Raw genomic sequence first — 72,089 nt, 5'->3', positions numbered from 1 at the left:
AAAATGACATTAATCTGCCTAGATGAATGATAAATTAGATGCATCAAGCATAATTGCTTATAAAAATTTCATATGTTTTTGCAGCGATAAAAAATGCTGCAAGTAGTACTGATGTACTAATTATTAAAGCTATTTTCTAATCATAGTTATTAATATTACTGGTATCTATGGCATCTTGCTCTGAGAAATTTTTGAATTGTTAATTATAATCTGAGAGACAATTTATTTCTATGCACTGTAAAAACTGTCGCGTTCTCCGAATATGATGAACAACAACCTGTGTGAAGAAACACTTTATTCCGAGTTAGCACCAAATTGATCTATCACGTACAATTTAAATCTAAGCACCAAACTGTCATGCACTTCTCGAGAATTATTTTCATCTTTCGAAAACACTAATGTTGTCAAGTAATGAATAGCAATGCGATATCGCGAGTTGAATTTCGCGAGTAGTTTGTTTACAATTTTGGAGAGAGCTGGCGAGAGTTTGTTGTCAATGCTCATGGACAAAAGTAAACTCCCGAAAAAAAGCTTTTTTTAATTTTTTTTATTTTGCTTCTAAAATATTTCTCTAAAATAAGCAGATATTTCATTTAAGTACCTCTTCTTCATGCAATTAAGTGAGGACTGGAAACAACAAATATCGATTTAAACGAGTAAATTTAACATTAGTTTCATATAAAATGATTTGGTTCCAGTAAATTTTATTCGTATATGTGAGTTATTTGACTATCCGATGTGCAATTAAGTGTAATTCTTCATTTGATCATCACTGGGATTCTAACCAAGTTGACCTCATTGTGAGGCTCCATCCTCTGAGCCACCCTCGGATGAGGACGTAAATCTTTTGTACTTTTGCCTCTAGAAATAATTTGGATCTATATTATTCTAGTTCGGAGAAAAGATTCCGCCTCAATTCAAAATTGAGCCCATATATACCTTCCATTTTATGTAGGAAACATCAACAAAAATCATCGTTTTTGACGGGTTTCAACATCACATGTGCCCTGCCATTTTTTAAAAGAGACTTTAATGTGTCTATCAACATATAATGAACATTGCGAAAATATGGTTTCCATTAGGCAGCAACCCTATCACAGGATGACTTTTAGCCTATTATTCAAGGCCCATTCCAAGGATTGCTTATTTTCCGGTCAGGTGGGGTGTAAGAAGCGGTCACTTAAAAGGAGAGGGGATTATTTGACATGTCACGTTGTCATGAGTTGGAATACATGAAAGCAAATGAAAGGACTCAGCTGAGAATTCTGACCTCCCCCAAAGTATTCACTCAACTGAATAACTCTCGGAAAGGCAAAGACGTTTTGTTCAGGATTAAAGCGTAACTTTTTATTTGATTCATTTTTTGCAGAATTCAATTTCAGAGAGGAATGGACATATATACATACAAACATAAAATATATATACAGCTCCTTTTTTTGAGTTAAGAAATAAATTGAGAATTCGTGGGAATCGTGAAAAAAAAATCTTCGGTAAGAATAGAACGAAAAAAAAGTATAAAAAAAGCACGAATTTATTTATCTATATGAGTTTAAAAATTTATATGAAAAGGGACTTAAAATATTTCACACCAAAACTTCTGGAGGAAAGAGAGAAGTGTTCATAAGAAATACTTAGAAAAATCATTTATCATGCAACTGAACTGTTTAGATCCGCTTTCCTCACTTGTAATTCAATGGAAGATTTAATTTTTTCCTCATTTACATATTATTTTAAAATCTTTTATAAGTGTACTTTCCTTTTTGACAAAAATTCTGAAGAAATTTTTTTTAAAAGCTGTCATAACGGAATCTTGTATACCTTATTAATAGTTTAATTTGCATGTAAAATTTTTGAAAAAAAGCAATGCAAATGTTAACAGAAAAAAATCCAATTAAAAGTTATAATATATATATATATATATATATATATATATATATATATATATATATATATATATATATATATATATATATATATATATATATATATATATATATATATATATATATATATATATATATATATATATATATATATATATCAGGGTTGGGTTTTTGACAGGACAGTGGTAAAAACCGTGTTTTTACCGGTAATAACTGTCAAATACCTACTGTTTTCTTAAATTTATGGCATATAGCGGACAATATATTATTTTCACATAATTGCCCTTAAATGAATGTTGTAAATGATTGCTATTGATTTTGCAACTATATACATGTATTCTTATAGAAGGATATACATTCATACAGTAATATTGTAATATGCTTATTGAAAATAGTGATACTTACTTTAATAATTATAGCTTGTTTTGCAAATGATTCAAAATTTTGCACTTCTTAATTGTTAACAATAAGCAAACAAACAAAAAAGCTTGGAACTGTTAATAAATTCAAAAACTAAAAAGAATAGTTTAAAATTTGGCATTTCTTAAATATTAGAAATAAGCTCAAATAAACTTTCAAAACTTGTGAGTACTAACAAACTCTAAGTCAAGAATTACTGCTATTTCGTCAAGTTAAAAGCTTTTATTCAGTTGAAAAAGCATATTAAGCAAAACTTAATTAAAAACAAAATTACATGTTCAGTAGTCGGGGTCACGGTACCGAAGCATACGATAGCAAGTGACTAATTTTGCGCATTTTTCATTGCCCAGTCGCTTTCTGAGTTTAGTATGGATGAGTCCAAAATTCGAGAAGATTCTGTCAGTGGAAGCCTGTCATTGAGGATAATGATAACAAAAGGTTATTGCAATGTTGCAAGGAAACTCTAAGAGGATTTCCCAGGCTTTTTCATGTCTCATTTCTGTGTAAAATATTGAAAACAAAAATGATAAGAAAAGTTTATTTTATGAGGCTTTCTTTTTATGTGTACAGTCCGCAAAAAAAAAAACGAATCACCCTGAATAACTTTCGTTCTAATGATCGGATTTTCTCGAACTAAGTGTCAATCTTAATGGTTTCTGGGGGTGACCTCAAATATGCTAATTAATTAGTGCTAACTATTAATTAAGTTACGAAATCAGACACAAAAACGTACTTTCTCTGAATAAACATATAATTTTTTTTACATATTTGGAATCTAGACCCTTGAATTAGTGGGGGTAGACAAAATTTTAAAAAAATTGGGTGGTAAATTGGGCCGCAATAAATGTTTATATATTTGGCGATTGTCCAGAAAACCGCCAAAAAAAGTCGCCTGCGCAAATAAATATTTTAAGATAACCCATTGACTAATTCAAAAGAGGAGTGCTTAATTTTACTAGGTTGCTACGCAACCAGACTCTGATAGTAAAAAAATTGAAATAATGTTCAGTGATCGCTCGGAGGGGCTTAATTTGTTGTTAATAGAAAATATCTCGAAGTTTTCAGGCCATGAACAATTTTTTTAGGGGATTTCTGTCCAAAAAGCAAAAAAAAAATTATTTTAATCTCCTTTGAAAAGTAAATTTGAATCGATTTATAAATTATTTATGATAGTTTTTAGAAATTAAATACATGAACTTTTTATCTGATATTGTTTAGATTACACTGTTTTTATTATATTTATTCGAGGATTTTATACTAAAATAAAATGAGCATAACTTATTATAGCTATATACAAAATTTTAGGGATAATCATTTTTACAGTTTTAATCGAGTCTTCTAGGCAAGAAAATTTGAAGAAAAAAAAAGTGCTTGAAAAATAAAATGTAGCTTGTATAATAATTCTAATGCACATTCACAAGGCTTTCTATAATTTACGATATTTCTTTTTTCTATAACTCAAGGAATTGCTGAATGTTTAGTGGCATTTTAAAAACATTGAAATATGTTATGTTTAAGAATAAGATATTGAAATAATATGTTGCAAATTGTAGGATTCATTGCTTAAGAAATCGCTTCATTCTATTAGATATTTAGGTTACATCGTTTCCTTTGGATAAAGATGATTAGCAAATAGCATCCTCATGTTTCGATACATTCTGAAACTTATACGTTCCCAAATTCACCATAAAATGTCGCACAGCATATTCTTCAATTACGATAAGCTACATTTACCACCAAATACTGCTACTATGGTAATTTTTGCTTTCTTATATATATCTGATGATCTCTTTTTAAACAGAGCTCGTAAGATCCTTAAGATACTGAAATGGGGGCACAAAAACTTAAGAGATAAAATATTTAATTTCATTAACTCAAAATATCTGGTGTCAAAATGTTAATTTTTAAGTTAAATATAACTTTTACGATATTGATGTTCTTACATTTTTAAAGACCATATGAATCCTGATAAAATATTAAAATGCATATGTTTACTTTAACTAGTGTAAGATCCTTATCAAAATAATGATCAAGACAAGACCCAAATGTAAAACAGTATAATTGACGATGAAAACTCAACTGGCTTCAAAACATATGAAGAGGGAAGTAAAAGTCGACATGTTTCGAGTTTTCAAATATAATCGCCCATTCTCAAGACTTGTCAGTCATGGATAACTTGTGACTTATTATTGGACGCTCAAAACATGTCTATTTTTATTATCATCTATTATTTTTTAAAATCAATGAAGTTTTTATATTTTCGATTCAGTTTCTTGGGATTATCCATTTAGTTACACAACATATTAAATTATTTCACTCGATATTAAAATAAGTTTTACATATGTTATAGGCACAGGTTCTTAGATTGAAAAAATAATAATTCACTACTTTGTAAAAAAATTAATGCAGTAAAAAAAAAATTTTTTTTTGCTGCAAGCCTTAACATTTTAGTTTAAGGTCATAAAAAAATTCCGTTTACAATTGAAATTTCAAAAGTCGAATGTGAAAATGGAATGTCCCCTAGTACCAGGAATCGAAATTAAATAGTAACAAGGACAACTTTTTTAAACAAGTTAGCGTTTCCGTCCTACTCGAGGATGTTTGAAAAGGTATTTTTTATATATCGATTCCAAAGTTTATTCTACATATATTTCAGGGTATACTTTCGGAGTATTTCGATCGAGTTTATTTTTACACCCTTATTTGCTTAAAATTATTAAATAATTTACTTAAAATAAATTATTCAAGCTACATGATTTAATGCATTTATAGTATAATAATAAACGGAGCTTCCGACGCATATCCTTAACCTTAATACCGCTATCATTAAATAAATGGAATAAGCTTAGATAAATAATAAAAGTTAATTTTTCCCTCGTGTAATTTTCAAGGAATAATATGTTTCGATCAAACAGATTTCATTCTGGAAATAGCGAAATTATTGAGAGGGTCCCTTGGAGCAATATCATTCTTATCCTCTTTTGACGAAATATAGGAAAAATTGGTTTTCACAGTTTCTGTAAAAAGTATGTTAGCCTACTTGCCACGTTTTTTTTTTTAAATTTTTTTTTATTAAAATAAGGTCGGAAATTGTGTATTGTGTGCACAGCTTCGGAATCCTTACAAATTTCAATTTTTAGTATTTCCTGATTAACAAAATGAGGCATTTTCCTGATAACAAATTATACTACAATAATATCTTGGAAATCATGCTAAAGTAAAAAATTAAACAAAATACTTTAGTATATTATCAGAAAAAAAAATCTACTTGGTATCATAAAGAGTAAAAGATATAATGAAATAATTAGCGAATCACACGTGGTCAGATAATTAAAAATTTAATTTCACAACTAAGATAGTAGGACGACATTTAAGACACTGAGATATTTTAAGACACTAAAAAAATTGGTTACGTATTCCACAACTTTTTTTGTTCGGTATCTTTATCCACTTTCTAGTGACTTATAAAACATCAACACTATTTTAGATAATCTAAGTTGAAGTCACAAGAAACAAAAAAAAGAAGACAATCAATAATTTATATTTTTTTTTCAAAAAAATAGTATGCTAAGTAAATAATCAGCTGTTTTGCATTAATAAATTTTAAACAGCTGAATGTTTTTAATTTCTTAACAAGGTTTTATTCTTAGCTAGCAGACAATAATTCTTTAAAAAAAACTTGACTATAATTTGAAAAGGAAACCTAAATTAAAGAAAGTCTAAATTAAAGTTCTAAAAAAATTAATTGTATATTAATGAAGAAATAATAAACGTAAAATGGAAAAGAATAAGAATTTTAAAATGTTAAAATTTTATTAAATAGTTGGTAAAATAGTTCTGCGATACACTTCCGGAAATTTCTTTTAAGATTAGGATGATATAGGGTAAACCAACAAATGAAGGAGCATTTCATAGATATTTCTTAGAAATAAGATTTTAAACGTTTTAATTTAGATTGATTGGTAAGAGTAGCTTGCTACCTAACAATAGGAAGTCCTTTAACAATGCATTTAGTTATCTGGTCTTTGAGTTTTCTCTGGAAAAAGTTTTGAATTTGTTAGTATCTGTTCAACGCCTTGTTTCTTTGACAAAATTATAAGGTCAGTGTTTGTTGTTATCCGTTTAAACTACAATTAATTGCATATAATAATGCTTTTTCTTTTCATTGTGAAAAAAAGAATTCAAAAACCTTTTGTCATATTATAAATCAAAATTATGTTAAAAATAAAAAAAACAACTTCTAACCAGTGAAGGAACAGGCATGTTCCTTCACTGAGAATAGATTTCCCAGTGAATGAACAGTATGTGTGAAATATGATTTTACTTGGATAATTAGTAGTTCAGCGACATAGAGGACTCCTAAAATTCAGTTAAATGTTGGTTGAATAGTTCCTATAACTATTTCATTTAAATATGCAAATTTAATTGCTAAATTTATTTAAAGAATTATAATAATAATTAATTTATTATTTATCTTTATAAATGCAGTGATTAGTTATTACATCATACCTTAGACTCCTTAATAAACTATGTTTATTAACTAAATATAACAACTAAATATAATAATAAAAGCTTGAATGGAATCTTTGCAGGATTTTGTGCCAATAATTAGCTAAATCATTATCCTATTGTCGTCTTTAATGTCCTAACGGGAACTGGTAGGAAAAATCCATTTAAAGACAATTATCTAGGTGAAAAATGGGTGAAGTTTTTTTAAGGTGACATCCACCGATAACTCAGTGCAATGCAAAGATAATTTCAAAAGGCAAAACTTCCCTTTGAGAATAATATTCAAAATACTGGTTTCAAGAACTTCAGAGAATATTTAGGAGGGAAGTAGCCCTGGCATCCTTTTATAAAGTGATTGCATTTACAATGCGAATGAAACAAGAGTTGAATACTGCCCTTAAACGGGAAAAATCTGCGGCCTTAAAAATTATAAGGATTTATATTCTAAAGTACCTAGGAAAGAAAAAGTACCTCCATTGGTAGTTTTTCCTTACAGAAGAATTCGTAGAGATATTACAGAATCAGTCCCTGCTACATATTTCATTGGAAAGAGCTATTCATGAAATGAAACGATGACCACAGCAACATTTTACAAATATATTGCAAATGTTTCTACCCATGGCTAATTAAAAATGCAATCAAATTCCTAATTTTGCTTCTTCTGCATAGGTATAAATCTCATATCAATTTGAAACTGAGCAAGTTTTGTTCCTCAAAACAAATTTTCTGGTTTAGTTTTCTACGTAATTCTTGGAAATCTCGTTAGTTCTTGAAAACAAAAGAATTGTAAAACAATATGTCTAGAAAATTTTACATCCATTTTTAAATAGGATTTGAGGCATCAACTGATGAAGTTAAAATGCTTTTATGAAATGCGATATTTTTTCATTCGATGTAGAAAACGTTGACTGTAACAAATGCATGCAAAACAGACACCAAGAGTTAATGAGCAAGACAACTTATCAACAAAACACATGCTTCGAGAATAACGATGCGCTATTTTTCAGAAGCTTGAGAAGGAAATCTCACAAGTTATGTTGCAAATTTTTGAAGGAACATTGACAGAAAAGTTTAATCTCCCAAATATCCAATAGCCTGCGCTTTTCTCAATATTGAAGAATTTATTTCAAAAAGAACAATTGTATAATCAAATTTTGGCTCTGAAGCTGAGACAACTAACATTAATAATGAAAGTATCTTGAAAACCGATTTTGAGATAAGTCCTCCTGAGGCATTGTTAGTTGCAAAAACGATTGGTTTCATAAGTAACTACTAGATATAAGTCAATGAGAGATGGGTTTTACTCAAACTTCGAAACTCCTTTTTCTCATTTATTATCCAGTGAGGAATTCTGGAAATGGAGCTGGAAAATCAAAAGAAATTTCGAAGATACATTTACATTGGCCAAAAATTTGGAAAAAAGAGGAAGGTTAAATCAAAAGAAAAAGATATAAATTACTCATGACGAAGAGGAAAAAAATACTTAAAAAGATTTAAAAAAAAGCTTAAAAAATATGAGGAAAAGATTAAACAAAAAAATGATCGAATTATAATAATAATAAAAACATCATCAGATTACACAATGATAAACATTCATAATTTAGAACGAACTATTAAACTGTGCGAAAAAAAAGAAAAACATTTTTTTAAAATTATGTAATCAAACATATTTTACTTTCCATTCCATGACTGAAAAAAAAGTAAAATTTTCCACATTAACTATGGTTATATGTCGTAATTCCAAGAAAAATCTTGTTTTTAGACATTTGTGTGGCCTATGGATTCCTAACGAGCATCAAACATTATCAAAATTAAGTGTTCATTCTCTGGAAAATTTAGTGTTTATTCACTGGTAAGAACTGTTCCTTCACTTGGTCATCTTACTACTTATTATTTAAACCACCAAAAGCTTAAAACAATATTATGTAAGTTATCTAACTTTTTTTACATAATTTGCATTTAATAACAAACATGTCGAAACCATCATTTAGCTAAAATTACAAATTTTGAAATTTTTATGAATTTTTTTTAAAGGCAAGCTAAGCTTAAGTGTTCCTTCATTGTTTAGTTTACCCTATAAGATGTAGAGAAATTTGCGATGTTGTGAGAGATGTTTAAAAATGTTGACTACGTATTTTTATTAATATTTATAAAATATATATTCAAGAAATTGATAAATATATTATTACAAATCTATGCATACGTATGTATATTATTGAAATTGTATCAGTTATTGAAAAACAAAATAAAAAAAATAAAAAATAATCACATTAAATAAGCACAATCTGGTGTATTCTATCAGAAGCACGCTTTTTTAAAACTAGACATTTGTTGAATAAAGTGTTTTTTATTCAAAATTCTTTACTAAATTGCAAATAAATTATTAAATGACTAAAAAAGAAACATCGTATTTTATAGTGTGAAAGAAATAAAAATAAAAAGATTAGCAAACGATTATTAGCGAAAAAAATATGAATGAAATTTTACGCTACGCGCGCGAAGTCAAGTTCCTCGTAAGTTTATCACATTTTAATATTAATCGCCCCAATTGGTTATTTCTTTATTGTCGCCAAATTATTTTTTTAAAAATAATTAATTTTATTTTTTCTCAGTTTCTAATAAATAAAAACAGTTGAAACTTTAGATTTTTCAATTGAAAAATATATAGATTAATATGGCATAAAAATATTCATACCTTATAATTCAATATTTTTTCATCAACACTTTAATTAAATAATAAAAAATAATAAATAATTATTAAAAATTATTTTTTGCATGAAATTATCTTTGGGTAAATGAGTTTTATGAGTGGGTGCAATTTTTTTTGAATTGCTTCATTAGTTTTGAAAATATGACTGAAAACGCAAAAAGCGAAATTAACATTAAGGGGTACGAACTTTGAATCGCTCTCCTGACCAAACTATGGGGACCACATTTCCCAGATTGCGGCTACCCCCTATATTTTGAAGATAAGAAATCCAAATATGTAAAAAAAAATGCATATTTATTCAGAGAAAGTACGTTTTTGTGTCTGATTTCGTAACTTAATTAATAGTTAGCACTAATTAATTAGCATATTTGAGGTCACCCCCAGGAACCATTAAGATTGACACTTAGTTCGTGAAAATCCTATCATTAGAACGAAAGTTATTCAGGGTGATTCGTTTTTTTTTTTTGCGGACTGTACATGTGTTTCTCAAAGCAAGATTTTATGAATGAAAGTAATCAATCTTGACATTCTTCAGTAATGTAATATGCCAAACAAAGTGATGCTTGGAAATGTTGAAAATTTTGTTTCGTATCCTAATATTTTTTTTCTTCAAATAGTATGTTTTGATATAAACATGTTGAGACAATGCAAGAATCTGTTCTTAAATATCTTTTAGTAACTTTTTTTCTAATTTTATTGCCCAAAAATTTATTAATTTTAAATTATAAGCAGTTAAACTCAAATAAAAATACAGTTTTACCAAAACTATGGGTTTTTGACATGACGGTAAAAACCGTCATGTGTCAAAAACTTGCCAACCCTGATATATATATATATATATATATATATATATATATATATATATATATATATATATATATATATATATATATATATATATATATATATATATATATATATATATATATATATATATATATATATATATATATATATATATATATATATATATATATAGATATATATATATATATATATATATATATATATATATATATATATATATATATATATAGATATATATATATATATATATATATATATATATATATATATATAGATATATATATATATAGATATATATATATATATATATATATATATAGATATATATATATATATATAGATATATAGATATATATATATATATATATATATATATATAGCTGCACGATGGACTGTTGGCGACGGTCTGGGAAGCACCCCCACCAATAGCAAATAGTCGTTATCAAGACACATCTATTGCTATAAATGCGATATTTCTGAATAAAGAATAATTATCCTAAGATAAAAATTATTCTTTATATGTGTCGTTATCGCAAAAAACCTTATGTTGCAAAAAATCATGAAATAAAAGAAAAATGTAAAAAGAAATCAAACTTACCGGCGTGAATTAAAACGCGGTTTAGGTTTAAAAGTAGTATAATAAAACAGTTAACAAAAATCGCGAAGATGTAAAATATTGGAAGTTGTGCTTATAGCTTGAATCGAATAAAATAAAATTAAAAATTAAATATATATTTGATCGAAGAAGAAGAAAAAAATTTTTTTAAGTAAAATATTAGTGCTGCCATCTATGAGAAAAAATTAGTAAAAATGTAATAAAATTGAAATAATAATAAAAATGTTTAACGGATTGATTAAATTAGCGGACTAAAAAAAAATTGTAATAATCATTCATAGGGAAATTAATTTAAAAGTCAGTCTGTCAGGATAGAAAGCTGTTTATAGACTTTATCCTTCATTCATAAATCCTTACATAATTTTACAGAATATACATATCCATCTTTCATAGGGTGGCTTATTTAAAAATCAGAGCCTGCATACAGGAATAGAAAACCGTTTATAGGTTTCATCCTTCATTCATACAACCTTACATAATTTTAAAGTATACACGTATCACCTGCACTCATTTGGGGTGGTTCTTTACGAACCAGAGCCCATTCCACTTATACAAAAATAGTAAATAAATAAATAAACTGTTTATTATACTGGACAATTAAAACTAAATTAATTTTAAGAGGCTACAAATATTAAAAAGTAACTAAAAAATATTTAACTAATCCAGTATAAAAGGTCATACATCCAAACTATTCCGTCCAGTGGCTTTAGGAATAGCTTATCACAGTTAGTTCCTACCTTGAAAAAATCAGAGCTCATTCTTAAAATAGAAAAATTAAATAAAAATTAAAAATTAATGTACCAAGTTTTTTAAGATATTTTTAAAATAGAATTTAAGAAATGAACTAGGAAAATGGCTATTAATTAAATCGTTTTTATATATATCAGTATCTAATAAAAACTCGTTATAGTTAGAATTATTCCTGTAAAATCTATAAATTTGATTGGCAATAATATTAGAAAAAACCTTATTGTAACTTAAAACCTATATATATATATATATATATATACAGAGAGAGAGAGAGAGAGAGAGAGAGAGATACAGTAGAGCTCCGATTATCAGAACTGCTCGGGACCAAACGTGGTTCGGATAATGAAGAGTTCGGATAATTGGAAAGTTGCTTAAAATCTAGTTTAAATGATTATTACTTATGCACTAACTTCCCTTCCCACTTTTTCTAGGCTTAGGACAGGCAGTGTTATCTAAAATAGCTCTGGCGTGTTTAAAACTTTTTTTTTTAATTTTTAAATATTTTTAATTAATTTTTTTCAAAACTTTTTTTTAAATTTTGAATTATCATATTTCAACTTGTCATAATTTTTTTTTGTCAATTACTGATTTTACCACGTTTTTCTTTATTTTCCATTGCAAAAGAAATCCAGCAAAGACTTTTGTTTCAAAGAAAATGCTCTTTTTTGAGCAGCCGTATCCCTTATTCTTTTTAAATAAATCAACTGCACTGGATCAATATCATTTTGACGTTCTAGCCAATTCATTGCAATATCTAATGAATTGCATGCTTCTATATGAGAAGGTCCACTATCATGAACTTGATTACCTATTTATTCCTCTTCATCTGTGGAGTTCTGATCTTCATTCAAAATTTCAGCAGCAATTTCATAATCTCTTAAAATTTGAACTCCTGGTTCATTTTCAGTGTCTCGACACCTGTCTTCTATTTCTTCTGCTTTCCGGAAGATTTTTTTTTTACGGCGGTCACTTGGGGTTTGCCCCATTGGCCACAGAAATGCCATGACCGCGACTCTCTTCTCGTTACCCAGCAGGCACCTGTGGCGAAGTCACGGCGGTGGAGCAGCGTCGCCCACGTCACACAGGCCGACTTATCATCTATTTTCGGAGCAAAGAGCTAACATAAGCACAATACTAACATACCGCTAACTTGAGAACTTGTTTGCTCCAATATTGCTTGATAGGTCAGCTGTGATAGTATAGGAGCCTTAGGGCGGGTCACATTTACACAAAGAGGAAAGGACATAGAACACAGCGAGAGAAAGAAACATCCATGCCCTGAGCAGGATTCGTACCCGCGGCCAATGGCTCCGCAGTCAGACACGCTAACCACTCGGCCACCTGGTCGGCCATCCGGAAGATCTACTGGTTCAGAAACTTCAGTTTCGTTTTGTTTTACTGTTAAGAATTTTATTCCAAGATATAAAATTCCAAGCATTGTAATCACTAGTCATTAACCATAAGTGACAACTACCCCTCCCCCAATTGTAAAACTTCAGCACTTATCTATTCATAAACCCCTTTCGCATTCCAACCATAGTATAGGCTGTCAAAATGAAACTCGTATTCTTGGAAGTCAATTTTCAGTTGAAGAGAGCTAAAGGGGCATGTAGGTGTAACTGTTTAACATGTTTAACAATGCATGCATGTATAGCTACTAAAAGAGAACTGCCGAAAAAGGTTGTAAATTAAATATGGTCTTCAGATGTAGTAGATATTATTTGTTCTTTTAAATTTAGAAAAATTGTCGATAAGTTAAAAAGTATTATAAACTTAAAAAAACAAAAACAAATTTAGAATTCGGACATAGTTCGGATAATTGGACGCTCGGATAGTCGGCGCTCTACTATATATACACTGGTGTGCAAAACTTAAGCAACAAGTGATTTTTCGGCCACAGCTCCCCAACAAAGTATAAGATAGCCATGAAATTGCAGTATAATATACACGTAATTCAGTAGAAAGATTATTTGTATGCAAATTTTAGAAATAAAACGTCGTAGGTGATGTAAGTGTACGTAAACCTTGTGGGTCGGTGCGCGCAGGTCAAAGCTGTGATAAAAGGATGAAGAGCACCGTAGTTAAAGACATTCGCTGCAAGTGCAATTCAATTGTTTTGTGAAACATGTCTTCAAGAAATCATTTAGACGACTTTACTCGAGGAATAATGATTGGGAAGCTTGAGGAGGGGCGTAGTGTGACCAGTGTCGCCGAAGAGTTCGACATCAACAAAAGTGTTGTTTCTCGTGCTTGGAATACCTTTAAAACTACTGGTACAGCTGTTCGGAAGGTTGGTGGTGGCCGTCCAAGGAAAACAACACCAAGAGATGACCGTTACATTGTCATCCAGGCGAAAAGAAACCGTTTTCAGTCAGCGAGCGCCATATCTCAGCAACTGTGCACAGCCACAGGACGACAAGTATCAAGATTTACAGTGGCCAGACGCCTCTTCAAAGGTGGCTTATTTGCTAGACGTCGTGAACTCTGCATACCTTTTAAAGTTAGCCATCGGCGGCACCGTTCAGAGTGGTGCAGAGAACACGAAACCTGGACACCTCATCAATGGAGTCGCGTTCTCTTCACAGATGAGAGTCGTTTTAGTGCTACAAGTGATTCTCAACGTCAGTTGATCTGGAGAGAGGTTGGAGCTCGATTTCATCCCAATAACATCGCGGAAAGAGATCGTTACGGTGGTCCTGGAGTTGTCGTCTGGGGTGGCATTAAGTTTCAAGTTCTGGGGTGGCAATTGCAATAACTGTTGTGAATGATTCTTGATGTAGGGAGTGAATGACGGGTGAAATTAGCAAGAAAAAAAAAGAGAGTATACAATGAGTCTGTGAGATAATGAAACCACTTGGTCTATAGGTAATATCAATGACAAGGTCTTTTCGTTAACAGGCCCTTTCGGCTGCAAAAATTCTCTGTCTATAAAAATAAAATTATACTTATATATTGTTCGCCCACAATGAGTAATACGCATTAATACAGTCCTAGTATTATAAAAATCTTAAAAATTGCACGTGGGGAAAAATAAAATGAAAATCCAACTTGGAAAACATATTGGAAAATATTGTTGATAAAAAATTTTGTTCTAACCCTCTTCCTCATGTCTTAGTCAGCTATGCTGCTGAAGAAGGAAGTTTCTGACAATTCTGGTGAAATTTAAATGAATTATTATTTGAAACAAAAATCTTGTTCTCGCTTTTCCAGTTTATTTTATTTCTAATTTAATTAATTATTCATAACGTTTTAATGTTTAATAGTTTAATATGAATTTTATCCTATGTGTTCCCCAAACATTTATAAGTTCCTTTACCTTATAAAATAAACTTCGTTAATGTAAAAATAAAAGAAAAAACTCGAAATGACTCCACATCCTCGGTAGGCGATGCAATAGAAATGATAGTGTAAAAAATGGTTCCAAATCATAGGAGGGGAGGAAACCTGTTTAATTGTTTTTTATGATTTAAAACATTTGGAAAAAAAGCAACTTATTACGATATAACAAATAAATTGACTTTTGAGTTTATAATTGAGGAGAGTCATCCATATGTATCTGATTTTATTCTTATTAATGTTTAATTAAAATAAGTTTAGCAAACTTATTTTTTTAATCACATATTAAAATGTTTTTCTTTTCGATTTGCCAGAGAATAAAAATTTATTTAAATTAATAAAATTTGCAATGAGAGTATATATTTTAAAGGCGAGCACTAAGGAAAGTTCTTTAAAAAGTGTAATCGGAAATGGAAATGTTTTTAAACATCTTGCTTGATAAGTGTACTGAAAAAAAAATGTTAATTTTTGTAACCAAAACGAAAAAAGTGGAATTTTGAATGTTGATAGAAATTTATTGTGAAATTTTATCCTTGTGGTTTTTGCTATGCGTGAAAATTTTTATAATATCTTTTCTCATTTTCAGTCTACTGAACAAACTTGATATTTTAAATATATAAAAAAAATTTATTTTCATTTTTTTCTTCATTTTAGTTTTGAGTCTCCTGTCTTGATCAGGCCGAAGATAATCAAAATTTTGATTGACGATAAGTTCTGCTAATAGTGGTCAGAAAGCGTTTGAAAATTGTGTTTTCATCCTGTACAGAAAATCATTTAAAAATTTGAGCAATTAAACTAGTCAAAAATTGGTCAAATTTTAATTGCATAATTTTTCTTTTCTTTTTTGTAGAGTAAGAGTTATTTATTCGTACGTTTAAGTTCCAAGCTTTACTTTTTGTTCATTTTCTTTTGAACAAAATGTGTCTAATTTAAATCCTGCAAATAAAAAGGAATTAATTCACTATTTATCTACTATTTATTTATTTAGTGGTATTTCTATTTACTATTTATTTACCACTATTATTATTCTTATTAAATTGGACTATTATTATTTAATTATAATAATAATAGTATGATTTAATAATACAGTGAAAATTGCCAAGTTGACAGCCTTTGTAAGTTGGACACCTGCATAAGTTGACCTCAATTATCAAGAACGGAATTTTTCCTATGCAATATAAAGAAGCAGAACCTTTGTAACTTGACCATTTGTCTATCTTGTATGTTGACCACTGAAATAAGTAAATTTTGTCTAGGAGTATTATGAAATTCTATTCTAAAACCCTTATCAGTTGACCAGAAAAAAAAATCAGAAAATTTTCTGTCATTTTGCAATGTGTGTTATAATTTCACTTGTTTTGTGAAACAGTGTAAAAAGCTAATCTAAACCCTTTTGTGAGTTGACCATCTAGGGAAACTGTAGGGGGTCAGCTTTTGACCATTTCTTTCATTCAAAACATTGGGCTGATGTAAAGTCTAAACAACAACTTCAAATAACAATGAGAGAATATTTTCGTAACAAATCGGTCTATAAGTGTAGTAATAACAGAATAAATTTTAAAGTGTTCAAATAATTTTCTTTTGTTAAAGTTTTCAAATTACATGTTTTCGTATTCTGATAGTTTAAGAAATTATTTATATTAAACACTTCACATGCATAACTAACAGAATAATTTTTTTCAAAAAGTTAGTTAAATATTAGAATTATACGCAACAAATTGAAGTTCATTCAGGTTTAAACACACATCTTAAGATATTCATTTGGCTATTGGCTAAATAAAATTTTTAAGTCAAGTAAAAATTTTTTTTAAATATATAGCAACATGATATAGGAAACGAAAAAGTAAACAATGACCCTCTATAAGTTACCCACTTGTCTAAGTTGACCACTAAAACAATGCACCACAAGTGGTCAACTTACACAAGTTTTACTGTAGTATAATTTAATAATATTAGATTATAATTTAATAAATAATACTATTATTAAATTCACTATCCATAGAGAAAATATATTTTGTGAAGAGCAAACACTAACACGCTTGCAACGTTACGCCTGTGTTTCTAAACATTTTTGGTCCGGTCAGTAACACTTTAAATATTGTAGGAGTCTACAACCGCCTCGATAAATACGTAAACATGTTTGCGTTCCTATAGTTCTTCGAAAACTCTAATAGCTGTAACGAAACTAAGACTAAGTTCGATTTCGATTATTTAATTCGAATATTCAAATAAGTATACTCATTAATCCTGTCCTAATGTTAAAGATACTGAATAAAAAGTTTAAAATTGCAATTAAAGTGAACATTAAGAAATTTCCTTTCCTCCATGAAGAAAATCTAGAAATATTTTTTTCATACTTATGCAGATATAATTATTAGGTCTATGATTATTTTCATTTTTGTGAGAATTTGACTGAAGTCTATGTTTTTGTTAAAATGTATGTAAAAATGTTGAAAATTTTTACAGCAATAAATTTAGCTTTTTACTTCTTGAAATAATGTCTAAATTTTCATTATAATATATTTTTATTACTTTTAATTCTAAGAATATCTAATTATATTAATTTGATATTAAAAATAATTTGATTGCCAACGTCACACTATATTAACTGTTGACCACGGTCCGGATATCATGCTTGGTATTGTTCTGAAGACAATCCTTACCTATCCTGAAAATAAGTGTCAAGCTATTACGATTTAGATATAGAAAAGTAGATTCTGATACATCATCCGTTCTCGATTAAACGCTTCTCAACTACCGATCAATTTATTTAAAAAGCTAACTTCTTTAAGTGCAAGTGGAACAATACACAGCAATAGAGAATTTTACTTTAGTATAAAAATTAAATAATTGCATTTTTCTAGTTAATAATAAAAATATTTAGAGTAAATCTCTAAAATAGTTTCAGAATTAGGCATGACACTATTAACGAAATGACCCTGTCGACGAAATGATTTGTCGACGAAATGACCCAGTCGATGAAATGACCCTGTCCATGAAATGGTCTGTCGACGAAACGACCCGGTCGACGAAATGACCCCGTCGGCGAAATGACTTGTCGATGAAATGACACTGTCGACGAAATTGCCTGTCGACGAAATGACCCTGTCGACGTAGTTACCTTGGTAAACATATGACCCTGTCGACGAAATGATCATGTCGACGAAATGACTTGTCGACGAAATGACCCTGTCGGTGAAATGACCCTGTCGACGAAATGACTTGTCGACGAAGTGACCCTGTCGATGAAACGACCCTGTCGACGAAATGACCCTGTCGACGAAATGATCCTGTCGACGAAATGACTTGTCGATTAAATGACCCTGTCGACGAAATGACCCTGTCGACGAAATGACCCTGTCGACGAAATGACCCTGTCTACAAAATGGCCTGTCGACGAAATGATCCTGTCGACGAAATGACTTGTCGATTAAATGACCCTGTCGACGAAATGACCCTGTCGACGAAATGACCCTGTCGACGAAATGACCCTGTCTACAAAATGGCCTGTCGACGAAACGACCCTGTCGAGGAAACGGCCTGTCGACGAAATGACCTGGTCGATGAAATGGCCTGTCGATAAAGTGGTGTCGGTGAAATGGCCTGTCGATGAAGTAATTGTCGATGAAATGAATATTATAATTTTGCATTCTTGTGAGTTGTATGATATTCATTTTATAGTTATAGTAAAATATTGTGGTATAGTAAAGAATGTGCGAAAATACAAACTTTTTTAGATAACTTTCTTAAAAATTTCGAGCGGTAGGATTTTCTACGACGTAGTTATTATTTTTATATTAATATTGTATTAAACCTATTTTGGATTATCGTAATCGCGTATGTTTTATACAGTGATGAAATTTACGATAAGTAAATGTAAATGAATGAATGACTGAAAAGCGATAAAATTATAGTACAATTTTTTTGAAACATGCAAAAAAATATGATAAAAGTTACATCTGCTGTAACGTGTCAACAAATATTGTTTTTGATCGAGAAAATTATTTAAAACATCATTCAAAAAAAAATTTTTTTTTTTATTCATGACAAATTGCATTGAAAGACAAAAATAAACTTCGTTACCTTGTTAAAATAATAATCTCAAACGTAAATTGGGATACTTGACCTGAGCGAGATTTTGCCGACGAATTTTATTTTGTTAATATGAATCAACTAATTATATTTAATGGAATATTTGGGTTCAAATTTGAAAATTCTGTAGAAATGAGTATCTTATATTAGCGATAAAAGTTAGCTTTTTTGCACCGGGAATCAATCCTTTCTGGAAAGTTCGTTAAACTTAATTCCTAAGACGAAACTTCTTGAAATAATTTTTTTTTCATGGAGGCTAATAGTTTAAATTTTCTTCATCTGAATGGTGTCGTTTTCTCAGTTAGGAAAGGTCATTAAATTCTTCTTCGTAAAATTAAAAACTAAAATTTTTTTAAGACGGCAAAAAATTGCCAATTCATTAACCTTAATTTCTTGGTAAAGCTAAATTCATATATTTTTATTTATAATTTTTTTTCCTTTTCTTTTTAAATAATCAGTTTGCAAACAAACGAGTAAATGCATTGAAAATTCGATAAAAATATTTGGAAGTTAAATACGTTTTTTATAACCAATGGTCATTTTAAAAATTGCCACAGTTTTTGCTTAATTATAAATTTATGAAAAAATTGCTTAGAATAGGGTTTTAAAAATCTGCCATTGTAATTTCGAGTAATTTGTAATGTATATTTAACGATTTCAGATTTTCGTAAAATGTCTTGATTCTTGTCTGTAATTACGCTACAATAATGGAAGAGACCCTTTCAGTTTCTTACATTTATTAAATTTCTCAAAAAATACTTAAAGGATTATTTTGTAACTTAATAGATATTTAGTTCATGCGATTTTTCATATCTAGCGATAAATTTTAGAGCTTTCAGAAGTTTGAGAGACCTGCAATAAATTACGAAAGAAAACAACTATTTTTGAACATCCATTAAACCAAGCAAAAAACTTCTAACTTGTATAGATTACTTTAGTTGTAATTTTTAATAACTGCTTAAAGTTCCGTAAACCTAGAGTGAATAGAGATGTGGACATTTTTATAAAAAAGCGATAAAAAAAATTTTCGCTTTGCGTTTTTTTGCGATAACTGCATAAATATTCAATGGAATTAAACGAAATTTTTTAAGAAATTGAAAATTAATTAAAAAATTGTTAACTTAAAATGTTAAAAAATTCTTGGAAAATTGCGCAATATATGTGTATTTATGGTAGTTGTTTTATACTGAGCAAACGCAGAAAATAATTTTAAAAAAATTAATTTTCTTAACTTTGTAGGGAATCGTATTTGGCAACTTATGATAAAAGTTTCATCTGAATATCTTAAAAATTTAAAAAGTTTCAAGAAATTTTCTAAGCGGTTTTTATACTTTTCAAAAGAATGCCCAAAACGATCAAGGGTTTTTCACAAATTTTATTTTGTATCTTATAAGACGAAATTTAATAACAAATGATAATACATTACCGGAAACGAAACTTTTATGGTACAGAGAAAGAAAACATTCAAAAGAAACATACTTTTATGGGGACTTCACAATGCCATTATCTTGTTTAATAGTACAAAATGTCAAGCGTCTCTTCCGTCATTTGTAGGGTATATGAAATACTTATTGCAAAGTTAACTACAAGAAATTAAGTAAAAATATAAATCAATAAGGAATATTAAATAACTAGAATACGAAAAATACAAATAAATAATCTATAAAAATAAAGAGAAGATGCGCCGATCTTTCTCACAACTCCGGAAACGTTCCTTTTTATTCAACAGTGTCTACAGAGGTCTTTTATTAATATTCATTTTTAACATCATTATTTAATATGCATAATTCTACTTTTAGTAAAGCAATATTTGTTTTATTTGCTATAAATTACTTTAGAACACTTCAGGTGTTACGCTATATTTAAAAGAATTAGATGTTCTTACCTTTTCTAAAAAAAATACATTAATATTCTATGCAAGATTCTTAATTTAGAATATCTTAGTTGCAGAAAGAGGTAGTATTTCAAAAATGAATGTAGGTTTTTGATATTTTTTTTAAAGCGCGGCGTTTTTCAATTTGAGTCTTTTTGACTTTGAAAATATTAAAAAGCACTAAACCGGACCCTGTGCGTCCTATTTGGACCCTGGTGTTAGGTAGCTAGTATAAGAAAACCTCGTAATTTTATTTTTTGTTTTTTTCACTGGCATTGCTGCAATATAAAATTCAGACAATCCCCCCCTCCTTTATCTCGAAAACGCAATGTTTTACTTTCCATGTCAGAAAATCGAACGTGAATTGCCAAAGTTCTCTGACTGACACCAGCCAAAAAATAATACAAGTTATAAAGAACTATAAAATAACTTTGTATCCCAAATTTCAAAAGCCTTTAAAATGTCTTTCTGCTGTAATTATGTATTGGATTCTATTGCGAATGAGAAGCTTAAAGTGGTGTTTATTTTAACATCATGTGATTTTTGCCTCACTACGCAACATTGGATGGTAAAAATATTTATATCGGTACTTAAACTTATGAGATTTTTAAAGTAAATTGCATTATTACATTTTTGGTAACAGTTTACAATCGGGGACCCATATTTTATGTGTGGATTTAAAAATAAACCAATATCTATAAAAATAAACCTAAAGTCAAACACTACACCTTATTTATTTATTTAGTTTTGTAAATAAGAGTTAAAAAATGTCATTAGATAACATAACTATCAGCTTCATGCGCAAAATGGTGCATCAAATATGTCTCGTAAGTGAAATCCCCTGAATGCGTTGCAATAAAACCTTCATTTTTATAAACTGATGATTTATGTTCAAAAATTGATACGAACGAACTCATAAGAAAAATGTTTGGAAATAGGGAGCGCAAGCAGAGTGTAGAAAAAATATTTGCATGTGATAATGAGGACATTTTAGATATAAAAAAATAATGAGAAAATGTGATTCTGGTTAATAAAAACAAAAGGCATTTTTAAACCATTCTTATGATAATTTTTCCGTTCCAATGGTAACGGCTAACTGGAAATTCTGATTTTCAAAATTATAGTTCGTATTACTTCACATTTAGAGAAAAGTGCAAAACAGAAGAGTAAATGTAACCTACCAAATGGTTTTTATGCCATGCTCCAAGTTATCATGATAAAATTACCACCAAATTTTATCAGATATTCTAAATTTATTAGTAAATATGGACATAATCTGGCATTTTTAATCATACCTTATCCCTTAGTGCAAAAAGAATAATTTTAAACAATTTTATGAGCTAAGAAACAAAATATTTTTAAAAAGATTTAAACAATTCAATTATTTAAAAAATAAAACTTATTACTTTTCTTAATTTTCTTCTTCTTTCTCTCTCTCTTTTCTTTTCTTGTGCAATTAAAGTAGTTTCAGAATGTCCTTTTACAAAAGTTGCTCCCAGCTTTTTTGTTTTCTCTTCAGCTTAATTAAGTAGTTTACATTTAAGCACATTTTAAATTTTTAGAAAAAATTTGCTTGTTTGGCAAGAGTTTCCTACTTCGATGAATATTATTAAAATCAATAAACTAATTCTAAATTTATGAGTTCTAGCGATGCCTCAGTGGAATAACTTTTCAAATATTAAAAACACTACACCACAGATGCTTTTTGCAAAATGTTGCTCTAAATAACGCTATTTTACTAAACTATGCCGGCTAAAGATGATCGGTCATGAATTACCCATAACAGCTTGAAAAAAAAGCGTTATTTTGAATATTTTACACACCAGCCAGTTATGGCCAAGCTCATTATAGAGGGTTCTATCTTTTAATAGCCTCAGTTGGAATGTCACAAAATTTTGACCTCGGTCAAACGACGTAGACAGCGCCTTAACTGGTACCCTTCTGAGAGGACTTTCAGCCTCTATGGAATTAACCTGCTTGCTGATTGTTTAGTCGGCTGGACTCACCAACTTCCAACAGTGCGACTACAGTAGTACCGCTTCATACAAAAACTTGAAATGTGCGTTAAGAAAGAATCCGAGAAAAACTTAAGAGCAATGTAAAGCATTTATGTTGTGGAGAGACGCGTTAACAACTACTTTAGTGTTTACAGACTATACGAAGATGTTTTTATACCACGCTAATATCCTATTCGCTATGGAGCTGCTATCAATATCAGATATCGAACTAACTCAGTTTAATAAATATTGCATACTTCTTTCATGGGGTTTATCATTAATTGCCACCTATATATTTTTGAAGTCCTTTTGAAAAAGGAAACGAAAAACATACACATAAGCCACAAAAAATTAAATAATAAACACAAAAGTTGAAACAAGAGCATTACTAAAATCCAACGAATCATTACTGAAGTAGGCAATACCGTAATCATCAAAACCAGTTTGATTGCCTGAGGCAACAATTAGTTATTTTTAGTTAAATATTAATAATTCTGTTTAAAAAAAGCAAATATTTAAACAAATTTTAGTATTCCGTGACAAGCAAAAGTTTAAATATCGGAATTTATGAAAACAATATATAATTAGTCTGAACAAATTATACCACTATCTGCTCTGTATGTGACACTTTCTATAGGTCTAAACTCATCTCCATACCATAAGAATTCTATTACAAAAAATATCTTAGTATTTCGTAGCCAATAAACATTAGACTAAGAAAGGACTCTGCAATATTTTTGAAAGAAGAATTGAGTAATGACATGAAAGCATCGCCAAGTATCGACCACCGCCTGCCAATTAAAGTTCCGCAAGTCATTGAACGACATCGTCTGTGATGCAATGAGCTGATTGATTTTCAGCTGAAGTCAGTTATTAGAAAATTGCTTTCCGATTAATGAAAACTCTTTGTGTTTCATGTTTGTCAACAATGATGGATGGAGTGAAATCGCCATGTGTGTTCTCGCCAAGGCGTGAGTGATGGTTGGGTAAACATACTGACTCCTCTTTCATTCAGTGAAAACAATGTCAAGTAGATACCTTTTATTCTCTCGCCAATTGGAATTAAAATGCCCATTTGTTGTGATATACTAGTGAATTGTTTTTCTTATAAATTCAGGATTCACGTTAATTTGAATTAGGAACGTTTGCCAAAAGATGGTGATTATTGGGCAGGAGTTTGAGATGTGGGTGGTTTAGTTTTGATACTTAAAACAACTTGATTTAAGGAATCTAAAAGTATATGTCTGAATAATGATTCCATTAATTACGATTATGAAAAAGGAAGCAGCTTATTGTAAAATGGGGAAACATCCACTCAAGCTATTAAAATTATTGGTATTATTCATATATTTTCGAAGACATTTATTTTGTGGAATGAATAATTCAAAATTGATTGGCTAAAATTATTGAACTTCATATAAACTCTTTGGCACAAAATAATAAACAGGTTTTATAGAATGAATAAAAAATGAGTAATACTTAGCGGATATCGTCATACATGGAATTCTAATGCAATGAAAACTGGTACCATACTATAAAACTGTTTTGAATTTTAGTGAAAGAAACTGCGAATGACTGTTAATAAAATTCACGAAATTTGTTATAACGATAAAAAGTAATTGGTTTTAATATTTATAAAAGTGATAACAGAAAAAGTGAGAGTGAGAAGAATAGCAAAGTGAATCTCCAGGGAATAAAAGGTAATATCTTTAAATACCTTTAGGGAATGAAATAAACAAAGAAGAGAATTTCTTTTTAAGAAAATATTTATAGATTTGGTAAAAACAAATGCCTTACATAGAAAAATGGAAAAAGAAAACTATTTGGGGAAGTAGGAGAAAAGCTCTGATTTATTTTGATATAAAGAGAAAATACTTTAGGTAAAAGATTTTTGTTTCCTCCTTTCTTCGTTCTGTAGCTATTAAAACAAGTATAGTATTTTTAACTGTAGTTTAATGTTTAGTATAAACCTGTTGCATTTTTAAATATTTGAAAGGATTACCTTATCGAGAGAATTATTATTGTTATTTCTGAAAGAAATTTAAAAAAAAAGAAAAGAAAAAAAAAGCGCTAACGAAAATATTTGCTTTTTTTCAACAGGCTGAAAGGCAGGAACTAGAATATAATTTTTATCAGGTTCCAAAAACACTTTCACTGATAAAAATCTATTGAACTCGTTTATTTTATTTACATTCCCGAATGACACATTTAATTTGCTTCAGGGGTAAACGTACATAAAATGCAACTGTCAAGATGCCTTGCAGTTTTTATCTCCTTGAAAAAACTGCTAACCAGTTTTGAGAAAATAAACAACAATGCTTGATTCTTTACATCCATCAGCTTTTCTTTTAAAGGCTGTGATTTATGGCTCTGTAACTAGTAAAAAAGGAACAACGAAAAATAAAAGCTATTTTCTTATCTTTCCAAACTTCAAGTAAGGGAATGAAAAAATTTGTGCCTACGCCTCGCGTAGCCAGTGCAATTGGAAGGGAAGCGTGCGAAAAAAGACGTAAATTAACTTCAATGACATTTAAAAGTAAAAATAAAAAATCCTTAAGATAAGAGCATTCCGAACAATAGTATTAAATGGAGTAAAAAAATCTTGCTACCCTATCATTTGACTTAGTAATTAATATATGTTTCTTTTAAACATGAGATTTTCGTAAATCAGGTAAAAGTTAATTTTTTAAAAAATGAAGAAGGAAATAAAATTTTGAAAATTGCATATTTCACTCTCGGAAAAAAAGAATTATTTTTGTCGAAAATGAAAAATCGTAAGGTGCATCAATTTTGAAAGATGTGGGGAAACATTAGGTTATGAACGAATTTGATTTCGAAAGTGGTGGCTAGGCTTTTTTGTTTTAAGTCTGAAAAAATAAAGTATTTTTTCTTCTGGGTCTCTTTAAACAATGTAGTTTTAGGATTTTCTTCGTCTTATTTTGTATCTGTTAGCTTTTTCACGTCATAAAGTGACAGAAATTTAGATTGGCGACATATTTTGCTAGCAGAGATAAGAAATATATTAAAATTTGTATTTTCATTTAGAACAGAGCTCCAGTTGAGATTTGAGCTCTTTAGTTATTGAAAAAGTAATCTGAATTTTTATTGACGACTTATTTTGCTTCTAATAAGATTCAGTTAAATTTTAAATAAATTCTGCTAGTAGTTATTTACAAATAACTAAAACTTTCTTTGATAAAACTTTGGTCAAGTATAGAGCTCCGATAAAGATTTGAGTGTTCTAAGCTAGTTGGAAAACGGTCAAAATTTCAACTGCCAGTTTTACCTTTTTCTGAAAAGATTAATAAAAAAGTAGCATAACAAAATAATTGTTTTTCCTGAATGATTAACCAGGGTAAGAAAATAAATAGATTTTATAAATAGTAAATAAATATATATATATATATATATATATATATATATATATATATATATATATATATATATATATATATATATATATATATATATATATATATATATATATATATATATATATATATATATATATATATATACATATATATATATATATATATTTCAATAACATAATAAATTTTTTGTAAAAATTTTTATAAATATAGTTACAGATTTCTAGCATCTTCAATGTTTTCTTTCCTTTTTTCTTCTTTTTTTTTAAAGCTCTAACTCTCGGAATTTTTTTGATCATTTTACACTATCCTTAGATTACACAGAAAGTCTTTTGAAAACTTCTGCTGTGTATTACAGAGCTGAATGGAATATACCCTATAAATCAATTTAATTAATTGTTACGTGGATTGTTGGACACCCTTCATATCTGAAAAGAAATTATTATTAGCAAAGGATTTCCTAATCCAATTAAAGATGTTTGCAGGATGAAACGGCATTTTTGAATTTCATCATAATTTTTGCCACTCTTTGAGAAGGACTTATAAAGCTCCTAAAGAAGAAATAAATCAAACAAGCAAAAGTTCCTACAAATTGTTTGCTGTGTGTTGATCATAAGTAACACGCCTTAGAAGGAAGCAACCATTACATACACATAAAATCTGAGGCATGCTATCAGGATTTGAACTGCTCTCCTATTTGACTGACATCTTCATTAAGCGGCCTGACACCGATCTTCTTCTTCTATACCCTTGAAGACAACTTGCTCTTCAAAATATTCTTTCTTTTTTATAAAACGTTCCTTTACCACCCATCAGATTAGTAGTTTGAAAAGAGAAGGGAGTAAATATTAAAAGAATTAAAAGCCGAAAAAGAAATGTTTCTTTGTATACCGACTGGATAATATCTTCCATGTTGGGTCAGATGTGTGGTAAACATACTGCCAAAGGGATTTAAATCAAAGTTTTCTTTCTTTATTTTAATGCTCTTTTTTCTTGGTCATGTCTTGTTATTAAAACGTGCTATGATGCTGGTGGGCAGCGAGATCTAATTTAAATAACTTCGGAACGTGAGAAATATCAAACGTCGGGGTTAAAACAATCTAAAAATAACACTTTTATACGACTAAATTTATAGGCATGATATTTCTATCAAAGTTTAATGACTAAATTTTTATATAAAGTTTTATATATTATAAAAAATCTTTAAAATGACCATTTTTTAGAAAGAAAAAAAATATTTTTAATTTAATTATAATTTGAGAAGATTCTAGAAACGTAATTTTGCTTTAGGTATATTTAAAGATACTTTATGTGCGAAGTTCCATAAAATATCTACTTCGACATTAATTAATATAATTGCTTAAGTACACGTAATTGAAAATATCCTTGCATAAAATTTTATTTTTAACAATTTTGGAGCATAGAAATTTTTAAATTTATGAATAAAGTATAAATAAAATCCTACAAGAAATGATTTCAAGATTTATAATTTAAAATACAACAGTGAGGAAAGTTTAAAGAAGTAGATGATCATTTTCGACAAGACTTTGCTAGATTAAAAATTATTTATTTCAATTTTTTAATGTGTATAAACTGCATGAATTCGTTGGCATTTTTACAAAATTAAGATAATTTTAATTATTAATTAGTTTCAAAAAACGGTAAAAATGTATCGTTTGATATAACTTATTAGAATTTGATTTTCAAAAACATCTGAAGTTATTTTGTATAAAAATTTTTTTTTATGGATTTTTCGTTTCTGAAGAATTTAAAAAATTCTTTTAAATTTTAACCTAACATAGATTTTATAATACTACTGCATCTTGTAAAATTGTAGATGCCTTTTTAGGAATTCAGAATTTTTGAACTTATTTGTAAGAAATGATTTTAGATATGTCCAGGAGTCAAAAAATAAAATAAAAATTGGGAATGAAAAATAACTTCATTCACATAAAAAAATTAATTTTGTAATAATCTTCCTCAACCCCTCTTTTCCCAAAACAAATTCTTTTTTTCATTAAATGAATTGAAATCAAGCTGGTAAAATAAAAAATAAAAATGGAAGAATTAATTTTTTTAAGCAAAACAGAGAGAAAAAAATACAATATAATTAAACGAAAGATGATTATTATCAAAAATCCTTATCCCCCGAATATTGCCCACTACATTTCAGCACCAAAACTTAAAAAAAAAAAAAATTGTATTAATAGTGAATAATTCTATAGAATCCTTACTTAATGGTTAAGTTGTGTTCTTATTCGTTGATATTTAATTGTAAGATAGTTTTAAAAGTATAAATTTGGATTTTTTAGAATGAATGAAATGATCTGCATTCATATGATGTTTTAAGGAAAAGGAGACCTTACACTAAAAGTTCACTTACATAATAAATAAAACAATCGTAATTCCAAAAAGTGCTAAATTAACTTATATGTAAAATGTCCTCCTTCAACTAATTTTTCTGTACAACCAAATGACTTTAAAATTTCCGCATCGATTTTTTTTCATTTTAATAACTAGGGGAGGCGGAAGGTTGACATTTTTTCTCTTGATTCAACCTCGAGTCACGAGGTTTTATTCTGAGCGTAAAAACAATCGTGATGTGTGAGCTCTATTTATATTTCATCTCTATGGGACATTCATGGCAGTTGTTTTTTAAACATGGCCATCGATTGTGAGAAAATTTGGATCGCATAATCGAAGCTTCAAAAAAATTTATTTCTGGATTCTAATTATCGATAAAAACATTAATTCATAAGCACCATCAATTTACTTAAATTATATGAAAAAATTCCATTTTCTTCAAAGAATGATGTAAAAGATATTAATGTGTGCTTAATAATTAACTGCAAGAAAGCAAGTTTTCAAAAACGTCTATTCATATTTGGTACAACAGGGCGTTTTTTTCCCTTCCTTCTTTTCATTTATTTAAATTATCTCTTCTAAATAAAAAAAAAATCCTGCATTTCAATAGCTAAAGGATCCGATCACAGAATTTTCTTCGAAAATATGAAAAAAATGTACATTGGAACAGATCAGAGTTAGGGAGCAAATTATTTGCTGAAACTATAAATTGATTCTTTCTTCCTTAGAGCACTTTTGAACAATCATAATAGGTTACAACATATTGCGTTTCTTAAGTGTTTTCAACAAAGCAGATAATAATAATAAAAAATAAAGTTAAAAAAAAAAGATCTAGGTTGGAATGTATGACAACAAAATGGCAATTTTTTACATATTTTTTTCGTGGAAAACTATCATTCTATGTCCTGCATTCGCGTCATTTTTTGATTCTAAGTACATACTAAATTTTAGTTCCATTTCCTTTTATTTACACAAATTTTTGTTTGAAAATTTTGAAACTTATATTTAAATTTTTAATAATCGAGCGTTTTTTTGAAGTGCTCCTACTATATAAATAATAAAGAAACGCTGATTTAATGTAATCACACTAAATAAATAATGGATGTTTTGAATTCTGTTTCCGATGTCTAGAAAGTCTAGAAAGTGAAAAAGAACAAAAGAGAATTTATCTAAATGGAGAAAGGGTTAACACCTGAATGTAGTTAAAAAAACACGAAGAAAGAGTGAAAATAATATCACATAATGTTTCTGTGGCATTCACGCTGTTGTAGTCCTATTTTTAAATTTTTATTAGTTTGAAAAAAAAAAAGGTAATGGGAGAGAGTAGAAAATATTTATCATAAAAATTATCTGGACTTTCCAAGTTAATAGCTTTTTTGTTAAAGATATATTAATCATTAAAATGAATGGTTTTGAATAAGTAGGAGAATTTTCTTTAAGAACTTCCATAGGAGCCCAATTTCATAGTTGATTATCATTAACTCGTATTAGTAATTTAATTTTGCATTAATATTTTACAATATAAATTGTCATCTTTTCTGTCAGAAATTAAGTTTCCTCCTAAACAAGGTTTAAAAATGCCATGTAAACAATACCGTAGAAGAAGCTGTAATACTCGAAAATATATTATAGTTAATTGTAGTATATTTTGGCCATTGAAAAAAGAAGAGAATAAAAAGTCATGGGCTCTGTTGATAAGGAGGACGGTGGGTATATGTTCCACTCAATAATTAGAAATCTCACAAATTCTCACCCCTTTTGCTTTCGATAAATAAAAAAAAATAAAAAAAAAAATCGGCGATACTTACTTAAGACTTTTAAATCCCCTTGTTTCCGTTATTTTTTTCAAAAAGCACGAAAAAGATGTAACGAAAAAATTAAGACTTGGAAAAATATCCAATTTTCAATAAAAGTTAAACTCGGAGAGGAAAAAGAAAAAAAAATTCTTAGCAGAGCTTTAAATATCAATGGTTTTGAACACGAAAAAGAGGGAAAAAAAAAGGATTCTGAAATAGTATTATACTCGAAATTTTATAACATGAATTAAAACGAAATTTTATTTTGAATACAGTAAAAATCTTAGCTAAAGGGGAAGGGGGGGGAGGCGGTTAGTATGGGAGGAGTTCGTTATCTGATAAATTTTTCTGAGAAGAGGAGAATCTATATATGCTCAAGTGTTATTAAATTGCCTTTTTTGAGAGAAAAGCTTTGAGGGCCATCCTTGGTGGAATAAAAATAAATAATTCCTGGAGAAGACGATATAATACTGAACTGCATAAAATCTACAAAGAGCCAGATATTGTGAAATTCATAAAAATAAATCGAATGAACTGGGCAGCTCACATTTTCAGAAGGAATGATCACTCAAATTTAAAGAAAATCCTATTACACAAGCCCCTAACGAACAGGAAAAGAGGTAGACCCAGGCTGAGATGACTGGATTTAGTTGAGACAGATTTCCTTACTCTAAAACTGGCGAACTGGCCAGTTTTAAAAAAAAACTGGCGAACAAGTGTCAAAAGTAGAGAGAAGTGGATTCGAATTCAAAGGAAGGCAATGGCCCACCCTGGGCTGTCTAGCCAGATATGATGATGATGATGTTATTTGAACGGCCCCGGAAAAAAGTTTCATAATTTTTTTTGTTATATATTTGCAAAATCATTGTTTTTACTAAATCAATCATTTTGCAAATATATAGCAAACAGAAGAAAAAAAATTATCAAATTTTTTTTTATTTATGAGAAATTTTGTGAACTGTTGTAAAACTTAGCATCTTAATTTCGTCCCCCTCAATAATTGAACGCCTGAGGTGCCCAGGAATTGTATTTTGTGAATAAATTAAATTAAAATGCATGTTAATTAATAAAAAGTATAGCCAGACAGAGACTATGAGGTACATGTATTTAACCTCATGTCCTTGACAACGTTCCTAATGAAAATAATACGTGTGAAATTATATAAAAATTGTTTTTGGAGAAGAAGATTCCCGCGACTGATCTCAGCAGGTGAGAGTATGCATGCTGAGATACAGCTGAAATTTCTTCTTCTCTCATTGGTTGGTGCGTGGGGGAAAGCAACGCCCCCACTGAGAATCTAGGAGCTGGTTCAACGCGTAGCAAGCGTTTATGTGCTATGTGGACGAGCGTTGATTCACTACTGGAACGAGTCAGCGGGTTAATTGGTTTTGATTTGGCGATGTTTGCAGTGGCTTGGCGACTATGTTTTGAATTACCGCTGTGTTGTGAGATAGTTATTTTCTTTTAGGGAACTATTCATTACTTTTTCTAGGAAACAAAAGGTATAAATGGTATTATGAAAGACCGAAAATTCTGACTGTCCACATCCTTCTGTGAATGTCTGTATTCACTTGTTGTACATTCGGAATTATTTATTATATTCCACTATTTCGCTTTTACTCTAGCCAATGTCGACATTCAGCAATTGGAAGGAATTATACTGTTACTGAAGTGCAGAACGATAAATGGAGTACTTGAAAAAGATCAAATATACGTAACGGTAGTGCAAATTTATAAAATTTTGCATATCTAAAGAATAATTATCAAAAATAAAGCCAAAATTCAAATAAAATTTTTATAATTAATTATTATTTCTCTCTTACGCTTGGATTGATATTTGGGCAAGGAAGGAACAAAAACGCTATTAAAATCCAATATATCATGATAGAGGGAGTTAAAAGCACCAAAACATGCTTGATTGTCGGCGAAAATAGGAAGAAAGATCGAACTAGATTAAAAGAAACACTTTGAAATTTTATCCATCAAATCAAATTTATTTTGATGTTCCAGACATTATAATTTGCTTTTAACTAATGTAAGCACATAATTTTCATATATTGAAATATTTTCCAGTATAAAAAAATATTTTCTTGTTTTAAACTTGTTAGACGACAATATGCTGGCTGTACAGCGCTCAAAATAAAAAAAAACTGACCACCATGAATAACTTTTGATCTAATTATCGGATCTTTACATTCTAGGACTCAATCTAAATATTTTGAAAAGGTGACCTCAAATATGCTAATTAATTATTGCTGACAATATTTTAAATTACGATATCATTTACACACATAATATATATATATACATATAACATAATAAATAAAAACAAAAAAACACGAAGAATAATAAGAATATTTATTATATATATATATATATATATATATATATATATGTGTGTGTGTGTGTGTGTGTGTGTGTGTGTAAAAATATATATATATATGTATATATACTTTCTTTGAATAAACATACCCTTTTCTTCGACGGATTCGGATTTTTGACCCCCAAAATAGCCGCATTCTGGGAAATATGGCCTTAATAGTTTGGTCAGGAGAGCGGTCATAAGTTTGGACCCCTTAATATTAATTTTACTTTTTGCGTATTTTGATATATCTCGAGAAATTGAAATTTTTTTAACGCAATTATAATTGCGCTCATTCAAAGATTCAATTCTATAAAAAAAACTTTAAAAAAATATCTATTAATTTTTATTATTTTATTTGGCATTAATCGAAAAAGTTTTGAATTGCATTGTATACAATTTTTTACATTAGCTTAAAGAATTTAATTTTACATGGAAAAATGCAAACTTTCAACAAAACCGGTTGAATAGTTCCTGAGAAATCGAATTTTAAACGTCTGGCTTTTTTGCAATTCAATTTCTCATGAACTATTCAGCCAATTTTGCTCAAATTTTTTTATTTTACAATGTAAAATTAAAATTTCAAAATGATGTAAAAAATTGTATACCTTCAACATTTTTAAACCATTATTAAATAAAATAATAAAAAATTATAAATGTATATAAAAAAATTTTTTTGCATGAAATTATGTTTGCATAAACAAATTTTATAATTTAGCACAAAACTTTTCAATTCGCTTAAAAAGTTCTCGAGTTACAGGGGAATACGCGAATAGTAAAATTAACAGTAAAAGGTCCAATCGTAAGACTACTCTCCTGACGGAATGATTAGGACAATACAGTCGGATCTCTATTTAACGAAGTCGCTAAATCCCGATAACAAGTTCGTTATATTGAAAATTCGTTAAATGGAAAATCATCTTTTGAACGACGCAAAACAGGTTTCAAATTGAAAAATACTAAACATATTAAAATAGCAATTGATACATCGTTATCTTGTAAACTAGTATCTACTATTTATTTTATAAATCGTAACCATATAAAAGAAATCTGCATGGAAAGCAAGAATAGAGCAAAACATTATCCAGTGTTACACTATCATGCTACATACATTTTCAACCATATAAAGCAAAATTTATGTATCAAATTATAGTTGAATTTATTATAACAGTAATTTTAAGCATACATTATCACATGCGTTCCTAAGTTCAATTGCGCAGATAATATCCGTCAATATTGTCAGAGTGTTTCGTTTGAAATGCAAACAAAAAGAGAGCGGGATTTTACTGCTTTCTCGAAAACTTAAGTGGCTTCGAAAATCAATTCAAGGTCATTTCCCCCGTAAAATGAGTTAACAAGTTTGAAATGTTCTGAAACATTGTAGGAAATAGGGAAAGTGGATCTCAAGGAAAAGTTCGGTAAATGGAAAATTCACTTCGCTATTTGGAAGTTATTTTGCGAAGAAATTTCAAAAATGTTCTTAGTCCCTCGAAAAAATTCGCAAAATAGAAAAATTCACAGAATGGAAGTTCGTTAAATAGAAGTCTGACTGTATTTCCCAGATTGAGGCTACTCCCTATATTTTGGGGGTCGAAAATTCGAATCCGTGGGGAAAATAAAAGATATGTTTATTCAGATATATAAATTTTTTTTGTCTGATTTCGTAATTCAAAATATCGGTTGCATTTATTAATTAACAAACTTGAGGTCACCCCTTTCTAACCATTGAGAATGAGTTCTAGAAAGTGAAAATCCGATCATTGGATCAAAAGTTATTCAGGGTGGTGCGTATTTTACTTTGCGCACTGTATGTACATTAACATCACTTGGAAAGATTATTAAGTAAATTTTTCCATTGATTAATCAGGGAGCAATTTTAAAAATTAATATTCAATTCATTGTAATACTTGATGGAAAAATCTTACTTACTATAACATTACATTGAAGGAGTTTAGCATAACGATATAAGGAATTTTTTTTTTAAATAAATAAATAAATGCAATGTGATTTATAACGAACCAGGCATTCAATTGACTTATTCAAAATGGCAAATAAAATTAAACGAACGTTTCGAAAATACAACAAGATTAAAATGAATTCAGATTACAATTAAATTTGTAAAAAATAATAATAATAATAACTCGTTATTGAGTGTTTATTTGGAATGAAATTAGGTATAAGTTGACAATGAATTTTATAAACGTGTGTGTTGTTGCAAAAATTTTATATTTGCATTATTAACATAAGAGTTGTCTCACAATATGCAAAACACTAATAATATGAATAACACAAAAATTATTAAATGCTAGTCTAGCATTGAACTAGCTATAACTAGCATTGAAATAACCTTTTTCAAATGTTGTGCTTTTGTATCAGATTTCATCATTCAATTAAGGGTAATTATTTAGCATATTTTAGCCTCTTGACTTATGAAGATACAACATTTTACTTAACTCGTTCATTATTGAACAGATGCTATTCAGATTGTTTCATGCCTTATTTTGAAAAAATGTAGTTTCTTTTGTTATTTTCATAATTCATAGTAGTGAATTAACACCGAATAGACGACTGAAAGTATTAATTCTTTAAATACGAAATTAGTTAAGAAGTTAACTTCAAATATTTATTTTTAGTTAATAGAAAAGGAAATCAAAATAATGACATAATATAAAAAGCTAACTTGTATTCTTGATTTTTATACAGACCCATTGTGATGTAAAGTAATAGTTACATCATATTAAAATACTCATATTTCAAAAGTAAGATTTATAATAAATAAAATTTTAATTCTTTGTTTGCAATTAAGTGCGAAAATGTAAAATATTAACTTATCGAGGCTTAAAATGTTTAAAATTATTCTAAATAAAAATAATTCGTCCTGAACAACCAATTTGCTAAAATTTTTGCTGGAAACGTTTGAATGTTTTCTTCACATTCAACAGAGCAGTTCTGGTTGCTCCCTCTTTTCAACATGGGAGCTTCAGATTTTTGTAACAAAGGGGAGCACTTTTCAAGAAATAAATTTTTTGTTGTTGCCTTGGTCATGCTGACCCCCATAATATAGACTGCTCAAATAACAGGAAATGTTTGAGTCCTCTCAAGCGGTGGTCTTTCAAGACTTCCTAATGATATTTTATTTTAATTAGAATGGTGTAGTTAGACGTTTGAACTATTTAAGGAAAGAAAAATCAAGAGTAATTCTTAACTCTTTGGCCGACATAGCTTTTTATAGAGAAAAATAAAGAAAATAATGCATCATGCTCGAACTATAGTTTCGGAACGGCGTTCCGGTAGCTAAAAGGTCCCCGAACACCGTTGCTGCTCCGTAACACCCCTGCTGGGTTGGGTTTAAAATTAGTTAAGCATTCTCGCAACAATTCCCCGTTGTGACACAAGGGAATGATGGAGGTTTAGGCTTCATTAATTCGTGAACAACGGTATGATGATGGCAGTATGGTGCACCGAGCGTTTTTACTTTCCAGACAAGCTGGTACTCATGAATCTAAAGCAGGATGAGCTTCAAGCAGCCACCGGAGATCGATTTCCAGTTCTTCAGAATGCCAGTTCAATACTTTAAGAACTGAGTCGTTGTGGCGGCTGGGGTTTAAAATTTCAAGGGTATTTAACTGAAATCCAATGATTAAAATTGCAAGGGTATCCAGACAATCGATCTAAATTTCATTCCAAGTGATAATTGATTGATTCCTGATTTACTTTCGGATTCCAAGCACCAAACATTGTATCTTAACTTAGCTACTATAAACCCAGCTAAACTTGGAACGGGTTTTAACCAAAAGTCTCCCCACACAGTCGCTCTGTAATATCTTTAAGAAAAGAAGTCCATCTCGAAGATACACTTTCAAGCAATGTTCTATTAAAGTTAATTTACAAACGATTCCGTTGTATGATGAAAGGTAAATTTTTATTCTTGATAAAAGCATTACTTGACACCCGGTGGCTGGTTGGTAGCGCTTCGCGCTCCCGTGCCACAGGTCCTGGGTTCGATCCTCGGGCCGGGCAAGTTTGACTGAGCCTTTCATCCCTTAAGTGGGTCCCTTAAGCACCAAGCATGCTTGGGAACTAATCACTGGGGATTCCGCGTCCGGCTGACCACCTGACCGGAACATCTGTTCCTGCACCCCCAGAGCCCAAGGTCAAGAAAACTGACATGGGCACAGTAAGCCTTGGCCCTCTATGGGCTGTAGGGAAACTGAGTTTAATTAAAAGCATTACTTATTCTTTCTCCTTATCGGCAAAAAATAAGAAAAGTCTCTTCTCCTAAGTTTAGCCCCCTAATATTACAGAAAAATAATCAAAACTTCTTAAAACATCATTAAGAAATATGGCAAGGCTTTTCGGAAATGGCAAATTTCCCGTCATCAGGTGTTGGAAACACAATAAAAGTTTTAATAAATATTCTTTGCTTTTAAGTTCTCTAACAGAGAGTTTTTTACGGGATAGAATCGGCCTTATGGTATTATAGTTCAATATTCTTTGTTGATCATCCGTTGGATTGGAAGAAGCTTATTGAGTCGGTTTAGCCTGTAGTGCATTCGAAGAAGAAATATTCATTGTTATTCACACGCGATTTTTATTTTTTCAATTGTTGTTATTGAACTGCAAGTTTATAACATATTTGTAGGATTCGAAAAGAAGATTTTTATGCTCGATTCAGAAATTTTTCTTTAAAATGAATACATATAATAAACAAATAAATAAACGAATACGTAAATAAAAAAAAATAAACAATTTCTTTCGTTTTAAATAGCGTAACATCTAATTTTTAACATATCTCAAAGGACAATTAAGCCTAAGTTAAGCATAGGTAAAAGTTTTCCTGAAAATTTGTATCTGTTTTTGATAAATGATATCAGGTCTTAATTTGTCTTTCCAATTTTTCCTACCAAACAAAATAGAAAACGAAAAGCCTCAAACACGTGAAATTCATAATTTTAAAACTTAATATTTAAATGCCGAGTGAAGAGGATACTCAGTTCAAAATGTAGATAAAACAAGGAAAAATTACTGAACAATGAAAAAAGGGGAAAATAATAATAAAAATAAAAAAAAACCGGAAAGGACAAATATTTTTTTAAAAGTCCAGAAAATAAAAGATATAATCTTTTTATCAGCCCACACGATTATATCCGTAAAAAAAGAGTGCTTTCTAATATTGTATCAATATAGCCAAAGCAAAATATATCAATACAATAGTATGATGAACACTCAAAAAATTTTACAAAAAAATTACAACAAATAAAATAGAACACAATAAGGTAAAATAACATAACATAAAATAAAAACAACACGTAAAAACAGAAAATAAAAGAAAAAGAAAATGAAACATAAAACATATTCTGAAAAGCGAGTAGCGAATTCAGATGAACTTACATGAACGAGAAATTTTTCAAGAATGATTTAAAATATTTTCGTAACAAGAATGCCAGATTGCAAAAAAGGAAAACAAAAGCATAAATTGAGATAAAAACGTAACTAGAGGAATTTTGTATTACAGTGCGTTCTTACTGTATTACTGAAGTGCGTTTGATTTGTTAGTTACCAAGGATGGGCCCAAAAATGGATGTGCGCAAGGTCATATTATACTGGATAATTTAAAGAAGTTGACAGTAAATAATTTTAGAAACTAAATATTTATTTAAGAAAAAATATAAAATAGAAAACAGAAAAAAAGTCGAATTGCCTGCTTTGCACATAATTTTAGCCACGGATTTGCCCGAAATAGATTTGCACATGGAAAAATTGTATAAATTAACAAATAAATTTTTTTAGTAAATAATTTTAGCCACGGATTTGCCCGAAATGGATTTGCACATGAAAAAATTATGTAAATTAACAAAGAAAATTTTTAGTAAATAATTTTGGCCATGGATTTGCCCGAAATGGATTTGCACATGGAAAAATTATATAAATTAACAAAGAAAATTTTTAGTAAATATATCTACAATAATATCCGATTAACTCAATGATTTTATGCTGAATTTAATTACTTTAGTTGGGTATCCATTGTTATTTTTATCAAATTTTGAAAGAGTTTATCTATTTGTTTTTTGGATAAATAAATATTACTACATATTATTTTAATTCTATTCATTTCACTAAAAGTGGTATTTAAATAGATGTATCAAGAAACATTAGAATTCCAAGTTATTAGTTTATTTATATTAAAATTAAAATCATTTCTTTTATCGTAAAATTAACAAAGCAGATATTATCTTCTTTTATAATACCCAAATCCAAAAATTTGAAATTAATATTATCATCATGATTACGAAGCAAGATTAATTCCTAGGGGTAAATATTATTTAATAACATAGTATAATCTTGAAAATTAAAGATAATTAAATCATAAATAAATCTAAAAACAAATTTAATACTAAGAGTATAATTTTTTTCATAATAATGCAAAAATAAGTTAGCTAAGAAAGATGAATAATTAGATGCCTGTGGTATTCCATTAATTTGAAGAAAAATATCCCTTCCATTGTAAAGATAATTACTAAAAAGACAAAAATTAATCAGAATTTCCCAATAATCAAAATCGCAAAGGATATTTTTAAAATCATAGTAATAATTCAGAAGGACATCTTTTAGTTTAGAAAGGGGAATGCTGTTGAAAAGATCCTGGAAATCAATATAGTATATTATAAATGAATGTCTGTCTGTGTCTTTTATAGACTCCTAAACCATCCAACTGAGAGTTATGAAATTTGGCATACAGATAGTTTCAAGCACGAGGAAGGTCATTGTCGACAGTAGAACATTCTACGACGAATCGTTACAATAGGATGAAAGAAAAACGAAATGGAATTTTCTGATTGGTTAAGCGTTAGCCATTGTTTTAAATTTAGCGAATCAATTTTCACATATTTTAAAGATACATCAGTGATAATTGCTAGCTTTTAACTCTATTAGATCAAAAAAGAGTTAATTGCACTTATTTAAATATTTAATTATTTTATATTCGCTATGTCAGATGAATTTAATGAACAATACGTGGTAGTACACGTTGTCTACGTCACGAAATTTAAACTTTGTCTGATACCACTTATTTTTATTTTATTTATATTAATTCTTTTAAACGTGTTTCTAAAAAATCACTTATTTAAAACCAACGGTAATTGAATAGAAACAAAATATTTATGTAATGTAAAGCAAAAATTAATGGGAAAGTGGTACTAATTCGTTTAGGAGAAACATAAGAAATTGACGTCAATAGGCTTAATTACGCCAATCATGATTAATTAATTAAGGTAATATATGCACATTGAAATAAAATAATAAGCTAATTTACTAGAATGCAAAATAAATGGTGTAAAGGTATTTATTTGCCTAGATCTTGAAGAACAGTAAGAAATCGTCATACTATCATTAACGACAATGATGCTTAATTAATGTTAGTAATATGTTAATTGATAACTTACGTACTAAAAAGAATAAGTAATGGAGACTATATACTTATCCATTTCGGGGAGCCGTAAAAAATCACGATGTTATTATTGACACTAATGCTTAATTACTACTGATAATATGAATTAATTGAAATAAAACAAAACAAGCTATGTGCTAAAAAGCGAATTTAGGGGAAAAAAAAAAGGTTAATAGGAAATTCGTTTAGGAAAACCGTTGAAAATCGCCATTTACGGATGACACTTACTTATTGTGCACTTCTGACGTTAATATGTTCTACTGGCATTATGGTAATTGGTGCAATTTTGATAACAAATCTACAACGGGCTTTTCGCAATTGCAGAAATTATTTTTTCAGTGGTAGCAAAGATAGTGTATTAATATTTTAATGGATTAGAACATAAAGAATTTTATTTCTCAACAACTTATAAATATTTTAATAGTAAATTAAAGGTCAGATAGAGAAATGTCCACTCTCCAAAAATCTTATCAAGTTCTAATAAGAATTCTATTTTTTTTTTAAAAAAAATTTCGGCTTTTGTTGGCTGTCACTGATAAATGTATTTTTCACAAAAGTAAAATGTTGAAGGGTTATGTAATATGTTCCAAATATACTAATAAAGGTATAAAATATCTTATGGATATATTTGGTAATTATTAAGACAGCACCAATACTTAGTTGTACACACTGATACTTTGGAAATAAGCGTTTTACGGTTCTCGAAAGGGATATATACCTTAGAAAATTATTTTATAGTGCAATAGCATCATGCGAAGTGATACTAAATACATTTTATCTTTGTTCTAATGGGATAAACTACTAAAAACGGGTTTTGCTTACTTCAATAACGAAAAGCCACCGAAAAGGGCAGCAAATAATATTAAATAAAAAAAAAATTGTAATTATTTTAGCTATATTAATTGAAAAACTTAGTGGAAGAGCCAGGTAAGTCACATTTTCAGAACTGAAATAAAGTTGCATCCGAACTATTTTATCACCAATTTATTAGAAAGAGGGAAATATACTTCTTTGTTTTTATTTATTTACCCCTGCCTAATTTGAAATAAAAATTATGCAAGTATACTGAAAACTGATGTCTGCAACATTAAACATATCCGTATTGATACAACCACTTTTTTATTTTCTCTGATTCATTAATTCCCCTAAAAATTTAACTTACCTGGTTTTTCCACTAAGTTCTTTAATTGGATCGGTATATGATTTTCAGTTTTGAGCATGATTTCGTAGTGTTTCTTAATACTGATTTATTGATTTTTTATTTATTTTTTTACCCTCTCCGTGCGAAGGACGGGTATTCAGCTAGTAAATAAATAAAACAAATGGTAAATAATAAATAAATATGGATCTAAGATTGAAATCAGTAATAGGGTCGTAGTTTAATGCCTAAAATATTTAAAACAATTTTGATGTAGCGTTTATTAATGTTATAGCGCTGAATGAAGAATAGCAATTGTTTAAAACAATCATTCATTTGGAAGCAATGTGTGATTCCAACAAAAACAATAGAAATAAAAAGGAATGATTATTTTAAAGTCTTTCATATGAAGTTTCGATATAAAAAAGAAAAACTGGCGCAGTAATTAATGAGACAAAAGAAGAAGAAAAATGAATACAGCTGATAAATTTTAGCTCTTAAAGGCCATTCGACCTTCTTCAGTCAGCTCAAATTTGCAATTCATCATATTTTCATATTTCAAATTCCATAAAAACCTTTCAATAGACGTTTAAAGAACAATTTTTTCTTTTGCCTGCCTCATTTTTTACCCCTCCTCGAAAATCAGAGGGAAAAAAAAAATCGCAAATAAAACAAAAGTCAACACGATCTATCTTTATCAGAACAGGTAGACAGACAAACCGCAATCTTATTTGGCGCCCATGATATTAATCACCAAATTTGGCGAACTTTTGGCGCCAGGTAGAGAAAAATCAAGAGATGAAAGAGAAGTAAAACCCTATAACAAAAATACTCGCTCCAAAACTGAGGAAAAAGCTGTCAGTTCTAACTAGTCTTCAGTTTGTCGCTTATCTGGTAACAAGTAATTCAACCGTGTCTCGAAGCAGAAGAACTGATAAAATGAAAATTTTTTTTTCTCGATTTTCTTCATCGTTATTCCAGGTTACCTTTGATAAATTGCTCCGTGATTTTGGTTTTAAATGAGGAAATCAGAAATAATGGAACTTTTATTTGATAAGAGTGAGAAAAAGTTTTCTTAAGTAATATGATTTCTATTGTTGGATTTAAAAATCGTTTGCATTAAGATTACAATAAGTTGCTTCAATCCCAAACGCAGAATGACAGAGTTAAAAAGTCGTTTGAATGAAATATTTTAGACACTTTCCCATCACCTGAGAATTCCAGAGTTGTGGAGGGAGTTATTGTAAACATCACAGGTGCGGTGGATTCTGTACCTCCCACTCGACACCCCTTCTTCGTTTCTCATTCTGAAAAAGATTCTATCTTTTCTCCCCCATCCCCTAAACGAAAACTGACGAGAGGAGGCACGTGATTTCAAGAAATGACAGATCAACCAGGCATCATTCTGTGGCAAACTCTCGAGAAGAGAGGAGCATTGTGGAATTCGTCTGCTTGTTTATCGTCTGTTTGGAATTTATTCTTAATTATGATTAGATGTTCTTTCTTTAAAGGATTTATAATTGAATTATTTTCCTAGAATAACTGTCGTGATATTTACCAAAAGTAGAAATGTTGCATTTAAATTTCATTGGATTTAGTGACCGGCACATTTATTAAATTCGTCGAGATACTATTTATGCATTTGTTAAAACTTCGACGAGAGATTGTCTCAGATGATGCAAAATTCTTTTATGTTTTAGAATCATGGATTATTCGTCAGAAAAACATTCAGGCCAGATCGAGATTATCCCTCCTTTAAAAATGAAAGTTTCAACAATTGTTCCGAGTTCAGGAAGTCCTAAAAAAATTGATAGAACTTATATCATTTCTGTATCATTTATTGCTGGGTTTTTAATTGGAATACCGATCACATATAGTTTTTTGTTCCTTCCAATTTACGTTGATTCGTCATTCCGGAATAACATTCCAGAACGAACCCTAAGCTCCTTGATAAATGACGGAAAAGGTTATGTGGGGAATGACACCCCAGATTTATCGGCGCGCCGCCCGTTGGTTGCAGGGCGAGGGCAACAGTTCGCCGGCATCAAAACTATGATTGTCGCCGGAGGCAACTTAACATCGGAGGCTACCTCCTCCCTACTCAGGCACCCCGCCGGGCCGTCAAAATCTCTGCAGACTATAACTGAAAAATCCGGTCCTGGTTCTCCAAGGAATAAAATTTCCAAACATTCGACGGTGAAAGATCTCCCAATGTTTTCCAGTTTACTTGTGAAACCCATTAGAAAAATAGAGCCTACAATTGATTTGTTTTTTAATAACAGACGTCGAAAAAATTCACTGGAAAAAGCCTCCAAAGTTTATCCTGTTGACGATGTGGTGGATGGTGTGTTTTGGACTCCTCTTTCTGAGCGATTCGTACCAAAAGGATTCGATGATTATGACACCAAATTATGGAAACGGTTCCTTAATTCTACTGAAGTCCTTAAAGTTGAAGAAGGATGTGGAAGGATGCAAAACAGACTCGTGACACTTGCTGAAGGCGGTAAGTCATGCTGTCGTTATAGACACAATAACGACCAAATCCAGGGAGAGATTTTCTCGTTTTATTTAGGCCGCCTTTTGGGCATCAGGAATTTGGCACCTTCTGCACTGGCTGTAGTGGACGGTCGGACAAAAAGGTGGTCATCAGCTGCTTCTCAAATAGCACTAGCACAATGGAACTATGAAAGACCAGTTGTGCTAACTCAATTTGTGGAAGATCTCCAGCCTGCCTTTATACCTAGGCATTTTCGTTTGACAGAAACGCGACGTCTTCATCCTATCACCGAAGACGTCTTCAATCTAACCGCGAAAGACATCTCTATGCTTGTACAGTGGTCAGATTTGATTGTGTTCGATTACCTGACCGGCAATTTGGACAGAGTTGTGAACAATATGTACAACGAGCGTTGGAATCCTGAGATGATGAATCAGCCCACGCACAATTTGTTCCAGACTCCTGATGGTCTTCTGCTGTTCTTGGACAACGAGTCAGGTCTGTTGCATGGATACAGACTGCTCGAAAAATATGACCATTTTCACAAATCACTTTTAGACAGCCTGTGCATATTTAAAAAAGAAACTATTGAAGCTGTTGATAGACTCCATGAAGGTAACTTAGAGATGCTGCTACAAACATCATTTGGGGAGAGAGATCCAGGTATGTCTGATTGGTTACCTTTCTTACCAGAAAGAAGTTTAAAAACTCTTAAAGAGAGATTACGTTATGTTCGTAAGCATTTTAGGACTTGCAAATACAGGTTTGATAACATAAATCGGTAGTTATATAATTAATTTGTATATATTGTAATGTTGTAGAAATTTATAATTTACCAAAGGACTCAAGCATATAAAGCCAATTTCTGTTTCCTTTTTTGTTAATAGACAAGATTCCCAAATTCAAATTTAAAACATTAGTAATTTTTTTTATGCAATGTTTGTGGATTATCTCAAAACAAGAAGTTAAATATCTCAAAACAAGAAGAAACAGCTAAATTCTAAATAAAAATTTATGAATGTATATTTTTTTTATTGGTACACCGAATTGCTTAAACAGTTGAATTTCAAAAGCTTATAAAACTAAAATTTTTCTAGAATTCAGACCATGAATAAAATTCATTGAAAATTTTCTAAGTTTACCGAATTGATAATGAGTCAAATGTTATACTTTTTAATGATTCAATTTAGTTTTCTAGGCTTGTGTCAGGAAGAAAATTTTTTACTGAATTTTTGTAAATCCTATCGCACTTTTCAAAATTTCACTAACATTGCTTTTCTTTTATTTCCTTCTTTTTCTTCCTCTTTTTCTTGTGAATATTGCGCATTTTTGTTAAATTCTGTAAAATATTTCAACGTTATGCACTTTAAATGTTGATTTTAAATGCTAAAATTTTTTTTAAATAAATGAAATATAATATTATGGTCTGAAACATTTTTAAGCGTTTACTTTTCCATGTTTTGTATTTATTTTAAAATTTTTTATTATTTGAAACTGCCTCCCTATTTAAAAATTTTATTTTTGTTTAATAATAAGAGTAACGTTTTTAATGTAATTCAAGTAAGAGAAAAAATATCTACAAAGTCTTAATCTGCTGTTTTTAATTTAACGTGTTTTAAACATATTTTAAACATGAACAAAGTAAACAAACTACGTACACAAATCTAAGGTCTTAAAATTCCTTAATGCAATCTCTTAAAAATTTTATATTCATAATGCATTATTAATGTAATATAAGTGCATGAAATGTATGATAAAATGAAATTAAATATTTTAAATGCTGCATAGTGAAAAACACAATTGATTATGTATTTATATTTACAATATTTTGAGGAAAACAACAAGCAAAATTTTTAATAAAATATAATAATGAAGCAAAAATGTGATTATTAAACAAAAATGGTATTGATGATACATTCATAAAATTTTCCAATTTTGAAAATTTTTCTGCCATTTTCCTTCAGTTTTAAGCAACAACAAAAAAAAAAATTATGTTACTGTTTTGTAAGCAATTCTTGTTTGTTTTTTTCATAAATGTAAAGGTAATTTCTCAAAATTTTACCTGAGTTAACTGCTCTTATTACATTTTAAAAAATTGTGTTAAAAAAATCATGTTTTTTTTTTTTTTTTTTTTTTTTTTTTTTTTTTTTTTTTTTTGAAAATAAAAACGAACAGAATAAAAATTTTTTTTTTGTTTTAAATCTATTTTCTAAATTAAATATTGATGGGTTAAGAGATAAACACTGATTATTTTTCAAGTTATTAAATTACTGTTAGATAATTTTATTTATCGAAATTTAAGCATATTTAAATTTATATTCTTATGTAATTAGCCCAATTGTAGCAGAAGTACAAAATTGAATCACTAACTTTTTGGCCCTCTCTGTATTTTTTTCAGTAGAAGATTATACAAATGGTATACAAGGAATTACAATCCATTTGTTTGAATCATAATACTGATGAAAATACCTTTCTAAATTCATGGCTTAATTACACGTAGAAAAAAAAATTCGTTTAATATTACCGTATCGTATGGTCATGACATTTTTGGTAAAAAAATAAATAAATAAAAAGTTTGGTCAGTAAAACAAAAATCTATGCTACTTGAACCATTCATTTGGCAATTTTTTCTTTTATATGGTAACGATTTAACAAAAGTTATGGTTTGCAAAATTATAGTTCTTATTACCCCACATTTAATAAAAAATACAAATTTGAAAAGTAAATTTAACAGAATGAAGATTTCTTATGCCATGCTCCAAGTTATCATTATAAAATTACCAAATTCTACTGCATTTACCAAATTTTATTTGATATTATAAAACTTTATTGTATTGCTAACATTATCAAAATCATTACCAAAGTGTTTCGTCAAATTTACCGAGATTTTGGGTGTTCCCATAGAGACAGATACATTTTATCATATTCTGGTAGTTTTGACTATTTTTTTTCTCATTGTGTAACTTTTAGGCTCAAAAATGCGATATTTTTATATTTACTGACCAAAAAACTGTATCATATTATTAAATGGTGAAATCAAGTACAAATATAAATTTTAGGAAAAGCTTTCAATCCCTATTTATCATTTGCAAGTTTTATCATTATTTACGTATGCTTCAAAAAAAAATGCAGCTTTGCTTGTTTTTTAGTAAATTAGCATTTTATAAAATATTACTTTAAACCAAAAAGTGAAATATTTTATTATTTTAGATAAAAGTTATTTCGTGCCGCTAATCATTTCAAAACCTTAAGGGTAATCAATGATTTTTTTTAAATCAATTGATTGCATTTTTTAGCTTTTACTAATTTGATTTAATTTGACATCCAAGATCAAAATCAATGATGGAAACCTCTATTATCTGTCCTTTGTTGATTTACTCTTATTTTTTAATTCGGAACATATTAGAAAAAATTTCAATTATCATCGAAAACTATTCGAAATGTAAATAAATGATTTAAAAATATTTATATTTTTTGTACTTAAAAATTTTAACTTTTGTACTTAAAAATTATTCTAAAATTTATAATGCTCAACTTAAACAGATTTAACAATTAAAAAATACATTACGATGGGATAATATCGTAAAAATAAATTTAAATTTTGATTTTGCGGCTCAGTTATGGATAATAAAAGTTTTACTATATATGCTGGAAGGGTAAAAAATGGATGGATAAAAAAACTTTATGTGGCAGATAAAGAGCAACGCTGAAATTCGTAAATAAATAAACTTAAATGCTTTAAAATTGCATAAAATTTTAGATGCTTCATTCCATCATCACCCTAAAAGAATAAAACCTTCATCCGTTTTTCTGCACTGAATACGATGATTCAATATAGTATCGAAACTTTTATGCAATTTTAAACTAGTGAAGTATATTAATTTGTGAATTTTAATTACTGTTTTATTAGAACAATCTAGTTAAATACCATTAATAGGATTAACTCGATTCTCTATAAGGACCAAATTGCCGGTACTGGCCATTGACAACTATTAAAAAGACCAAATTGTTGCTATTGGCCACAGTTAATCATTAAATGGATCAAACTGTAGGTAGTGGTAATTTTTAATTACTAAAAGAAGCGAATTAATATTTTCAAAACTAAACTTTATTGCAAATTTCTCGTAATTTTAGAATTTTAATCAATTTTTTTAAATCAAAAATTGAATACTGTCATTCTTTTATTATATTTTTTCTATGTTAAATTTAAATTTCCATGTCAAATTTAAATAATACTCTAGGCAATAAAACATAACTCTAGTTAATAAAACGAACCTCACGGTATTTAAACCATTTACCAGAGAGTTTGGTTATTAAATCATAGTTATATTACCACACATTTAGAAAAAAATGCAAATCTCAAAAGTAAGTTTAACCAAACAAATGGTTTTTATGCGAGTTTTTTTTTTTTTTAGGATTTCCCATCGAGCCAAGAGTGCGGAAAATTTTACCGTATTCTGGTAGTTTTGGCCATACTTTATTTCTTAGTGCATTTACATACAGTTTTCTGATTTTCCATTTCTTTAAATTAATAGTTATATTTAAATGAATATTCTTCATCTAATAATTCTGAAATATTAGTTGAATTTCTATCTTTTATTTTAAATACAGTTTTAGATTTAATACTTGTAAAATATTAAGCTTGATGTAAAATTGTTTATGAAAGTTTGCCAGTGATCTCGTATTCACAGTTTACACTACGCATTTTGCATGTTCGGCGCAGTGCTTTTCTGAGTGAAAACCATAAAGGAAACATTTTCATACTTTTGTTTAAATTTTTAATTTCCTTTCTTTTTTTTTTTAGAACGAAAAACAAATCGTATACTGTAGTAAAAACAAGCACAAACGAATGTTTCGGGTTTCATAAACATTTTTCTCTCTTGTTTTGCTTTCCCGGATTTTTAGATTCATGCTAAACTGAATGCATTATGCAACTTTAAAAATATACTATATTCTTTAAATAAAGGGCCCATCAGCAAGTTAATTATTGCCCTTTAGAACAATCTAACGAAATTCATTATTTGAGTGTTTTTGGATTCTGATGTTTCAATTTCATCACTATTTGTTTCACCTTACATTAATATAGTAATTCAAGATTATATATATATATATATATATATATATATATATATATATATATATATATATATATATATATATATATATATATATATATATATATATATATATATATATATATATATATATATATATATATATATATATATATATATATATATATATATATATAAGGAATAATTTATTTGAACACTTGAAATAAATAAAGCTGTTAAACTCTAAACACACGCAGCATAAGTTGTCGACGAAAATTAGAGCATGTATAAACTAAAATGTGAGATATAGAATGCAATCAATTTAAAAAATAAAAAGTGTCATAACTCATCAGCAGCTAAGAACACCACATACTTCTTTGAAGAATTGCTGGGCTTCGCTTTAACAAAATGGCGAACAGTAAAAGCTGTAGGCTATTTTGCTATGACTATTAATTGGAACTAGAGAATACAAAATATGATGAACATTTTAAACTTAATAGCAAAATCGATGTCTTTGAAGGTTGCTCAGCAATATAACCACATTAACAGCAACCATTCTTCTAAATTATAAGATTGAAGGTGGTGAGAACAATAAAGGATTTACGGTTTAGGCAGTACGGATAGTGTAAACCTCAACAAAAAAAAAAATGCAGACCTGAAATTCAAATTGACCAACAAATTATTAGGAATAAGTTTAACTTCAAAATTTTCAACTGACGCTTAGTCTTGTTGAGTGAGCACCTCAAATTTGAGGTCTGCAAAACTATTTCAGTTGAGCTCAGACGCATTAGTTATTTCTCATGTAATTTGATTTAAACAGCAATAAAATCTACCTTACGTAGGAAGTTGAAAATTTTAAAACTAAACTTATTTGTGATAATTTTTCAATTAATTTCATTCATCACTCGTTGGCTCAATTCAATTTCAGATTTCTATTTACTTTCTTGAGGTTTACACCGTCCATAATTCCAAAACCATAACCGATCCTTTAAATCATATATGACGCGCACTATTTTCAATCCAATGATTTGGAAGGATGGCTTTTGTTGCTGTAGTATTTGTGAACACAGTAAATAATGTATATAATCTTGTGTTTTAATTTTTATGAAAAAAATTTTTTGGAATTGATATTTATTGGTTTTTTCTTTTTCTTTTTTCACTTTTATATTTCATATAAATTTTCTTTGTTTTTCACTTTTATTTTTATCCCATCTCATGAAAACAACCCTTTTAACTTTTAAATAAATCGGCCATTCATGATGAAAATACCAGCTACACTATTTCCTCTATTCAATAAAAATTTTTAATTATTAGATTTCCATTCATTGCATTTTCACTCGATGGAACTTGATGCTCAGGAACTTCCTTTGCAACAACCCTTTTGATCTGGAAGAAGTTGGTTCTGATATGATTTCGGAGTCTGTTATGTTTAAAACGTTCTTCATATTTTGTATTCTCAAGTTCCAGTTAATAGTCTAGGGTTCAGCAACATGGACTACAGCTTTTGCTGTTTTTATAAGGAAATCCAGCAATTTTTTTTAAATAGATATGAGATGTAGTTGGCTCAATATGAGTTTAATACTTTTTATTTTGTCTATTGATTTATTTATAATATTGCATTTTTTATATAGCTAATTTAATAAATAAGTGAAATTATTAAAAAATTTAAAAATCGTTTTATTAAGAAATGTTTTTTTCTGGACAGAACCTTTTAAACAAAAAAAAATCATTTAGAAGATATTAATAATTTTGATTAATTTAACGTGATTTTAATGGTTTATCCTTATATAGATATCCAGTATATAAACTTCATAAAGGTTGGATAATTATTTTATATGAACACTTTCAATTTCTAATCTTTACTATGCAGTAACATGACTTTTAAATTTATAGTAATTTTTAATAATTTTTTAATTTTACGATTAAGAACTGCTTTTAAGTTTATAATAAATGTTCATATTTTATTTCTTTAAAATTTATACGCAAAAATGGTGGTGAGTTTATAACCTCCTTTGCTACAACCATTTGGTTTTTAAAATTGGCACGCAATAACGATTAATTAGGCTTTAACTCGTAAAGTAAACACATTAATGGTTTATCAACATTGTCACGTAGATGAGATAAGTGAGGGAATACTAACGTGAAAAGAACACAAAGAATGTTACTCTTAACTCGAAATTTTATTCAACTGCACTGCAATATTGAACACAATATTGTTGAACTTTCACGAACAGAACATTAAAGAAATCGAAAATTCTAGTAAATGAAAAGCTAACAACATTAACTAACGAATGAGAGGAAGTGTACTTTTAAACAGAAACCACTTTTAGGCCTTGGACGGGACTCGAAGTCCAAACCTTTGGATTCGTAGTCTTTACCACGGAGCCCCTACATGAGGTAGCTTTGTTGCGATATAAATTGCAGTTTGCTGAGTAGATAACAAAAAATGAAAAATAAATTGCATTTAATAAGTACAGGCGATATTTTAAGTTACAAATTCAGACACAAAAACGTATTTTATCTGACTAAACATACCTGTTTTTTTTTAACAGATTCTGATTTCCGACCTCCAAAATATAGGGGGTAGCGTGATTTTATTCCGGGTGCACCCCGGAATCCTGGGGTTTTCATCCAAGAATCTTCTGGGTATAAAAATTAAGTGCAAGGCATATGATTTTTCAGTGAATATCGCGGAATTCCGCGTTTTTGTTTGACCGTTGGTTCTCGGACTTCAGCTAATCAAAAACTTATAATCATACGAAATTTTCAACGGATTCCACAATCTAAAAATTTCGCTAAATCCCGTTAACGAGACGTTTACACCAGGGCTAAAGCGTTTATATGAGTGATTCTCACGAAATATGACAATTCACTGTCCCTTGTCTTCAAGATGAGTAGGGTTTTGTGTTGTCATTTTTCTGGCTTCTTGAAATCATTAATAACATAAACTACATAGATTTATCTGAGTTATTTTAAGAAATCCTGTTGTTTTCTGCAGAATGTAAACGTCTTAGGCCAAAATATTAAATTAAAGTAAAGTTATATGCCATAAAATGGCGAATTGGTCATTATCCTGGCTGTCATTTTCCGGGCTTATGAATTCCAGGACATTGAAGTGTTACCAAATTTTTTTTGACTTTTAATACTGTAAGGAGGAAAAGCAAATATTAACCCAATACCGAGTTTATGTATGATTGTAATGAGGTTGGATGTAATCAAAGTTATTTATTTATTTAATGATGGATTATTATACACAATTTTATTCTGTACATATCAGCAACAAAAAAAATTGATTCTTTCTACAGTGGATAAAAAGAATTAATTTAAGCAATTTATGGTCCATCTAGCATAAAGGCTTAAGTTGAGTTACTTACTATTAACTTAAAATGACTGTTTTTTAAACTTCTAATATACACAGTCCAGTCACATTAATGTGACCACCTGTCAAAAGCCAGAATAACCACCTTTGGCAGAGTGGACGGCTGCGAGACGTGCAGGAAGAGAGTCAGATAGGTTTCTGAAGGTGTTCACTGGAATGTTGAGCCATGCCGACTCCAGTGCCATAGCCAGCTGCGCTAGATTACGCGGTTGAGGATATGTGGCACGAGCAACCCGATGGAGGTGGTCCCACAGATTCTCGATTGGGTTTAAATCCGGTGAGTTTGCTGGCCAGGGAAGTACGGTAAACTCATCCTTGTGCTCGTCGTACCACGCACATACACTGTGAGCTGTGTGACACCTCGCCTTATCCCGCTGGTAGATGCCATCATTCTAAGGAAAAATCATTCGCATATAGGGGTGGACATGGTCCGCAAGGCCAGATTCGTACTTGTGCCAGATGCGTACTTGTCCACAATGATGAGTGCACCCAATGAATGCCAGGAAAACATTCCCCAAACCATAATGCTCCCTCCTCCAGCCTGGATCCTTCCGGTAACTGTTGCAGGATGTTTGCTTTCAGACGTTTCATGCCGTATACGCCAACGTCCACCTGTTCGATGGAGCATAAAATGTGATTCAACGGAAAAAGCCACCTGTCACCACTATGTGGACGTCCAGTTGCGGTACTGGCATGCAAATTCCAGCCTTCGTCGCCGATGAACAACAGTCAGCATAGATGCATTAACCAGGCTTCTGAAGCGGAGGCCCATGCACAGCAACATTCACTGAACCGTTGTTGAGGATACACATTTGGTAGCCACTTGGTTCATCTGGGCTGTCAGTTGCTCAACAATTGCACGTCTACTCACCCGAACGCATCTCCGTAGCTTTCCTACGCCTCTGTCATCTATAGCCCGTGGTGCACCGCATGTGCCGAGCCGCTGCTTTTGAATAGTGCCATTTTACCATTCACGGTATACTTTCACCACGGTGGCACGCGAACAGTTTACAAAATTAGCCGTTTCCGAAATGCTTCCACACTTGGCCCGAAAGCCAATAATCATGCCCTTTTGGACGTCGGATAAATTGCTACGTTTTTGTATTACGCCAACGCTTGAAGTGCTTTCCGATGACCTAGGACATTCTTTATATACACTCTACTGTAATATGCTGCCACCTGCCTTCTGTGATTGGTTATTTCACGTTGACGTCGAAGGTAGGTGGTGGTCACATTAATGTGACTGGACTGTGTAATATGTCATTTTCCTGGCATTCAAGATTTGGTGAATTTCTATTTTATTTTTTTCTCGAGTAAATGTCAATAAACTACCCTGCTGTCTGTAAGATATTAATAAATGTAACTAAAGAAGTATACAAAAAAAATTAGATTATTTTGAAGACTTTAAATTTGAAGAAATTTTTTGGTCCGAATTGTCATGTTTAAAAAGAATCACCCATACGCATGATTTTGATGGTTTGGCGGATTTTCTCCATTTGGAATATGAAAATGAAAATATTTACCCCGACCTGCCCCAATTCAGGGCATACGGGTAAATGTTTATTAAAACCAAGTAAAAACAGAAAAGAACATAAAAAGCAAAAAGTGCATAAAATACATAAAATACAAGAGTCATATGCCAACAGCTGGGAGGGCCGCCATATAGTGCTTAAAGCCGACGGCCCACCCTTCTAATGAGCCAAATTACAATAGTATTGAAGACCCCAACAAAGTTACAGAGAATACAGTATGTGTTACAATACATAATGAGTAGTTAAAAGATATAAACATCTAAAATAAAACAAGACAATTAAAGATATGAATACAATAAAAAAAATAGATAAGAATTGTTTTCTCTTCTTTTTCCTTTCCCGTCTATTTTTGTTGATAAAAACGCTAAAAGTGAATATACAAGTGAGTAAAAACATCAAAATGAATTAAAATTAGTGTTGAGGTGATAGAACAGAAGACCAGCGGAGTCCCCCAGGATGCTCAAGTTTGAAAAATTAGGAATATCTGGAATTGGGTCGGATTCACGTGATTTCAATATTAAACATTCACTTTCGTATTAACCGAATTTAAAAGTCCCACGTTGCGATTCGTATTCATGTTCTTAACGAATCATACAATCGAGATTCGAATTAACGCGATTTAAAAATTCTTTATCGCGATTGGTGCTTACGCGTTTTTAAAATCAGTTTCGGGTTTTAGATTCAAACATTTTTAAAATCCAATATTGTATTCACATGTTTGGAATATCAAACATCGATTTCGTGTTGATACGTAATTTAAAAGTTACTCATTGCTATTCGTATTCACGCAATCTGAAAATCATGAAGCGCGATTCGTATTCACTTGTTTTTAAAAAACCACTGTCGCGATTCATATTCTCTCGTTTTTAAAATCCAATACAGCGATTTCAATTCATGCAATATTAAAGTTCAATATTACGATTTATATTCGAGTGATTTTAAAATCGAAAATCATGATTCTTGTAAGAACGTGATTCTTCCTTTGTAGGTAATTTAATTATTTATCTAATTGCAAAAAATCATCTTAAAGACGAAGCATGTATCTTAAATAAATTGATATCGATTTTTTGGAAATAAAATTTTTAGGGTGTTTCACTTTGTGTCACAATCACCAGCCGCACTCTTGGGGTCCCTATAGTTAGGTCAGGAGAGCTCTCCAAAGTTAGGATGTTAATTTTCTTTTCCAGCGTATTTCGAGAAATTTTTGACAGAATTAAAAAATTATTGCACAGCAATTAGAAAATTCATTTATACGAAAATAATTCCATGGAAAATATAACTTTTAGTAAATATTTATGTATTTTATTATTTTATTTTCTAATGGTCGAAAAAATTTTAAATTGCAAGGTACACAATATTTTTTGCATAATTTTAAAGAACATAATTTTACAAAGCAAAACACAAAATTTGAGCACAATTGGCCAAATAGTTTAATAGAAATTGAATTTTAAATATCTGGAAACTTTGAAATTTATTTATTTTGCCATGTAAAATTATATTCTTTAAAATGATGTGATTTATGTTCCTTACAAATCAAATTTTTTTCGATCATTATTAAATAAATAATAAAACTAATAAATACTTATTGAAATGTATTGTTGCATGAATTTATCTTTGAATAAACGAATTTTATGATTGTGTGCGAAAGATTTCCAATTCTGCTACAAAGTTCTCGAGATATAGCGAAATACGCGAAAAGTAAAATCAACATTAAGGGGACCAAACTTTGGAGCTCTCTCCTGTTCAAACTATTGGGACAGTATTTCTTAGATTGCGGCTACCCCCTATAATTTGGAGGTCAGAAATAAAAACCCGTTAAAAAGCAGCTATGTTTATTTGGAGAAAGAACGTTTTAGTGTCTGATTTTGTATTTTAAAGTATCATCTGCACATATTAATTAACATATTTGAAGTCACCCCCTCGAACCATTGAGATTGAATATCCGATCCTTAGATCAAAAGTTTTTTTTTTTTTTGGCCTACTACATTTTATAATTTGTTCAATCGGTAATAGTTAGAATGAAAGATTTTCTGCTATTTTATTAACCAGTTACTAATATTGTTGTTTTAGCAAACTTAGGCAGAAAAGCAAATTTTAGGCAGAAAATGGATGATATAGTTCTTGGTAAATCGATAATTATTTGTGGTAAACAAAATTAAAGGAATTAAGTTGAGAGAAGTTAAGAGAATCAAGAAATTTAGTTGGTGTTCTTTTTAAAGAAATATAGCCATTTCCATATTCATGAAATTTTTTTATTCCATATTTCATAAACCAGAATTAATTAATAAAGTTCCGTTTTTATTTAATTTTAAAGGAACACATTTTTTAATAGAATTGGTTTTAATCAGGTGAATGTATGCACTTTTTCGCAGTTGATTTTGATAGAAAACGAAAGTACAGAGGTTTAAGCAGTTAGAAATATTTAATTTTATTTTATATTATTGAGCGAATTTTGAAATCAATCGTGTCAAACATTTAATATAATTTGCCTTCTTTTCACTTATTACCTTGAATAATATAATATCTACTATTATCTTTAGAAGGTTTTCAGTTTCTAGTCTAAAAATAGTTTTCAAGAATTTTAAAGTTGTTAAATACTACAAAAAAAATTTCTGTTTTATGAACTACACGTATGAAATTAATAACTATTAATATATTCATTGAAATAACTATTATTTTTGTTAGATATTCGCTTAACTTTAAAATTTTCATATAGGTTATGGAATATTGTTTATTTATAATGAAATATTGGATAATAAGAAAAGCAGAGACCTACAATAAATGACTGAAGATTTATGAATAACATACCGAATCACCCTTTTTAAAATAACTTCTTAAAAAGTTATATGACAAAACATCGTAAATTTTAAGCCTCTTATAAGACAATGTTTCAAAGGGAAGAGATAAATCGTAGAGAAATATGTTTTTTTTTTTTTAAAGTTAGTTTTAGTACATTTTAAAATTAATTTTTTTGAAATTAAGCAACTGTGAAATTAAGTGATATTTGCTGTTTTTTTTTAAATAAAAAATTAAAAATAATTTCATTTTGAATAAGATTAGCTGAAATTTATGTGATTGTTGCTTTGTGCTATTAAAACTAGACTGTAATTGGGCTTCTTAGTGAAGAGCTGACACTATCACTATTTGGATAAGAGAACAACAGATACGCTCTTCACTCCACGCTTCTCAACCACTGGAAACACATGAAGACAAATGATAGCAAATATTGCTTTAAAAAATAGAACTGAATTTTTAATGAAAGGAATGTGCGTATATGATTATAGAAATACAAAGGAATTTGCATCTAACATTTAAACTACAGTTTACCCTATATCCATCAAAGTTCAACAACGTAAATACTTAGATAGTTAGAATATGGTATTTTTAAAATGTTTCTTTCCCCCCCTAAAGCATTTTGATATATAAAATGCTTTGAGAAAAAATGCTGAAGAAAACAAAAAAAAATTAGAAAAATAATATTTATTCTTTGAACTCTTTTCGAAGAATATTAGATTAATTTTAAACCAAAACAAATATTTTTTAGTCTAAATAGACTGATTTTTTTCTCGTGTATTTAACTGAAAATAGATTAAGATTTTGAATATAATATATCCTTTGGGGAAAGGAGGGTGGACTAAAGAGGACACCTTCAATAACTTTTTTATTTATTAATCAAATCTCTTCTGTGAGATATCGTAAATTGTGTTCATATCCCATGAATATTTGCTTGCACATTGTGAATACTTTAGTTGAAATTTGCAAAATAAGTTTTTTAAGGTGCCAAAGTAACTTTCTAAATTTCTCTTTTATTAACACATTTTATTCGAATGAAAGTTATAATATGTAATGAATAATACTGCTTTTCTTTTTTCTTCCTCCTTTTTTAAATTTTTTTTTTTAAATTTTAATGTTAACTTTTGCTCTGAATAGTTTCCATTAATCAGCATTAGGCATAAACAAACCTAGTTCTTCGTGGGACTAGTGAGGACAAAGCTTTAGTGCATTTTTTCATACATAAATTAGAAACTGAAGTTTTTTTTTTTTTGTTTTACATTGCAATGATGTCAGATCGATATAAATCGACTGAGAGATTTTGACAACAATGACTCAATAAGAGTTAACTACTTTGTGATGAACAAGTTTTTTTTAAAAATAAAAAACATGTGAATAATGTTGGTAAAGTGGAAGCTCTTTATAGAATTAGAGATTTTAATGTTCAAATTTTAAGAAAAAAAGATGGATATATTTAAACTAATAATAAATCTTTCATTTTTTCTGGAAAAAAAACATTTCTCAAATTTCCACAAAAAAATAGTTATTCCATTGCCGGTGACTTTTAGAACTATCAGGACTGCATCCCAATACTTATTTAAAGTTGATATTTCAATTTTTGGATAAAAAAAAAAGTCATAATATTTATCAAATGAATCAACTTGAATAACTGCTTTGCAGATTTTAATCAATGCATTTCAAGCGCATTGATTAGCGTTCAAAATATCTTTCTTACTACAAGGAAATGCTCTATTACAAATTAGTATTTTAATTAACATCTGTCAATATTATTCACTATAAGACTTAGATTGAAATTGATTTAATCTTGGCTTTAGATACACCTTTCTGAATTGTAATAAATGGCAGCTTAGCAAATTATCAGGATTGCCCACACTAACCCCGTGCAGTGATAACAAAAAACAAACTTCTTTTAAGAAAATTAATTGAAAAATTAATCAACTTTTTAAAATAAATCCATATGTAAACAAGAATGTAGTAAAATGTTCAAATTATTGTTGGAAAAAATTACTTCTCGAGTTGAACATTATTTTTAATAAAGTTTTTTTTTTTTTTTTTTTTTTTTTTGACAAAAAACTAATCCCCCTCTTCCATATATACATCAAAGTTAAACGGTATAAATTTGAAAACATTTCGCGTATAATATTTTTAAAAGCATATTCTCGATTAGATTTCAACTAATAAAATATGTTACATATTAAAAAAAACTGAAAAATTCTCAAAAAATTCTTCAAAAAATTTATTGTCTTTAATATTTCTTTGTTTATGTTCTTAAAATATCATTTGCTAAATTAATTCTTCACTAAATAGCTGTCTGTGATTTGATTATTTTAAAAAAATGATAAAAAATTAATTTTTCGTAGCCATGCATATTTTTTTTTGCGAAAAAGAATTAATAGTATAAAAATATCTTCAAAAATAGACAAAAGAGTTTCTCTCTTTTTTTTACTGTGATAAATTAATGTAATATAAAATAAGTTCTCTCCCTCTACTTTAAATACCGTTATAACAATAGTAACTTTTGGTTGAATAATATTTTTTTAAATTCAGCCAGTGTTTTACCTTACAAAATGGGATTTAGCTTCACTCCAAATGTACATTTTTCGGTCTGTATTAGAAAAAAATCATATTAAATAAAATTTAAATCTGTTATCACAATCAAGTAAAGGAAGAAAAAAAGGAAACCCTCTTAAACTTTAAATGTTTCTAAGAATTTATTATACAAATTAAAACTTGTATAGCGTTAATAAAATATGTTTCGAAATTATAAGTATGATTAGTCTAATATGCTTTTTCTTTTATAACACATGTTTTTATTTCTTTACAAATATCAATTTACTTTTAACTGTTAATACATTAAATTTCGATGAATCTCGTTTATCAGAATGTTCTGTTTCTGATTTTATTTATCTAAAAACACTTTTAGAATTCAAATTTTTTTTAATATTCAATTCAATTACTTTCTCAGAAATTGTTTACTCAAGTGGAAAAATTTTTTTTATAAGTTAGTTTATTTTTACAAATGTAATCACGGACGAACCAGCTTTCTTTTTTTTTAGGAATGGTCAAGAATTTCATTTAAATTTGACTATCGAAATTCGGCTTGGATGTGTAATTTTTTTTAGCATTTTTCAACTGAAAGCAAATTAAGAGAGTGCAAATTTGTAAAAATGAATTTATTTTTTTAATGTATTGAAATGAGAAAAGTGATCCACTCAGCAAAATGTTGATAAATTATTATCTTTATTTTAAATTATGCCTGTAATATATTTTTGTTAAATTCATTGGTATTATATTTTTTGATATTGTAAAAGCATACATTTTTATGCTTATATTTTCCTAGTCGAATAGTGGGTTCACCCACCTTGTATATTGTCTATTTTTATTTTCAATCTTTGAGCAAATAAATGTGATTTTGGAATTCAGATTATTCTTGTGTTTTCTTTTTATCACAAAAAATTACTTATAACGCTGGAATTATCAATCAATGTGGTAAAGAATTAAAATAAGCATTAAAAAATACTTTTCATTTTGTCAAATTAAATTAAAAATAATGTATGAATTAGCCTAAATAGTCTCCAAATAAGCTGTTCCCAATTTTTTTTTTCGTCTGTGGAATCATAATTTGTTCTTTTAGAGGACTTAACAAATAAAGTTTACTAGCAATTGTGAGCATATGAACCGGAGTGAGATAACAAATTAGATTTTCAAAAGATTTTAAAGAAAGACTATAAAAAATCACTTTCTATCAAGAATAGTCTTTATAAATTTTGCTTTGCGTAAAGCAGTTGAAATTGTAGTTTAAAAACATTAAAAAAGCTCTTCCTTTAATATGTAACCAAAGTATTTAACAATAAATGATTTATTGGTTTGTATGGTTTCTAATTGATGCAAACCACAGTTTTGAAATGTAACAGATTATTTTGGAAGCATTTTCTAATCAGCCTGACGCCTTTTGTCGTGAGTCGACATACTTTCGAACAATTTAAAAAATGTATAATTTTTGCTCAATTATCCTGATTTATTTCAAGCCTTGTAGAGAAATTGAAGAAAAAACTGCCTTATTAAGCGGTTATTGTAATTAACCTAAGAAAATTCAGCCCGATTGAGTAATTATTCTCTTATTTTCCAATCAGGCAGGGGGAATATAAGCTGACACAGAATGTACTGAACCTAAAAAAAATATCAGGCAGATTAGACACCAGATTGTAGACTTTTGAAATTTGCTTGGTGCATTATAAAGTGCTGGTGATATTTCCTTAGAACAGAAACACACAATAAAATCTAGGGCTGGCGATCGTTTGAATCACAGAATCATCATCTTGAAATTGATTCGAATGGGTGACGTGATCCAAATCAACTTAATTCCATGACTCAAATCACTGATTTTTATCTGTAAGGATTTAATATGCAATGAAACTTGGCAATTTTTTTTCAAATTAAAATTAAAATTTTGTATTGAATACAAACCAATATAAACTTATAATTATTCATTATAATTATTAACTGATTCAAACCAATTATTCGAATCAGTGGTTTAAATCACTCAACTGATTTGAATGTTTTTGATGACTCATTTTGCCCACCTCTACTACAAGCAAATTTCTGGAAATTGTTTTACAAATTCATGTGTCAGTGCCACTAAAAGTATTTTATTTGACACCTTTCTGATTACTGTACAAAAATTAAACAACTTTACGAAAAGTACTTTGGTTAATTTTTCCTGTTTATTTTGTTAAAATTTCATTACACAAATTAAAATTTTCTGATGAAACTATTTCTTTTATTTGAATGTTTTTGATTATAGAAAGAAAACTATATACTGATATTAGATATTGAAGTTGTTTTCATGTTAAATTACGATACCTTTAGTATTTCCACCATTTGTATGTTTATACTGAAATACTTTACTTTCGTAAAATAATACATTTATTGATACATTGTTATCTATAAAGGATTTGTATGTGTCTGTATACCGGATTGTGACTCTACCGTAAGTTTTAAAAATGCGACTTTCAACATGAAGAAGGTAAATGAGTACAAAGCAAATTACGAAGCCCGATTTTATAAATATATTTTTAATACAGAAACATTTAAAAAAGGGAATTTCCTCTTTGGCTAAGCTGAAGCAATAATTGTTTTAAAATAAATTATCGACGATTTAGTTTTGCCAAATATTTTAACGATAACATCAGTGATGTTTGTTAGCTTATAGACCCAATAAAAAATGTTGCTTATAACGCGTCTTGTAAAGCTTAATTATTTCTTATTCGTTATGCTGAATAATCAGCGTGATCATGGCATCATAGGTGTTAGCATTTCTAAGGCTAGAAATGCTAACACCCAATTTTGATAACAGTTTCTGACTACAGTTAGAAATGCTAGCACCAACATAGGTACGTTGCCAAATTAGCATTTCTAAGATTATTTGAAACCATGTGTTTATTTTGTTTATAGTTATGCTTTTAAAGCGTGTTTACTAAAAAACAAAATAATTTAAAACTAACGTAATTGAAGGGGAAAAAATTGTATTGAAAAGCAACATTAATGGAGAAATTGAACTAATTGATTGAGAAGCATATAAGAACACCAATATTATTATTGTAGCCCCTGATAATTAATTTTGATAATGTTTACCAATTGATGTAATGAAATAATTTATGTACTAAAAAGTAAAATTAAAGGAGAAAATGTACTTCTTCGTAATGAGGAACCGTAAAAAGTGGCTACACTTTTAATGACACCTATGATAATTAATTTGGTAGTAAACACCACTGCCATCATGGTAATTGGCTCAGTTTTAATAGGTTTTGAATATAATCTCATATAGGTACAAAGTGCTTTAAGTAAGTTTGGTGCCGATTACAGCAACACTAGTACTGTAAAATTTTATGATAGATATTTTACTGATGATAGATATTATTCCCTTCGAAGATACTAGTGCAGGAGAAAATAACTTGATAGCGGTAAATTTAAAATAAGAGAGTTGGCCCGAGCAACAATATTATACTAGATGATATTGAATACAGTTAATCCTCATTTCGATGAGATGAACTGCTGAATACGTACTATGCTTAATCTAATAACGTAAAATAACCGAGGAGTTAAGAAAATAAAAGGTAAAGAAATATTGTAATTCCATTTTAGCTTTAATATTTGTTACGGTATATTGCGAGTAAACCATATGCTATGAAAATACGTCATTCAACGTGAAGTTAAATATGTACTGTTTGGCGTCAATGATAACACTAATTTTGGTAATAGTTACTAATTGGAAGTAGAAAAAAGCTACATACTAAAAAGCAAATTAATCGAGAAAGGGAACAGATTTGCTTTAGACAGAATAAAAAGTCGCCCTACTATTATTAGCACGAATGATGCTTAGTTTTCATAATAGACGCTATCATGGTAATTGGTGCCGTTTTTATAGATACCAAATACACTCTGTATCTCTCTTTTACAGTTACAAAGTGCTTTACGAGTAAATGTGGAAATTACTGCAGCATCAATACTTTTCCATTTTATGCCTAGATGTCTTAGTGCCTCTCGAAGATACAGGAGAAAGTAGCTTGATTGTAGTATATGAGTTACCTTGAGCAACAGTATTCTGCTAGATGATACTGAATACTGTTATCGTTATTTTGGAGGCATGAACTACAAAATACGTGTTATGCTTAATCTAATTGCGTGGGAGGCCACTGAAAAGGGTAAAAAATAGCAAACAAAAAACATTGGAATTATCTTAGCTTCATTCTTATTTATTATTCGTGTTGGTTTTACCGTTTTGCACATGGCTTTGTTTGGCTGCTCCTCACTGATTTAGTGATGCTTATTATTTTTTTTCGTATGAAGAATGGGTATTCAGTTAGTGATAAAATAAAGGAGAAACGAACAAACACAGAAGAAGTAAATTAAATCAGTAACCTTAGGCTTTCCAGATCAATGTTTACAGAATTGAGTTTGTATATTATGATAAATAATAATAAAAAATAATACGATAAAAAACATTCAAGGAAATGAAAGGAGACACAAAAGAGTTAAGAAAATACAAATATAAAATTCGAAGCTTGCAGGGTGGCAAGCAGGAGTGTCTGGTTTAAAGCGAGTTGAATTAGTCATAAATTCCAAATATATAACTTTAAAAAAGATCGACACAATAAAGATAAAGGGTGTTAAGAATTACTATGATTAAATACCTTCAACATTAAATCGAGAAAAAGTAAAATCTGTTTAAGCTATTTGTATTTTGAGTTTCAGCAGGAAGTAAAACTTAAGCACTTTGGCGATAAATACTGAAAACGAAAAATGAAACACGAAAAATTTTCCTGTTAGGCTTGGGCATAAGTTAAATAAGGGGAAAAAATAGTTGAGACTTGCTGAAATGGCTATTAAAACCTTGATAAATTAATACTTTAAGTACTGAAGCAGCTTTTGTAATTGCAGGAAAAAATAGACATTAATAATAATAGAAGATATTGATATAAATTTTGATATAGATAAGTCTAAGGCTATAATAATTTAATAATTGAAAAAATGCTAATTAACCGAAAGTACGCTAAAAAAAGAAGAAGAAAAAAAACTGTTGTTTTAACACAAATTTTGCGGAACCTTAAACAGCATATTTTCCTTTCATAAAACAGTCAGGATTTTTCTGATTCTAAACCAAGGTAATCATAATCATCCCTTTTCCGGAAGCTTGCATAGTTCTTTCCTTTTAACTATTGCTGGATCTCTACTATTCGGATTTCTGCCGATCAACAGAAATTCTCCACCGTATCAACTTTCGAATGTGGTATGTTTATTTATTTTGTTTTTACAAGATTTTTACTATCGTATGAAGTATGCAAGAAGTTTAATTTACTGTAAAATTTAGACTATCAATGCATATCCCATTTTATAAAAATGTAAATTTGTTCTTAATTTCCGTCAAATTGGATATACGAGCAACAGCAGCTCTGGTGAGTCTTTTCCACTAATTTTTAAACTTCTTAGATTTGAACTATAAAATATCTCTGCGTTGGTGTCTTCAGCTACGCAATATCTTAATTTGTGGATTTTTTTATAATTTGAAAAATTTGTCATTTTTGCTCTACATTAATTTTTTGAAAAATCGATAAAAAATGAAATTTAAGTTCATTCCAATTTTTAAATTTTTTTTACATCTAGAATCACTTGAACTAACTATTTCATATTTGTTAAAAAAAAACTTAAAAATTTGTTTCATTGAATTTCAATTCTATTATTTTAAAATGGGATGCTTTTGGGGTTTTATGGCTCATTTTGGGGGTGCGTTTATTTATTTGGGGCTTTTTTTATATAAGATATATATTTCATTTTTTGATCAATTTCCTCAATTTCCAAGTGCAGGGAAAATTTATTAAACTTCACTGGCTCAAAAGTTATGGATTTGACACCAAAAACACAATTTATCAATAACAATTTATTGATATCCTTTGGAAGAATTTGTATGTTAGCGATGTGTGCATTTAAATAGCTTTCATTAAGTTTTTTTAATTAATAACTCGGATTTTAGGTCCTAAGCTATTGCAATTCTTTCAGTTTTTCCTTTACGTCTGTACTTAAATCACCCGAATTTTGGTGAATTTTTTAATAAATAAGTACTTCATCATCTTGTTTATTATTTAAACCCGCTAATGATTTAATACGAAATGTTATGAATCATTCTAAAAGTTATTGTTTTCAATTCAAAAACTCTGATTGGCTGGTCAAGTCATCTGACAAGATTTTGAATCCCAAATCGGCTTTAACCTGCTTGGAGGTTGATTTGCCTGTGCATTACTGCTTATCCCGATGACTCATCCATTTACATATTTTTAAACCCAATGAAGTTTTTAATAAGTAATATTTTTTTAGAAGCAATATTTTAATAGTGGTAACTGTTCCCCTATGCCTTTTAGATTAAAACTTCATTTTCATACTATATTTAAGCTGTGACTGAAGTTTTACATTTTTGTTTGAGGCTTACAAGCAATCACAAATACAATAATACAAACCTTTACCATAATTTTTAAATTCCTGTAACTTTTATTAATTCTTAAAGTATGACATTGGAACTTTTTATACTGAAGTATATTTTGCTTAAATATTGATTATTAATTATTAAAAATTGTTTTTATATGCATACTAATTGTTTTATAGCTGTTATAATACTTGTAATACACCGAAGAGCCAAAAAAACTGTTATACCTGCCTAATATCGTGTAGAGCTCCCGTGAGCGCGCAGAAGTGCCGCAACACGACGTGGCATGGATTCGATCAATATGTGAAGTAGTGCTGGAGATAATTGACACCATGAATCCTGCAGGACTGTCCATAAACCAGTGGGAATAAGAGGGGGTGGGGATATCTTCTGAACATACATGGCAACGTTATTTTTAAAAAGTAACGAGTAAAAGTACAGGTATTTTTAAAAAAAGTAACGCTGAAAAAGTAAAAAGTTCCTATTTTAAAAAGTAACGAGTAAAAAGTACAAGTAAAAGTACAAGTACTAAACAAAAAAAGTAACGATTTAAAAGTACATTTCTAGGAAATCGAAAATTCAAAGTAACATAAAATTTTATTGAATAATATTCTTATGTTCTTTAATGTTTTTGCAAAATTGTTGTTATTTATTTAATTATTTTTAATTTTGAAAGTTATGGACATTGATTTCTTTTTAAATTCGGAAGAATATTAAATAGTAATTATAATAGCTTTCAATAGCACAAATAGTTCTGAAGTTCTTAGAGATTTGACTGGGTATTGTTTGACAAGACATAAACATAACATAATTTTAGTAAAAAATGTACTAGGTAAAAATGTATTTAGTAGAAAATGTATTAAGACCAAAATGTATTATTAGTGAGTTCAAAAAGAAAATTGAAAAACGTAATAATAAAATCCAACATTTTTTGTTTAAAATGTATTAAATAAATGCATAAAACTTGAAAATGAATGAAAATAACTTGCTAATTAATATTTTTATTCATTTTGCAAAATAATTGCATTTCGAAAGTGGTGTCACTGAGTGTGCTACGAGAATTTCTCAGAACGTGCTTAGCCACGCTGAATAAGTGCTCCACGGGGGCACTAGAAGGTACTGCAGTATTATATTTCACATATAATTCAAAATTGATATGCTTTCGGTTTCGACACTTGAGCTCATGTATGTCATAAATTCTACTGTCGCTGGTGATTGGCATGGTATTTTCAGCTTTAGAAAATTTAAAATCGCTGGGTTTTTTTTCTGTTACGTTATTAGTTATAGCAGGGTGTTCAGCTTGGACAATTCTTTCCAATTTTTTTGTAGCCTCCTCCCTATCTTTTTCTTCCACCATTTAAATTTGATTCAAGGTACCAGACCAGCAGCAAACAATAAATCGTCCTGCAATTTCGCATCGCGAAACCTTTCGCGCACTCCTTCTAAAAGAGCTTTGTTTAAAGGTTTACAAACTGTTGTTTTAATAATGTTACTATGAAGCTCTTCTTCAAAAGAGCCGTCTTTTCCCTTTCAGGAATGACAATTTTAAAAGGTCAAGGTATTTAAACACGAAGTTAGCTGTGAATGCATAGATATTGCACATTAATTTTATAAATTAAAAAAGCATAAGCATTTTTTTAATTAATTTTTTTACTTATTTATTTATTTGTTTATTTATTTTTTTAAGAAAGCTTACCGAGTTTTAGAAAAAAGTAACGATTTTATTCGACATTTCCGTTACAAATACTTGTACTTTTTCCCCAAAAAAGTAACGAAAGTGCAAGTAAAAGTACTAAATTTAAAAAGCAACGAAGTACAAGTAAAAGTACGTACTTTTACTTGTACCGCCGGTACAAGTAACGAAAGTAAAAGTACTGCCATATATGCTTCTGAACATCACGTTACAAGGCATCCCAAATATGTTCAATAATGTTCATGTCTGGGGAGTTTGATGGCCAGCAGAAGTGTCACGGTATACTCGTGAAATGGTCGTACGTGAAAATCCAAATTTCATTGCTATCTCGGAGATGCTATGTCGTCTCCTGTGCGCCGACTATAACACCACGTTCAAACTCACTTAAATCTCTGTAACCTGGCATTGTAGCATCAGTAACTGATCTAAGAACTGTGCTAGACACTCGTTGTCTTATGTACCCGTTGCCGATCGCAGAACTGTACTTTGATTGGCTCCATACCCCTTTATTTGCATACTCATGCCTGTACCAGTTTTTTTGGCTCTTCAGTGTATAACTCCCATATTAAAGCTTCATTGTGTAATGTGTGTTTTTATTCAATTTGATTTAGTTCGTAATAGGTTTACAAGCACACCAACTTATGCCATGGCTCTTTTTGCTTATAATTCTTAAAACTTTTAATATTTTGTAAATTTGTTGAAATTTTGTCACACAGACCTAATTTTATACTATTTTATGCATTAACTTATCTTGTACCATGCATTTTTTATAACATTTTGTAATATATTTTTCACTTTTAGACTTAGATTAAATTTGAAAAAATTTAACCTCCACAAGTGACCATTGTCTTTATTCTGATATCAAAATTCTTAAAATACTTAAACATTATTTAAGATGTTTTTTGAGCCTCAAACTTGTGCCATGTTGCTCAATTCTGACTAATAATATGAACTGAATTATGTATTTTATATTAAAAATAATAGCTAAATGATCAAATACAGCTTTTGGCGTAACATTAATATTTAATATTTTAATTTAGTGTTTATCTGATTTATCTTACGTGTGTCTTCTATCGTAACAGATGCTTTTAGGATCCGTTTATAGGATCTAAAGTTTTTTTTGACAGAATAAAGGCTGTCAATCCAAAATTAATTTCCTTAAACAAAAAGCTAAGAGACACAAGACACTCTAAACAAAAAGCTAAATCTAAAAGCTATCTAAATAAAAAGCTAAGCAAAACAAAAGACAAAAGCTAGGAGAAACTTTCTAAAACAAAAATTAAGCTTTCCAACTAAAAAGCTTTCTAAAACAAAAAGCTAAGAGACTTTGAATGAAATTTATAATTTCATAAATCTAATTTTAATTTTGTATTTTCATTTTACATCTATTTAAGGTATTTTGTACCTAATTGTCACTGTAAAATTTATTTTATGTTTTGTTTTAACAATATGTTTTTACTTTATGTTTGCTTATAGCACCAAGGGCTAAAATAAATTTATATTTTCAATTAGCTTTATATCTTATTGTGTTAAGTTAATCTATTACTCTAACTATTAAATACAGTGCTTAGAGATTTGAAATGCATTTTTTTATTCATGATTTACAAAAATAAATAAATCGAAAGGTATAATATTAATAATATATGAAACTTGAGTCGTGCTTTAGTTAGTAATATCTTAAGGGAGATTTTTTTTTAAAATTAGGTATAATAGATTCAAGTAATTTCAGTTAGTTTCATCGGATTGAAAGTATTGATCAGGTGAATCATGCATAAAATTTCGTATTTTGAACTAGTACATTTTGTAATTACACTCCTGAATTAATAAATAATAACACTTTTATTTTAATTTTTGAGAGACTTATTATTTGAAACACTCATAAAACATATCAGTGTAATTTTGATGAAGTTGTCAGTATGTTTTATTAATAATAAGTTCATCAAATAAACAATTATACAAAATTTAATACAATAGTTTTTATTTATTTAGTTTGAGTTTTAAATTTTTTTTCTTATAAGGAGGATTTTACAATGGATAAACAAAATAGTTCATCAATTTTTTGTTGTTGATATAACATAAAATCATATTTGTACTTTGTTTGAATAATCTTTTTTTCAGTTTAACAGGGTAAACCTCACAAGAGATATTCTATCATTTTAGCAGAATTTCCCTGTCTATACTACAAAGAAAGCATATAAATTAATCAGGATTTCTCTAACTATCTGTCTGACGGCAATAAAAGACATTGAATTTTTTTATTCTGTTAATTTCAAAATAAGTTGCAATTGTTATATATCCTTCATTCTTTTAGGTAATATTCTAATAAAAAAAAATTTATGTGTTACTTATTTTTGTAAAAACCAGAAATATAGTAAAATATGATGTAATTGAGTGAAAGCACAATAAAGAACTTTTATTTTAAGTGTAAAAGGGATAATTTACTAAAGTGTTTAATAAATACTATTTTTATTATTCATTTTAACTACATAGCTTCAATTTACCTGATGGTTTTCTGAAAATTTATTTTCTGATAAATTTGAATAAATTTCTCCTGAATTACATTGAAATATTTTGCATTAAAAAATACGCAAAAAAAATTCTTTTTTGTTAGAGTCTTATCTAATGCATAAATGACATTCTGCCCAGTGATTAATATCTAGTTTAGAAGTTTATGGAACAAAAAATTTCAGAGTTTCTTTAATTGCATTTCAACTGGTGTATTATGAAAAAAATGCGATGCATACAAAGAAAGTTAGAATTAATTAATGCATAAAAACTAGCATTTTTTTAAATGTCAGCAGCTATTAAAAATTTCATGCCTAACTAATGAATTAATTAATCAACATAAGGATTCAAATATCAGAGTTTTTACGGCCCCCTGAAACAAAGTAGTACCAAGAGTAGATATTATTGAATGATATTCAAAATATCCATACAAATCTTTAATGATACGAAAACCTTTGCTGAAAAAAAGAAACAGCCATTTTACCCTGGCAAAAAAAAAAAAAAAAAATCGTAAGTGAAGTTTTATCAACCCATTATCAACCCATTTCGTCGCACTTACAAAGCAATGTGAATTTTAATTTGTTTTCAATATTCTGCGAACTTGAATAAAATAATAAAAGTTATTTAACTGAATGTGGACTAATAATCTTGATTCAAATATCACCTAAGATGCAGGAAATTTTTTTTTTCTCTTTCATATCTCAAAGGAATAAATGAATTTTCATTGCGTATTAAATTTCATCTTTTACCTTAACAGCTATTAAACTCTCATCGAAATTTACATAAATATTATATCAGATTATATTGATAGTACGATGAGAAAATAGTTTCATACAAATTCTGTGATTCTCGTTAAAGTTAATTCGATACCAAAGCATAAACAGTTGATTTTTGTAATATTTTATTCACCAAATTCGGTTATTTTAACAAACTTTAATAATGCACTGAAATAATCGTAACTTCCTTTTCAAAATGATAAGACCCACTGGAAGATATTGGGTGATACTCTACACCTTCTTAATAAGGGAACAAAATCAAGAAACAGAAAACTTGATAAAAATCGCGATAATAATGAGAGTAGTACCGGTTACTTCATAACATTAAAAAAATAATGTAAAGAAAAGAAAGTTTTTATTCAATACTTTGAAAATAAGTTGATACATTATTATTCATACATTACTAATGAGAAAACTATTTTCTTCTAAAACGTCTTAATAGTGTTAGAAAAATGGAGCTCTTTGATCTTGATTGTAAAATACCTCTCCCGACGCACCAGCTGATAAGATTGAGTGAAGACTAAAAACTAGATTATATGAAACTCAATTTTAATTAAGCTTGACGAATGGGATACAATACGAAATTTCAGAATTTGATATGAGGAGAACGTTTCGAGACAATTTAAAAAAACACCAATAAATGATTTAAAATAACATTTTTATAACACAACACAGCAATAATTAGAAGAAAATAAGGAAATATTTCGATTATTTTTAAAATTTTTTTATACAACTACCATTTTTATGAGAAAATGGTTTAAATATGTTTGAAATATGACAATAAAGGTTTTCTAAACGCTTATTACTCTCTGAATTTTTAGACATTTTGATTTTGCTTGTTGATTATTATAGGAAAATGACTGAGATTAGATTAGGAGATATTTTAGTGACATAAACAAAAAAATGACGTAGTCAGCCTTATTAAAAAAATGCAATAAATGTTCTAAAATATAAACCTCGGCCAATCATAAAATTTTCCAATAACTATTTTATTAACGGAATGAATTGGGGAGGGGGGTCATAGGATACGGAAAAGAGATTTTCTCTCTAAAAAATAAAACAACTAATAAAAGATAGTCTCGAGAAAACTATTTTTCTCCCTTAAAAGAAACCCTTTTTTTAGGAAAAATGTTAATTTTGCTTTAGTTTATTTCAGCAATTCAAATATGATATTTTTGAAGTATCCATACTAAGTGTATTTTGAGGAAATAACTCTCTAAAATTATTATACATTTTTATTTAGATTATTAAACAATATTTTAAATTTGAAAATAAATTAAAAAACAAATTTTACAAATATATCTATCAACAGAATAATTTACAAAATTTTAAGAATCCCGAATTTTTTTTTGAGGAAATTAAAAACTATATTGCACATTCAGAAAGATAAAAAAGTTTCTAATTTTAGTGAA

The 72,089-nt window shown here is 29.0% G+C and overlaps 1 protein-coding gene across 2 annotated transcripts; it reads left to right on the top strand.

The window, feature by feature from the left end:
- The first annotated feature begins 42,310 nt into the window (after positions 1-42,310).
- Positions 42,311-60,148, top strand: LOC107443946 (extracellular serine/threonine protein kinase four-jointed-like). 2 transcript variants are annotated; one of them, XM_016057973.3, is made up of 2 exons: positions 42,311-44,631; positions 59,783-60,148. In XM_016057973.3, the coding sequence occupies exons 1-2, from the start codon at positions 43,176-43,178 to the stop codon at positions 59,803-59,805; spliced, it is 1,479 nt and encodes a 492-aa protein (XP_015913459.3). In that variant the 5' UTR covers positions 42,311-43,175; the 3' UTR covers positions 59,806-60,148. The 2 variants fall into 2 exon arrangements, with proteins under 2 accessions (XP_015913459.3, XP_087008681.1); XM_087152555.1 differs by lacking the exon at positions 59,783-60,148 and adding an exon at positions 50,337-50,748 and having other exon boundaries at positions 42,328-44,631.
- Positions 60,149-72,089: the final 11,941 nt, after the last annotated feature.

The sequence above is a fragment of the Parasteatoda tepidariorum genome, chromosome 9 (genome assembly GCF_982258835.1).
Source record: "Parasteatoda tepidariorum strain Cologne lab strain chromosome 9, Ptep-v5.0, whole genome shotgun sequence".
Taxonomy (NCBI): domain Eukaryota; kingdom Metazoa; phylum Arthropoda; class Arachnida; order Araneae; family Theridiidae; genus Parasteatoda; species Parasteatoda tepidariorum.
Note: the sequence above shows the minus strand (reverse complement) of the source record. Positions and strands in the feature narration are given on the sequence as shown.

Excerpts from the sequence above, each read along its gene's own strand:
- LOC107443946 (XM_087152555.1), top strand. The coding sequence starts at position 43,176 with ATGGATTATTCGTCAGAAAAACATTCAGGCCAGATCGAGATTATCCCT. Across the intron at positions 44,632-50,336 it reads ATTTGGGGAGAGAGATCCAG|ATTTCCATTCATTGCATTTT; the intron begins GTATGTCTGATT and ends TTTAATTATTAG.